The 72089-nt window shown below is 40.5% G+C and overlaps 5 protein-coding genes across 5 annotated transcripts; 2 read left to right on the forward strand and 3 right to left on the reverse strand.

Moving 5' to 3' along the window:
• The first annotated feature begins 17986 nt into the window (after positions 1 to 17986).
• LOC125249668 (olfactory receptor 1-like) lies at positions 17987 to 20438 on the forward strand. Its single transcript, XM_048161997.1, has one exon. The coding sequence runs from the start codon at positions 18384 to 18386 to the stop codon at positions 19335 to 19337; it is 954 nt and encodes a 317-aa protein (XP_048017954.1). The 5' UTR covers positions 17987 to 18383; the 3' UTR covers positions 19338 to 20438.
• Positions 20439 to 35704: 15266 nt separating this feature from the next.
• On the reverse strand, positions 35705 to 36988 carry LOC125248219 (uncharacterized protein K02A2.6-like). The gene has a single exon (XM_048159949.1). The coding sequence runs from the start codon at positions 36986 to 36988 to the stop codon at positions 35705 to 35707; it is 1284 nt and encodes a 427-aa protein (XP_048015906.1).
• Positions 36989 to 37447: 459 nt separating this feature from the next.
• Positions 37448 to 38394, reverse strand: LOC125249099 (uncharacterized protein K02A2.6-like). Its single transcript, XM_048161302.1, has one exon. The coding sequence runs from the start codon at positions 38360 to 38362 to the stop codon at positions 37448 to 37450; it is 915 nt and encodes a 304-aa protein (XP_048017259.1). The 5' UTR covers positions 38363 to 38394.
• A 12527-nt stretch (positions 38395 to 50921) lies between these two features.
• On the forward strand, positions 50922 to 52989 carry LOC125248891 (olfactory receptor 1-like). The gene has a single exon (XM_048161055.1). It carries the CDS (start codon positions 51177 to 51179, stop codon positions 52128 to 52130), a length of 954 nt encoding a protein of 317 aa, XP_048017012.1. The 5' UTR covers positions 50922 to 51176; the 3' UTR covers positions 52131 to 52989.
• An 8306-nt stretch (positions 52990 to 61295) lies between these two features.
• LOC125249684 (olfactory receptor 1M1-like) lies at positions 61296 to 63587 on the reverse strand. Its single transcript, XM_048162025.1, has 2 exons — positions 63295 to 63587; positions 61296 to 63175 (listed from the first exon to the last, which is right to left on the reverse strand). The coding sequence occupies exon 2, from the start codon at positions 63143 to 63145 to the stop codon at positions 62174 to 62176; it is 972 nt and encodes a 323-aa protein (XP_048017982.1). The 5' UTR covers positions 63146 to 63175; positions 63295 to 63587; the 3' UTR covers positions 61296 to 62173.
• Between the last annotated feature and the right edge of the window lie 8502 nt (positions 63588 to 72089).

Genomic DNA, 72089 nt, shown 5'->3' on the forward strand with positions numbered 1-72089 from the left:
TGGCTGTGGTTCAAAGACTTGCTGGCGAACGCTATAGGACGTGCTTTATCCTCGCCAACAGTAACTTGAGAGAGCACTGCGCCAAGGCCATTCAACGATGCGTCAGTGCAGAGGAAGAAGGGACGCTCAAAGTCAGGGTGGGCCAACACCACGCTCTCGACAAGGGCTCTCTTTAACTCCTCGAAGGCGACATCACAGTCAGGAGTCCAGTCATGAGGAGTCAACTCCCGGAAAGTGCCATTACTATTACGACGACTTCTGCCTTTCACCAAACACTTTTGACCAGCAGTCAACTTGAACAATGGCTTTGCGATTTGTGAGCAGCCAGGGATGAAGCTCTGGTAGTAAAGAACCATGCCCAGAAATGATCTAATTCTCTTTGGCGAAGGTGTGCTGCCATCCTCTTTCATTAGGTCTTTCTTCTGAAAGGCAGCAATGACTGCAACCTTATCTTCATCCACTGAAACTCCTGAACCACTGATCACATGGCCCAAAAACTTGATGGAACGCCTGAGGAAGTTACACTTTTTTGGAGCCAACTTCAAATTACTTGCTCTCAACCGTGCAAACACCACTTCTAAGCGTTTCAATGCCTCTTCTTCAAAACAGGCGAAAACCAGCAAATCATCGAGATAGCAAAGGAGGCTGGAAAAGTTAAGATCTCCAAATACGCTGAGCATCATGCGCATAAAGGATGCTGGACTGTTACACAGGCCCTGGGGGAGACGGTTATATTCATATAAGCCCATGGGCGTTGTGAATGCTGTGTAATGCCGATCAGATACATGGAGTGGGACGTTATAAAATCCAGATGTCAAATCCACAGAGCTGAATAGAAGATTGCCACCAAGAGCGGCCAGGCAATCCGCCTGATGGGGCAAAGGATGAGCATCTTTTATAGTCTTTGCATTAAGCCAGCGAAAATCAGTGCAGACTCTTAACGATCCATCCTTCTTCCAAACCATTACCAAGGGAGATGCGTACTCACTAACTGATTTGCTGATAATGCCCTTTTCTTCCATTTCAGAAAGAACTTTTCGCAACTTATGGTAGTGGGCAGGAGGGATTCGGCGGTAGGGCAGACGGAAAGGACGTTCATCACATAAATGTATCCTGTGTACGAAGTCTTTCGCCTCTCCACAATCAAGTCGGTCAATGGAGAAAACATCACGATAAGACACAATAACACTTGCCAACTTCTCCTTCCATAAGTCGGAGACTTCACACTCATCGATATTAATGTCTTCCAAGCCGTACTCGTGCAATAACCTAACAGGATCGACAGATGGCACAGGCTTGGGGAAAGCCATATCAGGAACATCATGAGATCTGCACAGGCTTTGCGTGACAGTAACATCCTCCACTGCCAAACAAGGAGACACATCAGCCAGCTTAGCATTGCGACGAAGAGTTATTGGAGATTGTGTGGGGTTCAAAATCTTCATCGGCACCCATCGATCACCCCACATAGGGCTCACTACGCGTCCCACAAGAACATGACGGGGTGCTGAACGTGAAGAAGTGGGTTCAACGATGACTGTGCTTCCTGGGGAAACATTAACATTAGCAGGAAGTTTTCCCCAGACCAGGTGTTCACTTCTGGGAAGTAAGGTAACTGCTTGACAGAGCTTCACCGTGCCAAGCTTAACAGGTTGGCGAGGACCAGACCAACGAGAAATACAGCTCAAAAGCTCAAGGAACTCTTCAGACTCAGGATTGCTGTTTTCACATGAAATTACTTCCCAGTACTTCTTTTCGGCTTTCATCTTCTTAAGCACACATTTGATAACGTTACTGCCGATGATGAACTCATCTTTCTCTCCAGGCACTACTAAAGTAGGTACGATGAACTTGAATCCATAGACTTCGATTTCCAGGTCATATGTGCACTTAGGCTGAATAGTAAGACCACCACAGCCCACTAGGACCACGTTACCAGGAACTACTGAAGGTTGCGAAAGAACTCCTTCGGCACGCAACTTGGATTCACTCTCCGTACTCAGGGTGCAAGCCATACTGCCAGAATCTAGCAAACCATTCAGTACAGACTGGCCACTGACAGTCACAGGAGCATAAAACAGTTCACTAGCTCCATCGATTCTCTGAGATCCCACATACAGCACTGTTTTGTCAGGTGGCTGCAACTTGCAACTATTTACAAAAATCTCATGTGGGTCCAACTCATCTTTTAGGGGAAGTACATCACTGCCCATGCTGCCCCTTCCACACATGAGCTATCTAGTTTAACTGAGTGGCAGAAGAATGAGGCTCAAAGCTTGTCTTCTTTGGACAATCACTCTTAAAGTGTCCAGGCTTGAAGCAGTTACGGCAAAGCCTCTGCCGCATGCAATGAGAATGTGTAGTGTGCTCTTTAGATCGACATACTTTACATGCTGGGCTCACACTAGGCTTGGGGTCTGATGTTCTGACGTGACATCCAGGATTGGACGAGGACAGTGAGAGACAGAACTTTATCCATCATGCCGACTAACTGTTGCATACTATTGTTAGGTGTAAAAGGAACAGCGTTAGGGTTGAGCTGACCATTTGAACATGATGACTGACCTGAGGAGGGTTCAGGCTGTTTGGGAGAACTCAATACAGGATCGTCACGGACAGTCACAGTGTCCCGATGGCAGGCGAACACAGGTGAGTAACGTTGGGTTCTAGCAGAAGTTCTTTTCAGGTTCCTGCGGTGACAATCCAGTCGTTCTTGAACCTCAGCAGTACTCCACTGTTCGGCAGGCTTGAACTGAAAAGACAAAGCAAGGCCAGGATCTGGACAGTGAGAGACAAACATCATAACAGCTTCAGCTGCAGGATCCTCAACACACTTGTTGTGTCTACGTAAACACTCATCAGCCACATCGATCGCCTTATTCAGCCGAATCCAGTAGTCCATTGGACTCTCGTCCACCTTAGGAAGAGTGTTGTAGAAGTCAGCCATAGGCATGTTTGAGTAAGTTAACTCACTGAAATTACGTTTCAGTATATCGAACACTGTAGCGGGGAGCACTGCAGTGGTCTGCCCTGGGAAGCTACGTAAGGACACTTTGACCACGTCCCTTGCTTTTCCGGGCAATCTGCTCAGAATGAGATCAGAAGCAGTTTCATCAATGCATTTCTTACTGTTCAAATAACTGTACATCATGTCCTCCCATTCGTGCACAGTAAATGAATCACTTCGATCACCTCTAAAGAATGGTGGAGGTGTCACATCATGTTGGACAATCACTTTTAACTTTGACTTATCACAGTCATCTGAATGCTGCACATTTGACTTAAATTGCATTTGGCTGGGTTGTTGTGTTAAGTTGAGACTGGTTGAAATGCGTTCGCCAATTTTCTGAGCTAAATCAAAAATAAAGCCGCCTAAGGACTCTGAAGTAAAAACATTATCATCATTTGAACGTGCAAACGGTGTGGAACAGGCAGTAGGGCCCACTGAGGCACCAATAGCTGAATCAGATGCATGTACATGGTCAATTTCTGCATTAAAGAATGCCCTTCCTCTCCCAAAACATTGAGGTGGAGTTTCAGACGTTTTGTCCGGACGACTAAACACAGCCCCACTACCCCTGCCTAATGGAAACATGGCGTTAGGTTGTTGCACAGAGCTAAAGTTATCTTGACTAACAGTGTCCTCAAACATGACTCAACTTGAATAGTAAACGCCAAGAGATATGCAGAAAATGGAATTAAAAGCATTAAAGACACAACATAGTATGCTGAAAAAAATATATACACTTTGCAGAAACACATGTAATAAAGCTCTTTCAAAGCAGTTCAGTGTGACGTCTCACGGAGAGAGAAAAAAAAACTTACGTATGTGACGATCACAAAAACCTCCGCTATTATGAGCGTGCATCAGCGCGAAGAACAGTTCAGCATACAGTTGCACGGAGAATGAGAAAAAAAAAAAAAGTTCCACGTGACGATCAAACTCCTTTATAATGAGTGTTCAGTTTCACGGAACAGTTCAACACACATCAAAGTGTATATGCAGCGAATAGTAGTCGATAGAAACAAAACAGTTCTCAACCATACCTCACAAAAAGCAATCGTTCAATTAAAGCCGTCCTACTTGATGTGAGCAGCAGATAGAGTGAACTGGTCGAGCACAGGTGACGAGATGAAACGAGCTGCGGCTTCCGCGGTCAGCGAAACACTCCTCCAGCGATTCGGAACAGCACACCCGTTGTCTGTTGAAGCAGCAACTCCGGCGATCAGTGAACAGCCGATCATGCGAAACCCAAGGTTCACGGCACCACGTGTAACCCGTGCGGCTCGCTTATGCCCAGCGTGATGTGCGGCCAGCGACACCGGGTATTAAAACTTGGTCTGCGTTGTGTTACGTTGTGTTGAATGAAGAGACAGACACGGGACAGCAAGCAGCTGATTCACTGGATCTTTTTACTGTATCAATAGAGACATAAGCAGCCTCAGATCGAGTGGCCCTTATAACACTCTCTTCCATTGAATCACAGTTCAAAAGGGCAAAACATGAACATAAGGAAAATATATACAGAAAAACATACCTGTATCAATAGAGACATAAGCAGCCTCAGATCGAGTGGCCCTTATAACACTCTATAAAACAAATATGGTGCGCCTCCATTAACCATGTGCTTGTTTCACATAAAAGACAGAAATATTCCTCAAAGAATGTAAAATGACAAAAATAATCCCAAGGATAGATAAAATAGTACTTTACACATAAGTTTGGGTGGAAATACAGATATAAAAGATATAATTAACATATGGATTAAATAAAATTAACAGGATGACAAAAGAAACCTACCTCTTCCATTGAATCACAGTTCAAAAGAGAAGAGGAGGAGACAGGACGGGAAATTAGGTCATACTGTGACCTCGCATCACTTAAAGGAGAAGCGCACCTTTAGATCAGGTATCATAAAACATATAAAAGAACAATTTTGTGTGAATTATAACAATATTTACTAGTATACTTTGTATACCTGTTACACATGCATAAACGTTATTCCTTCAAAAATACAAACATGTACATTAGGGGTGACCCTGAATAGTGGACGATTCAAATCTTCGATAGGAAGAGCCTGATTCGACTACCAATCTCACAGTCGAATCGTCGCAGAGGTGTTATGAGACGAGATATGGGGGCGCTCAATATTTGATTTTATATAGATGTACCGGTTCTTTCCCAATAGGTCAACATACAGCCTATTATGTTAATACTATAAATAAAAATGTGAAAAGAAAGAAGCTTTTAATAAATATTTTTAATGTGCGTGAATAAATCCAACCACCCCTGTGCCAGATTTAAGTTTCACTTCCATGATTTGTGACCGATAGAGGAGCATCTTTGCGGCAGGAATTAAATCTTTAACAATGTCCTGGATAAAGTGTACAATTGGATGCACTTTGAAATGGTAAAAGATGATCCAAAAAAACGTATGTTTTGGCAAGTTGTGCCAACGGCTCATGTCCTAGAACTCAACAACGACAAACACTGCAGCGCGCTTCTGCCGGCCAACGAGTTGACTATAGCGCGCTATTTGAAAAGACTCAAAGGGACACAGGCAGATCGCATGAAAGACTGGATTTTTCTCTCTCAATCAGGTAGGGTAGCTACAAGTGATTTCAAACTATTTCAGCCGGATGTAATATGATTTTTGGATGTTGTGAATGTTTAGCTAAACAGACTGCCACTCCAGTTTAGCGTTTATTGCCTCTGCAGTTAAAAAGACAAAGTTGACAATTCTGGCTATACTTTTGTTATTTTAATAATTTCTTTAATTTTAATTTATTTATTGATCACTCTGGGTTATTTAATTTAACTATTTGTGTCTTGTGTTTTGAATATATGCTGCACTTCAGGCATTTTGCACTTTGACTTGATCATTTTTTAATTAGACTATTTTCATTTATTAGAACGGTATATTCTGTTCTAATTCAATTCTGTAAATTAATGTTTGATAAAAAAAAAAAATTATATATTTTTTATTAAATTATTTAGTTTTTTTGTTTTTTGGTGCATCAATGTTGCGCTTTAGATTAGTTAAAGCTTGCTCGCACAGACATTTAGCCGATGTAATTTGATTTGCCGATGTAACGGAGGCCAGCTAGTAGTTGCTGTGCGAGTAAACCTCACTCCTCTGATCTCAAGAGATGCTCTAGCGACTGACGCTAGAGGTTGCAGCCTTTAGCCTCCTCGTTAGAGCATCCGACTCCCACGCCGGAGACCCAGGTTCGAGGCCCGCACAGAGCGGGGCGAGTAGGACCTGGGTAAGGGGGGTTACATTGGTGCCGTGACCCGGATGGGAGTGAGGTTTAGGGGGGTGAGTGTAACGGAGGCCAGCTAGTAGTTGCTGTGCGAGTAAACCTCACTCCTCTGATCTCAAGAGATGCTCTAGCGACTGACGCTAGAGGTTGCAGCCTTTAGCCTCCTCGTTAGAGCATCCGACTCCCACGCCGGAGACCCAGGTTCGAGGCCCGCACAGAGCGGGGCGAGTAGGACCTGGGTAAGGGGGGTTACACCGACATATGAAATTTATATCTATCTGTGTTGAATGTTTATCCACATTGCCTATCATTTGTTTAAAAAAGATAAAATCATTGTCAGTTTCGTCTATCACTTGACAGGCAGTTTGGTCGGTTTATTAGAAAGATGTTTCTCTGTGCTGTGTGTGAAATAAAATAAAAGTTGTCTATAGCCAGGCCTTCATTTTCCGTGTCCCGCTCCATCTCGTGCACAGTTCAGCGAGCAAACCTTTCAAAGTCCGTGCGCACTATCTAGTGCAGTGGTTCCCAAACCTGTCCTGGAGGACCCCCAACCCTGCACATTTTGTATGTTTCCCTCATATATCACACCTGATTCAACTCATGTGCTCATTAGTAGAGACAGCAAGACCTGAAATGGGTGTGTCAGATATAGGGAGACATGGAAAATGTGCAGGGCTGTGGGTCCTCCAGGACAGGTTTGGGAACCACTGATCTAGTGGACTGCTGTTTTTCAAGTTCAAACCCCCCCCCAAACATATATGATTCGACTATCAGTCGAATATAGGCAATCTGATTCGAATCGGATTCGACTATGTAAATCCGTAGTCGAGGACACCCCTAATGTACATACATGTTGCTCACAAATTATGGTAGCCAAGTTCATGCTGATTATAGTGTAATGACACCTTTTCCATTAATATGTTTATGAACAACTGAAAAAAGCACAAATGTCAGGGCATGTCAAAACTTCTCCAGGGCCCCAAAAATTCTCAGACCCCAGAGGGTTAAACAGATTAGTTGGTGTTGGTGAACGGCTAGTTAATTAGCTTCTGCAGATAGTTCAGACGAGAGTTGCATGATCGCTGCTGGATCTCTTTGTGGCGAAGTCTTCTGTGACGAGTCAGAAGGGAATTTCTGAAATGTCCACTTATATAGCCATAAGCCCCGCCCGTTTTGGCGCGCTGCATTGCCATAGGATCTCGCAGCTACGCCGCGCCGTCATTGGTTCAAAAAGTTTTCCAGTTTGAACCAATGGCCGTGCAGTTACACTGCGCTATTGAAAAAGGCTTCAGCATCGAGGAAAAAGGAGCTTTTCCCATACGCAGTACGAGGGAAGTATCGAAAGGGAACCAGGAATCGGGCAGAGAGTCAGGGTAGGCAGCAACCAAAACACTAATGCTAAACATCAGAATCCAGATAAACAGTCCAAGTCAATACACAGGCAGGCAGAAAGGTAGTAAATGCTCAGAAATGACAACCGGGGCTAATCAAGACTTTGCACTGAAGCGTGAGTGTCTTTTATGTGAGACTGAGTGGATGGCTGTGTCCGAAACTGCCCACTTCTTTATTATTTAGTAGGGGAAAAGCAGTAGGCGAGCGAATAAGTATGTCCGAAGCCTTAGTACTCAAAAAACAGTAGGCGAAAATTACCTGGGTGACGTACTAATTCTTGCGAGATTCGGACATATATACATATATATATATATATATATATATATATATATATATATATATATATGTTAAATATGTATATATATATATATATATGGACAAAAGCATTAGTTGAGCAAATAAGTATGTCAGAAACATCAGTAATCATGAAAGAGTAGTCGAGAAGTTCCCGGATGGCCTACTGCTTCGCCCAGATTCTGAAGTGTTCCTCGACAGAAGTAATGTAAATAAATGTAAATAAACAAATGTACAATTAACTAGACATAAGTTATCCATTTTATTTGTCTGTTAGTACTGTTAATAAAATAAAGAACATTTGTATTAAATAAAAAGTGAATTAACACATCATCAACTACCTCAACATACAGTGGCATGAAAAAGTATGTGAACCCCTTGCAGAATCTGTGAAAATGATAATTATTTTAAAAAATAAGAGGGATAATAAAAAATGCATGTTATTTTTTGTGTAGTACTGTCCTGAGTAAGATATTTTACATAAAAGATGTTTGCATTTAGTTCACAAGACAAAACAATAGCTGAATTTATTAAAATAACCCCATTCATAAGTATGTGAACCATTGATTCTCAATACTGTGTGTGGTTACTTGATGATCCACGACTGTTTTTATGTTTTGTGATGGTTGTTCATGAGTCTCTTGTTTGTCCTGAGCAGTTAAACTGAACTCTGTTCTTCAGAAAAATCCTCCAGCTCCTGCAGATTCATCAGTTTTCAAGCATTTTTGCATATTTGAACCCTTTCCAGCAGTGACTGTAGGATTTTGAGATCTGTGTTTTCATACTGAGGACAACTGAGGGACTCAAACACAACTATTAAAAAAGTTTCAAACATTCACTGATGCTCCAGAAGGAAAGACGATGCATTAAGAGTCGGGGTGTGAAAACTTTTGAACAGGATGAAGATGTCACAATTTTTCCTATTTTGTTTAAATATCATTGTTTTTCATTTAGTACTGCCCTTCGCAACCAACAGAAGATACTTGCATGTTTCCCGGCAGAAAAATTAAGTACAATTTACCTTGATATTTGAATTCAAAAGTTTTCACCCCTCAGCTCTTAATGCATCGTGTTTCCTTCTGGAGCATCAGTGAATGTTTGAACCTTTTTTAATAGTTGAGTTTGAGTCCCTCAATTGTCCTCAGTGTGAAAAGATGAATCTCAAAATCATACAGCCACTGCTGGAAAGGGTTAAAATATGCAAAAATGCTTGAAAACTGATGAATCTGCAGGACCTGGAGGATTTTTCTGAAGAACAGAGCTCAGTTTAACTGCTCAGGACAAACAAGAGACTCATGAACAACCATCACAAAACATAAAAACAGTCGTAGATCATCAGGTAACCTCACACAGTATTGAGAATCAATGGTTCACATACTTATGATATGAATGGGGTTATTTTAATAAATTCAGCTATTGTTTTGTTGTGTGAACTAAATGCAAACATCTTTTATGTAAAATATCTTACTCAGGACAGTACTAAACAAAAAATAACATGCATTTTTTTATTATCCCTCTTATTTTATTAAAATAATTATCTTTTTCACAGATTCTGCAAGGGGTTCACATACTTTTTCATGCCACTGTATGTATATGCAGATTTGAGCACATAAATCTCAGAGGAAACTTGAATCTTGTCTGGATGTTACAGGGGCAGATGATCACATGTGTGTTTATCCAGTGGAGAGAGGCTGATGAAGGAATGGTGCCATCAAAGGCTTTGAGTGAGTATACTACAGAAATTAATACAAAGTCTATTTAAATCTTAAGTTGTAGTTTAATTTAATTATTATAATTTAAACATAGTTATGCTGCAGAGCTATGTGGTGGAGCAGGACCTTCAAGGAAAGGTGACGGTCGCAAAAACAAAACAAACAATCAAAAAAATTGGAAAACCCAAAACAAAAATATAAAGTAAGATCATTTTGTTACTTCTAATACAGAAATCAAATGACACTGTGCTGTTAAAATGACTGCTTTTGTATTATGTTTGTGCATTTTTGTAGGATCTGAAATGTCCTCAGACTGGTGTGAGCACTGAGGATAGAGAGCCACAGCAGATCCTGGAAATGGTGTAGAGCCATGGATGAGACCCTCCATCACTCCACCTGCCCTTACTGCCTCATCTGGACTGATGTTGATGTGATTTCTTCATCCTCAATGAGCCCAGAGCCAGTGAGAACATCTAGACAAAGACCAAAAGACATTGAGGATGTTTGTTCTGCTGGTTTTTGTTCATACAATGGAGCTTCAAAAGCATCAATGTCATGAAGCTTCTTGAAGTCAGGCTACATTGATGAACAGAAACTAGCAGGAAAAACTTGACAAATCACCTTTTGTGTTCAGAAAAAAAAGAAGGGATTGAACAGCGTGAAGGCAAGTAAATAATGACTGAATTTATATATTTGGGTGAACTAACCCTTTATGCCCCCAAATAGAAACTGTATGAAATGTATGTATGTATCTATATTATAGTAGTACCTTGAAAAAGTAAACTTTATGAAAAAAAGCAGCTTTAATTAGCATTTGTGCCCCAGACTGTAACAAAAATCAAATTAAATTTGTACATTTGGCAGATGCTTTTATCCAAAGTGACTTACAGTGCTCTTATTACAGTGACAATCCTAATCTGGAGTAAAAGTGTCTTGCTCAAGGATACACTGGTGGTGACGGCTGCGGAGACAGGAGAGCACATGGCACAAAGAAACACATGACAAGTCATGTGTTCACACCAAACATAAACACAAGCATGACATGAAAGCATGCAGCAAGAAACCAACACAAAGACAAGACAATATAGGAGTGTCAGAGCTCTGTCACAAAACCAAGAAATTACACTAGATAGAAGTGACAGAACCCAGACAGGTGGAGATGAAGACCAGGACAAAGTTTCATCTTTCGACCAAAATGTAACCATAACCTCAGCTGGCCCCTCATCATCAGAAGATTACTGCTCATCTGTTGTTTCAAGGTCTGTAGCATGGTAAGTGGTGCCTCCTTATTCTGATACATCTTCTAATAATCCTTCACTGCAAGATTCATCCTGCATTGCCTCATCCTCACTTGTAGTGGTTAAACGGATCGTTGATCCGTGATCCATACGGACCAAGGCCCACGGTTTGGGACACATGATTTGCGGATCAATTGCAAGTTTAACCGCAATAGAGTTAAAGGTTATCATTTGAACGTTTGTCTTGCTAGTTTACACATTAAATAGATATAAAACCATTCCAGCGCGCTAGAAGAGGCAAAAGAGGATTTAATTCAAGCCATGTGCTCACACCAAACATAAACACAAGCACGACATGAAAGCATAAAGCAAGAAACAAACACAATGTCAGGAATGTGAAGAGAGAGAACTCAAATGCAGAGGATTCGTGCAACAGTTTATTAGGCACAACAGAAAATCCAATAAACATCCAACGTGTGTAGTGACACACACACGAACAGAAAACTGGTCCAGAGCCGTCCATACAGAAACCTGCGCACACAGGCTGTGGAGACCACCACAGGTGCAACAACTGTACTGTACTGTACTGTACTGACAACAAGGGGCAGACACAGCAGAGAATAAAAGGGAGGAAGGGAACAAGCGACAGGGCAATCAGCTTCTTCACCATTCTGCTGCCACAAAATGAATGACAAGCAAGCAAGAGACTGTGAGGCATTTATGTGTTTGTGCTATAACAGCTATATTTGTAAAGTTTTGTGTGCTTCTATGTGAGAACACCAAAGTCCCAAAACACAGTGTCATTATATTTTGTCTGGAAGCTGTGATGAAACAAAGAACATGAAAGAAAGATTCTTTTGAAGCAGGGTCACTAAAGACTAAAGCCAGTTCGTGCATACGTGTGTGTGTGTGTGTGTGTGCGTGTGTGTGTGTTCGAATATGGTAATGTCAGATGGATGTATGGATATTAGATCATGGTAGGATAAAATTCATGTCTGTGGAAAGAAAAAGAAAAAAATTGTGTGTAATACTCAAAATAGTCTGTGTATTTGTGTGTGTGTGTGTTCATGCCTGTTTGGGTAGGGTGTGAAATTAGTTCCGCCGAACAGAACCCATCTCTGGCAGGAGAATCAGCATCATGTATCATTTTTACTTCTAAAATGTTTGTTAAACGATTTTAAATGTAGGCAATATTTTTAGGCATGGCAAAAACTATATAAAATAAGCGATAATAACTGTGTCAAAAATAAAGCTGTCATAAACCAGTGGTTGTGTGGAGTATTTTACAAATGTTTAGATCAGTGATTCCCAACCGGGGGTACATGTGTGTGTTCCAGGGAGCAGTGGTGCCTACCATGAGAGGGCACTAAATAATGCTGTTTTTATTTTTTACATAATTTTTTAAAATGATTATTAAAATCTATCTGTATACACTCATGACATATTTCACAAGTTCACACTTGCAAATAAGTCAGATAAATAAATAGTATGCATATTTGGCGTGCTGTCCGAGGAAAGGGCACCGAGCTCGGTATTTGGCCCGAACCCAGAGTACTCCCCCGTATTCTGGTTTAGGAAGAACCAGGCAAGTGTGAGATTTGGGTGAAAAGAAATCTGTTTGGCTTGTTTAGTTTTGTTGCTTTTTTTCACATGACAAATGAAAGCATGATAGTTAGCAGATAGTTAGCGTAAAATGAGTAAATGGTCTCTAAAACGGCTAAATTTGTTTGAAACATTTGCAAAAAGGCCTAAAACTATTGAGTAGGGATGGAGAAATGAAGTCTCTTAAATCTTTAAAGCTTTTCTCTAAATGTTTCGGGAAACGTTCCAAAGCATCAAGAGTGTCAAACGGTGCCATCTTGTGGCAGGTAAAATTTACAGCAGCCATAAACCTGAGTGCACAGCTCCGTTGTTTTATCCATTTAGCACAAACAAAAGCCTAAATGTGTTACGTTTTCTGATAATATTCACATATTAAAGTGTGGCAATAAATGAAATATAAAAACAAAAATATAATACTAATAATACGGACGGACGGACTGACTGACTGGGACTGGGAAGCACGCTGGAGTTGAATGGGTATTCACAATTATCAGAAGCATTGGAAAGGTAGTATCAACAAGACCGGACAGTGAACTGAGGTGAGTGGTGTGCTTAAGTATCTGGTGGTGATTGGGTGATGATAAGGATCAGGTGTGTGTGGTTAGAACTCTGGTGAGGGATGCGCTGTGATTGGGTGATGGATGAGCCTGACAACAGTCATCTCACCTGTAATTATAAATGATCATGCTGTTGAGGTTGTGCATCAGTTTAAATATCTGGGTACTGTAATTGATGAAAAGTGGCCCAGGTGGATGCTGTGTGTAAGAAAAGCCAACCAGCACTTATATTTTCTATGGAAGCTTTGTGGTTTTAACATGGAAAGTACTTTTATGAAAAAAATGTATTCGTGTTTTATTGAATTTGTTATTACTTTTTCATTTGTGTGCTGTTAGCACCACTTTGAATGATTTGAATAATTTGTATAAAGCTAGGAGCCGGAGGAAGGCCGAGTTAATTATGAGAGGATCTAGCCATCCCTTGCAGAAGGTTTTTAAGTTGCTTCCTTCTACTCGTAGATATTATCTGCCTTTTTGTCGGACAAATAGATTTAAAAATTCTTTTGTACCAGCTGCCATACTGTAATTTGTACCAACTGTGTGTGTTTGATTTGTTGACTGTAAGGTTTTACTGCTGGCTGTGTAACAAATTGCCCCTGGGGATAATAAAGTTTAACCTCTACAATGATTTGCATTTTATGTTGTCATTATACTATTTAGAGTGTTTCACAATAAATAATGTCCACAAGTGGTGAACACTAAACCTCAGTTTGAAACCCCCTGATTTTTTGGATACAATAATTATAAATATTGCATATTTTAGAGGTTGTTTTCTATTATAGTTGTTGTATATTATAAAGGTATAATTTAATAGAACTCTTCCCAGAGGATCTCAACCATTTACACTTGATGTTAAGGCCAACACATGGACATAAGTTGCTCTGCAGTTGCTGTCACATAGACTTAACATTAAATATATCCTTGAGTTACTGTAAAATAATGTGCACTAATGAGAACACAAAGAGGAATTGGGTGGCCAGTGAACAAAAATATCTATCAAAACTAAAGCTGTGGCCAGAACATTTACTTCAACAAGTACAAGTATTACATCATTGTATTGTCTGAAAGCTCTCAAGAGGCGAATCAGTAGATATATTTAGACTCAATGACGCAGCTGTCTAATGATCTTTGCGACATGAGAGAATAAGGACTTAAGCATTTATAATGGACTTATTTAATTCAAAGCAGCTCACAAGCATTTAGACACTGTCATTGTTTGCTCTGGCTCTAAAACTTTTAGATTATTTAGACAAGTTTGTGATTCAAATATTATGCAGAAAGTTTAAATAACAATATGTTTTCAACATTTGAAAATAGATATTAAATGTGTGAGATGACAGTTTAGTAAAGTCCATATTTTGGTTATTTCTTCATAGTAATTTATATTTTCAGCCTGTGCAAAACAACAAATGCTAAGCTGCCATGAGTTTTTCCCAGAATATCTCAATTGTTCATCCAGAATACTTTTTCATCACTGGGCTTACAGATGCACCGTACAGCACTTATTTCTATATATTCATATTTATCACATATTTTATTTCTGTAATTGGGAACTTGATAGTCCTTCTCATTATAGCTCTTCACCGGAGCCTGCACAGTCCAATGTACATTGGTGTGTTTAACTTGGCCTTGGCTGATATTGGTGAAACTAATGCACTGATCCCTAACATGATCAAGCTTTTTCTTTTTGACTCACGGTACATCTCATATAATGATTGTTTGGCAAACATGTTTTTTGTGAACGTATTTATTATTGCGCAGACTTACACTCTTGTTGTTCTGGCATTTGATCGTTTCATTGCAATCTGTTTGCCACTAAAATACACCATGTCGTCAGGTTTGTGTGTTGTGTGTGGTCATGTACCATTAAACACACTAGTCCCTGTAATGTTGGAGTGTGTCAGGTGTGTATTGTATTGAGGAACCGGTACTCATTAATCACCTCAGTCTTAGTAATACACCATATCGTCAGGTTTGTGTGTTGTGTGTGGTCATGTACCTGTAAAACACACTAGTCCCTGTAATCCAGAGAAATGACATGTTTTGTGTATTGTACAATAGGTGTCCTCATAAATCAGGTTGTACCCAAAAATCACAATTATGTCATAGGCGGGAACATTTTAGGATGGGCGGGAATGTCCTTGTATACCACTGATATATCAGGTTGTCATATTTTCCGTTCTGTTGTGTGTAAAGAAACTTTAAAGCCAGATTTGTGATCTGCAGATCAAAACAAAATTTTTGATAGTTTTATCATCACTGTAGGGCATCGGGAAAGGTGTGTCCCCTAAACCACAATCCTACTGGTTTGAGCATCAAAGTCCTCGTAAACCACAAAAACCAGTATGTGTGTGTGTGTGTGTGTGTGTGTGTGTGTGTGTGTGTGTGTTCATGCCTATGTTTGGGTAGCGTGTGAAATTAGTTCCGCCGAACAGAACCCATCTCTGGCATCATGTATCATTTTTACTTCTAAAATGTTTGTTAAACGATTTTAAATGTAGGCAATATTTTTAGGCATGGCAAAAACTATATAAAATAAGCGATAATAAAAGTTGTCATAAACTAGTGGTTGTGTGGAGTATTTTACAAATGTTTAGATCAGTGATTCCCAATTGGGGGTACATGTGTGTGTTCCAGGGAGCAGTGGCGCCTACCATGAGAGGGCACTAAATAATGCCGTTTTTATTTTTTACATAATTTTTAAAATGATTATTAAAATCTATCTTTATACACTCATGACATATTTCACGAGTTCACACTTGCAAATAAGTCAGATAAATAGTATGCATATTTGGCGTGCTGTCCGAGGAAAGGGCACCGAGCTCGGTATTTGGCCCGAACCCAGAGTACTCCCCCCGTATTCTGGTTTAGGAAGATAACCAGGTGAGTGTGAGATTTGGGTGAAAAGAAATCTGATTGGCTTGTTTAGTTTTGTTGCTTTTTTCACATGACAAATGACATTACAGATAGTTAGCATTTAAAAACAGGCTCAAAATGAGTAAATGGTCTCTAAAACGGCTAAATTCGTTCGAAACATTTGCAAAAAGGCCTAAAACTATTGAGTAGGGATGGAGAAATGAAGCCTCTTAAATCTTTAAAGCTTTTCTCTAAATGTTTCGGGAAAAGTTCCAAAGCATCAAGAGTGTCGAAAACGGTGCCATCTTGTGGCAGGTAAAATTTACAGCAGCCATAAACCTGTGCACAGCTCCATTGTTTTATCCATTTAGCACAAACAAAAGCCTAAATGTGTTACGTTTTCTGATAATATAATTCACATATTAAAGTGTGGCAATAAATTAAATATAAAAACAAAATATAATACTAATAATACCTACTGAGTTGTTTGAGGCAAGCAAATTGTGCTGTTATTTTGTTTTTTTTTAGTTTAGTTTTTCAGGAATCGATAAACAGAATTGAAATGTGCGCATCGTATCGAATACCTGATTCTTTGAAATTTGGAACCAGTTCTCGATACCCAACCCTACATGGGACTGGCATATACCAGTGGTGAAGGAGTGACGGTAGTGTTTGTGGAAGTGAGCGCAGGTGAAGTTCTGGCTGGATTTGTGGAGTGTGTTTGATGGAGGACATCCATGAGTTCTTGGAATGGATCTGGTGAGCTTATGCTGTTTCACGAGTTCACACTTACAAATAATCAGATAGTAAAATAGTATGCGTATTTGGTATTTGGCGTGCTGTCCGAGGAGAGGGCTCCGAGCTCGGTATTTTGGCCCGAACCCAGATTATCCCCCCCAAAGACTGGGAAGCACACTTGAGTTGAATGGGTATTCACAATTATCAGAAGCATTGGAAAGGTAGTCCTTGTATCAACAAGACCGGACAGTGAACTGAGGTGAGTGGTGTGCTTAAGTATCTGGTGGTGATTGGGTGATGATAAGGATCAGGTGTGTGTGGTTAGAACTCTGGTGAGGGAGTGCGCTGTGATTGGCTGATGGATAAGCCTGGTGGGTCTGTGAAAACAGTCATCTCACCTGTAATTATAAATGATCATGCTGTTGAGGTTGTGCATCAGTTTAAATATCTGGGTACTGTAATTGATGAAAAGTGGCCCAGGTGGATGTTGTGTGTAAGAAAAGCTAACCAGCACTTATATTTTCTACGGAAGCTTTGTGGTTTTAACATGGAAAGTACTTTTATGAAAAAATTGTATTCGTGTTTTATTTAATTTGTTATTACTTTTTCATTTGTGTGCTGTTAGCACCATTTTAAATGATTTGAATAATTTGTATAAAGCTAGGAGCCTGATGAAGGCCGAGTTAATTATGAGAGGATCTAGCCATCCCTTGCAGAAGGTTTTTAAGTTGCTTCCTTCTACTCGTAGATATTATCTGCCTTTTTGTCAGACGAATAGATTTAAAAATTCTTTTGTATCAGCTGCCATACTGTAATTTGTACCAGCTGTGTGTGTTTGTTTTGTTGACTGTATTTTACTGCTGGCTGTGTAAAAAATTGCCCCCTGGGGATAATAAAGTTTACCTCTACAGTGATTTGCATTTTATGTTGTCATTATACTATTTAGAGTGTTTCACAATAAATAATGTCCACAAGTGGTGAACCTCAGTTTGAAACCCCCTGATTTTTTGATGGAAACAATAATTATAAATATTGCATATTTTAGAGGTTGTTTTCTATTATAGTTGTTGTATATTATAAAGGTATAATTTAATAGAACTCTTCCCAGAGGATCTCAACCATTTACACTTGATGTTAAGGCCAACACATGGACATAGGTTGCACTGCAGTTGCTGTCACATAGACTTAACATTAAATATATCCTTGAGTTACTATAAAATAATGTGCACTAATGAGAACACAAAGAGGAATTGGGTGGCCAGTGAACAAAATTGTCTATAAAAACTAAAGCTGTGGCCAGAACATTTACTTCAACAAGTACAAGTATTACATCATTGTATTGTCTGAAAGCTCTCAAGAGGCGAATCAGCAGATATATTTAGACTCAATGACGCAGATGTCTAATGGTCTTGCGGCATGAGAGAATAAGGACTTAAGCATTTATAATGGACTTATTTAATTCAAAGCAGCTCACAAGCGTTCAGACACTGTCATTGTTTGCTCTGGCTCTAAAACTTTTAGATTATATAGACAAGTTTGTGATTCAAATATTATGCAGAAAATAACAATTAATAACAATAAATTAAATAACAATATATTTTCAACATTTGAAAATAGATATTAAATGTGTGAGATGACAGTTTAGGAAAGTCCATATTTAAAAAAGTCCATTATTTCTTCATAGTAATTTATATTTTCAGCCTGTGCAAAACAACAAATGCTAAGCTGCCATGAGTTTTTCCCAGAACATCTCAATTGTTCATCCAGAATACTTTTTCATCACTGGGCTTAAAGATGCACCGTACAGCACTTATTTCTATATATTCATATTTATCACATATTTTATTTCTGTAATTGGGAACTTGATGGTCCTTCTCATTATAGCTCTTCACCGGAGCCTGCACAGTCCAATGTACATTGGTGTGTTTAACTTGGCCTTGGCTGATATTGGTGAAACTAATGCACTGATCCCTAACATGATCAAGCTTTTTCTTTTTGACTCACGGTACATCTCATATAATGATTGTTTGGCAAACATGTTTTTTGTGAACGTATTTATTATTGCGCAGACATATACTCTTGTTGTTCTGGCATTTGATCGTTTCATTGCAATCTGTTTACCACTAAGATATAATACTATAGTGAATAATAAGTTCATGGCTATATTGTTTTCAGTAATATGGGCATTTAACACCTTTCTTGTAACAATTTCAACATCTTTGATCACCAGACTTTCATTCTGTAAATCCAATGTGATAGAGAGTTGGTATTGTGACTATGAGAGATTGATGAGTATGCCATGCAATGACAGTACCATTCATCAGATTATGGTATTCATCCTTGAAGCTTTTTTCCTTGTAGCACCACCATTCATTATACTCCTGTCATACGTGGGCATTTTTTTTGCTTTATGTAAAATTACAACTTGGGAAGGACGTTTTAAAGCACTAAAGACCTGTGTTTCTCACTTTTTGGTTGTTGGATCATTCTTTCTTCCCATAATATCTAATATTGTTACTGGATATTCTCCTAATGCCAAGATCATTGGCGGAACTCTTTCATTAACTCTTCCACCAATGCTAAATCCCATCATTTATGTTTTAACCACAGCTAAAATCAAAGACTTAATCCGAAAAATGCTTAACAACAGATCTGCACCAATTAGAGTGAATGTTTCAAAATGACTGTAATGATCGTCTATGTGATCTTCAATCACTGTGATCTAAAATTACAACAATATGTACTTTACGGATATTTTTAGATCCATTAAGTGGAAAATAAAAGTGTACAAGCAGAAAATAAATTCAGTGTGCTGGATGTAGAGTGGACACATTAGACGTATGTGTTGGTTAACAGCAGTGAAATGTCTATTTATTTATGAATTAATCCATCTGATTTCAAGTGTTTGTAGTGTATGTGTTTGTACTGACCCCAAGACAAAATGAATTGAAATGGCAAAATATTTAAGCAGGCAATTTGAATTATTTTATTGTTAAAATTTCTGTCCGGAATTTTAATAACAGTTATTGAATACAATGAACAACAGCAAAAACATGGCAGAGATGATGGTAATAAAAAAAGAAGCAGAAGATGTGGACAGCAATGCTTCAATGTTCAGTATATACTATAATCATTAAAGAAACAGGCTCACATGCACAAACTGTTGCGGGGAGAAGGCCAGTGAAGGAATAATGCAGATTGTCTGTGTACAGACCAAACCTGTGGCACAATAGGGAGGCACACTTTTTATTATTATTATTATTTTTTTTTTTTTTGCAAATATGGCAAGTTATGGGTAACACTTTCTATGTACTTTATCACTGTATTATGAAGTCATTTGCAAACTATTTATAGTTAATTTGTAGTTAATATATTGTAGTCACTACATGGTAATATATTAAAAGGCTGTATACTAATAATTCTTAATAATTCTTTAAGAGCTGTTGTGCAGCCAAAATAATGTACCAGTTATCAATGTAAAGCTGCTTTGACACAATCTACATTGTAAAAAGCGCTATATAAATAAAGGTGACTAATAGTGAGTTCTTAACCCTTGTGCTGTGTTAAACCCTATAACACTTATGATGTTCCGGGGCAAAAAAGGCCTACAAAAAATTGCTTATAAATCTCTCATTATGCTATATTATCACTGTTACGACCCGTGGCTCAAGGGAAGAAACAAAACAAGGGATGCACACAAAAACAAAGGTTAAGGCTCAAAGAACCACTTTAACTACAGAAAAAGTTACATTAAATAATAAAGCATAAACAAATAATAATAATAATAACAGTGTCTCTGAAATGTTCAGTAATGTCAGTGTGTAATGAAGGGTGCTGTGATGAGTCAGAAGGGTATTGATCCATCTGCAGTTTATTAGATGACGGTAGTTCAGGGCAGTGCAGAAAACAACAGTGAACAAATCCAGGAATCAGGCAGATAGTCAGGGCAGGCAGCAAGCAAAACACAAACGATAAACAGGCGAGGGGTCGAGGCAGGCAGCAGAAATCAGAATCCAGATAAACAGTCAATACACAGGCAGGTAGAAAAGTAGTAAATGCTCATAAATGACAACCGGGGCTAATCAAGACTTCACACTGAAGTGCAAGTGAGTGATGAGAGTGTCTTTTATGTGAGAGTGAGTGGATGTGTAATTGACAGCAGGTGCAAAGTAATCCGTCCCAGGTATGAGGTTTGATGGGAAATTGAGTCCAAATGAAGTTAATACTCAGGTGAAGGCTCCCTCTGGTGGTGCGAGAGATCTGGTGTGGGAGACTTATTTGTAACAATGCCCCCACCCTGCAAGCAGCTTCTGACACGAGGAGGCAAGCAACAACAGGTTTGTCCTGTGAAACTCATCTGTGAGTGTGAAGTTGAGAATGTCCCTTGCATTGACCCAGGACCGTTCTTCCAGACCGTACCCCTCGACAGTCGACCAGATATTGGAGTACACCGCCCCGATGTCGAGAGTTGAGTAGTTCTCTGACCTGATACACCTCCTCGTCATCTACCAGAATGGGTGGGGGTGGTAGGACTTCGGCTCCTTCAGTCTCCTAACTCTGTCTCGGACCACCAGCATGTTTTAGTAGCGAACACATGAAAAATGGGAGAAATACGATAGTTAGCAGGTAACTCTAAACAGAATGAAACTGGCCGTAATTTGTCTGGGAATTTTGAATGGACCCACATACCTACGACTGAGTTTCTTGCAGGGAAGTTTGAGGTGGATGTCTCTGGTGGATAGCTATACCCATTGACCTGGTGTGTACTCTGGACCTGGGCGACGGTGACGGTTGGCCTGTTGTTCTTGCCTACTTACAGCTCGTTGTAGATGAGTATGTGCATGATTCCAGGTTTCCTCACTGCACCGTAACTATGACTGCGGAGAGCTCTTATGGTTCTCCTGACCAGGGAAAAGGGGTGGTTGAATGCCCAATACACATTTGAATGGTGTTAGACCAGTGGTGGGCTTTTGGAGGGAATTCTTAGCATACTCGTCACCACATCAAATATTTGCTCCAGTCAGTTTGGTTGCTCTGGCAGTAAGTTCTGAGAAAGAGGGTGAGTTCTTGGTTCAGTCGTTCTGTCTGTCCATTGGACCGAGGATGATAGCAGGAGGTAAGGCTTACGTTCACATTGAGAAGTCTAAAGAAAGCTACCCAGACTCGAAAGGTGAATTGTGGACCCCTATCAGATACAATGTCCTCGGGTTGGCCATAGAACCGGAACACATAGTTGCACAGGGTCTCAGCAGTTTCGAAGGCCGAAGGAAGCTTTGGTAAGGGAATGAGACGGCAGGACTTGGAAAATTGGTCTACAGCTGTTAGAATGGTGGTGTTACCTAATGAGTTGGGTAAATCTGAAACTGTAATGATGGGTCGACAGAATGTGGATCCATTTGCAGCTTTTATTAAAAGAACTTACAATGCAGACAGGGCAAAGGCAGAGGCATAAACAGGAACAGGCAATGGTTGTGGCAGGCGGCAGACAAACAGAATCAGGTCACAGGCAAGGATCAGGGCTGGCGGCAACACAATCAAAGTCCAATAAACAGGCAGGAATCAGGGCAGGCAGCAAAGGGTTACAGAGAATAAACAATCCAATTGATAACAGGTAACAGTCCACAGGAAAACGCTCAGAAATGATCACCAAGGCAAATCAAGACTTCACGATGTGTGTGTGTGTGTGTGTGTCTTAAATAGTGTGAGTGTGATGCAGTGCAGGTGTGTGTGCAATCAGTCCCAGGAATGAGGGCCTATGGGTAACGTAGTCCGAAAGGTAACCGATCAATATTCCGGTGATGGCTCCTCCGGCGGTCCGGAGGAAGGGCTGTGGGAGCCACATTCGTGACCGTAACGAAGTCTATAGCAATATGGGACCATGGGTAGTGGCTGAAGCAAACCGGCTGGTAGCTGGCGTGAAGACTTGGATGTATTGCAAGCTGTGCAATTATTTATGAAAGTTACTGTGTCATCTGACATAGTAGACCTCCAAAACCGACTTGAGACCTCCAAAACAACTTGAGGAGGTGAAGGGTAGAGGTGATTCCAGGATGCCCAGAACTGGGATTGTCATGAACCTGATTCAGAAGTTTGTCTCTGTGCTGTTCTGGAACGAACTTGAAACATTGAGTTGTGAGTTGTGGAGTACATTAAGGGGGAGGAGGATCCTGGGTGTTTGAGAGATCAATCTCCTTTAAGATGTCATAATATAAAAATAATTTTAATGTCAGCCACCAAAGTGTTACTAATTTTTTCTTTGTCAATGAGGACACATTCAAATAAATGTATTTCATTTATTTATTTATTTTTTTTTTTTTTTTTGCAAAAATGTCAATTTATGGGTGGCACATAACATTTTGGAAGTCATTTGCAAACTATTTATAGTTAATTAATAGTTAATATTGTAGATACATTGTAGATATATTAATAATTCTACATTATATAGGCTATATATTAATAATTTGTTGAACTATATTAATTAATTAATTTGTTGTTATTGTTGAGATGGTTATTGTTATTGTTATGACCACGCACGTGTGCATACCGAACGTGTGCATACCGAACGTCAGTGGCTTTCTGCAAGCTCATGAGGCAAATACTTTGAAAGTTACTTTGAAAGGCTTGAGACTGAGCAGAGACTGAGCAAATGAAGTGCGGGAAATGAAGTATTCCACCAGGGCCCTAAATTGTAATGGACTGGAGCTCACGGTTCACATCGAGAGAGAAATGGGAACGTGGGGTCACTGCGATGCGAAAGGGCACTTTTACTTTCACTTTCGCGATCAAAGTGCATGCCACTGATAAGCTTTGTAAATGCAGTATTACAGTATACACATACCAATTAAATGCACAGGTCTCCTCTTGTGTGTCCTACCCACAGGTCGAGGCAATAACTTTCATTTCGCTTTTAGATATCTCTTTTATAGATGCCATCAATGCTTTTAACTTTCTAGATGTAATTACCGAAATCAAAACAGTCCATAAACTACAAATCCTCATGAAAACTTCAGTCAAGCCAGCTCGCGTGTCAACCTGAGAGATCAGCCTCCTTACCTTAAAGTGTCAAATTTCTCAGTTTCTAAATGGACGGTTTGGTTTGATTGACAAACGCTAACGTTCGGCCATGATTTATATACAATCGACCTGTCCTAACACGTTAGCACGCTGTGATCAATTGCTTGGAGATCGCGTGTTTCTCCGTTCAAGAGCGCATTTCCTGTTCACATCTGCGACAGAACAGTTGATTATTTATGAACAAAAGCTCACAGAAACGGAAGCTCACAGAAATGGTCTCATTTGAAAGAAAATATCCTAAGCTAAAAGATGATATATTGTGATTGATTGAAGCAGCCCTTATCAAAAGTGCGGGGGTCGATTTCTGTCTTTCTGATCCCTGTCCCCTGTGCCAACAGCGCACCTGGTTAACAATATTAATCATACTTCTCACTTTAGATTAGGTCACAGAAAATGGGAAAATGCCATTAATTAAGTGCAACCATTATCGGACATTAATTGCATTTATATTCAGTGTTCCTTAAAATGTTTATAAATACATTAAGCACACACATACATATACAGTACATGTTGGCATATGTGGTTTACAGGGACTCTCCGGAGATCCAGAGGATCTCCTTCAAGGTGGCCTGCTCGAGGGCCAACTACTTGGTAATGATCTAGAACTCCAGGGCTAGTATCAGGGAGGCTCCAATGGAGCCTGAGCTACCTCATGACCTTCTGCTCAGTTCTAGGGAACTAGGACCCTCAGGAACCTAGCTCAACCCAGAGGATCATTTTCAAGGTGACCCAAGGAGGGCTAACTACTTGGTAGCAAATCTAACTCCGGCAGAGATAGCCACTGGTATGCAGGCTTGGAATACTAGTTTGCATTGCCATAACGAGCCGTGTACTCAGCATATCATTGTCTACCCATAAAGCAAGGGGAGTACAAAACTGTGCGACAGGGCTGACGAGGAGGCCTCAGTCAGGGCGTACTACTCTAGCATAACACGGCCACAGGCCTGAGGCTAATGCTTGAGCTTTAAAGGAGCGTGCTCAATTCGTCCTGAAAGGGGGAGTACTCAACACACTCAACCTGAACATCACTGGTGTTGGGCACATATGGGGCACAGAGCTCTTTTCAGCTCAACCTAGATACATTGAGGAGGCCGTAAGGCCTTCCACTCACATGAATAGCCTAATGCAGAAGGCCGGGGTCGACTCTCACAAAGATAGGAGGCGTACTAGGATCACTAGCCGCTAGTCTTAACCCTCTGGAGTCTGAGGCTGATTTGGGGCCTGGAGAAGTTTTGACATGCCCTGACATTTGTGCTTTTTTCAGTTGTTCATAAACATATAAATGACAAAAGTGTCATTACACTGTATTCAGCACAAACTAGGCTACAATAATATGTGAGGAACATGTATGTACATGTTTGTGTTTTTGAAGGAATAATGTTTATGCGTGGTTACTGAAAAAACAAAAAACTTAAGTCACTGAAATAAGGCCAAAATAAGTATATTAAATCTGTGTTCACAAGACTTTTGGGTATTGGAGGTTGTAGACTAGAGTTTTTGCTTCAAAATTATGTAAAAAATGATGCTGCCTACTCCTTCATATAAAACAATATATTGATTTAGTTTTTGTAAGACACTTTTTGCCAAGAAACACAGTATGCATGGAGGCGTGAATCACCACTGAAAAATGGGCCATTCTCACCTGAGAAGACAAAAGAATTGAATAGTAATGAGCTGAAATGACTTGCATATTAATGAGGCATTTCAGTCAGGTAGGCTGTGAAAAAAACCTTCTGTGATGTCTCAAGCTCATCATGATATATGAAACATATAGAAACATTATTACAATATAAAGTAATGGTTTTATATTATACTTTAAAATATAATGTATTTCTGTGATGCAAAGAGTCTGAATATAGGCTTTTAGTTTAAAAGCATGCACATTTGGAGAAATATTGGATTCTCATATGCTTATGTCAATTTTCTATACAGAGAAGTTATATTTATTTAATATTCATTGTCATTACTATGAGCGCTGGTGTTTTCAATTCATCCTTGAAGTCGGAGGGCGCTCTCTGTGCATTTTTAGTCCACAAATTCATCTAAAAGAAGAAGAGGCTATTCCATGAATGGAGTTTACAATTCATACTGCAGCCGGAGGGCGCTAAAGAAACAAAAACTCATCTAAAATTCATCTGTAGAAGAAAAGAAAACAGGAACTAACTGCATGTCTTCTAGAGCTCCCTAACCATGACTTTTACATCCAGATAAACACTTTTCAAGACAATAAATACACGATTGAGATGATGAATGCATGTATTGCCTCTGCGTCTGAATAGCGCTGGCTCCGTGGGCGTGGCCGCATTAGCAGATAATGAGCTGAATCACGGACTTCTGACATGGCTCTCTTTTCATACAGATTGCATAAACACAGAAGGTTTGTTTTCGATTTGACTTACATGATTTAAAACCTGACATCTTAACGTTTTTTTAGACATAAGTTTAATTTTTCTGTGATTAGTATTCACTAAGTTACAGTTCATTTTCTGAGAACTATCAGATTGGACTTCGTTCAGAGGGAGAGGAGAAATCACGCATCATGTTAGTTTTCTTTATTTTACAAAAAGCACAACATTGTGTTTTTACTCTGAGTGTTATACAAATAAAAGAAGATATTCTATAGTTTCAATTGATATATTACTTATGTCTCTATGACAAAAAATGACGGAGTATTTTAAGTCTGTTTTGCTGCAATGTGAAAAAAAACCTGCAAAACGCGCCGGCGCGTTTTCAGACCTCAGAGTGTTAAGCTGGAGAGGCTCCAGGCTACTGCATTCTAAGAGGCGGAAAGCCTCTGTCGTAAAAAAGATGAACCACCTCTGTCGTAAAAAAAGGTATTCCTGAGTGCTAGTCTTAAGCTGGAGAGGCTCCAGGCTACTGCATTCTAAGAGGCGGAAAGCCTCTGTCGTAAAAAAGATGAACCACCTCTGTCGTAAAAAAAGGTATTCCTGAGTACAAGCCTAGGCCGGATATCGGGGCGGCCCAAAAGAAGGGCCGGCATACATGCACTTATGACCTTGCTAGATAAATAAAATAAAGTGGAGACCTTGCTCAATAAAGTGGAGACTTCAGCCTAACAACTCTAAAGAAAGGAGACAGGCTCACACAACACTCTGGGGAACTGACCACCTGGAGCTCAATGGAGTGGTGACTTCAACAAAAGGACTCTCCTGGTGAGAGGAAACCAACACATTCACCACAGGGAATGTCAAGGTGGCCTTAACAGGCCATCACTTGAGGACATCAACTACCTGGAGCTCAGTGGAGCTTAGTGGAGCAGAGGCAAATGAGAGGAAGCCAACATACTCATCATAGGGTGATTGTCAAGATGGCCTTGCAGTAGGCCAATGTCAAAGACCTCAACTACCTAGAGCTCAAATGGAGCAGCAGGCTTGAATAGACTCTCAAACAAGAGGAAGCCAGCTCACTCATCACAGGGTGATATCAAGTGTGGCCCAGATAAGGCTAACACCTACCGTCATGATCTATCTGGAGCTCGGGGGAGCGGAGGCTTCAGCATATCGCATTCTACTCTCTAAGGGAGAGGAAACCGCTTCACTCGACCTAGGGAATGTATCAACATCTCAAAATCGTGATATTACCTGGAGCTCAGCAGAGTGGTGGCTTCAACAAACGACTCTCTTTAACGAGAGGAAGCCAGCCCCCTCAACCCAGGAGGATTATCAGGGCAGCCCCGGAGGGCCGAACACCTGACATATCAACTACATGAAGCTCAGATCCCACATGGAAAAAACCTATATAAACATATATGTTTCAATATAGGTTTTGATATAGGTTTTACATATATGTGACATATATAAAATTGGCCGTTTCCCTATATTATATGTACATATATGTACATATATGTACACATATATGCACACATATATGTACACATATATGCACACATATATGTACACATATATGCACACATATATGTACACATATATGTACACATATATATATATATATATATATATATATATATATATATACACATATATGTACATATATGTACACATAATATAGGAAAACGGCCAATTTTATATATGTCACATATATTAAAAACCTATATCAAACCTATATTGAAACATATATGTTTATATAGGTTTTTTCCATGTGGGACCAATTTCACGTGTTCGTGTAGCGGTGTGTTTTCTGCGTTGTGTCGTAATCAAAGACAGACTGCGAAAAATCTTGCCATCAGGTCCTCACTTTATTCTGTATAACACAAATGGCAATATATGAGGACTTGTGCAGCATACAAACAGCATGCGGCAGCAACACACAACGCTGAGAAAGAGAGATATTAAAAGTAACTTAAGTAAAGAAAAATAATCAACGAAACATCTGAATGTACATCACAGAGGGGTTTTGGATTACAATCATACAAATATATCATGTGAATTCAGCTGTTACATGAAACATGGCCTTAATTGAATCACCGCAAAAACTTTGTGCGACCTACCGCTGTGATGTCTCATGCAGACTGGGAAGCAGCAAAGTGCGTCAACACCCCAAGTCAGCATGGCGGCAGGAAACCCCAAATATGGTCATGGCAAGTGGAATCACAAAATAATTGTCTAAATACATAACTGCTACATTCGCACATACATAAGTTCTTGCATAATTTTTTTTCGTTAATTCTTAGTTTTTGCCTTGATAATAGAAAATATGAGCTAGGCATCATGTATGACAGTCAAAAATGAGATATGAGCTACAAAATGACCAGATCCTGCCATTAGCTATATAGAAGACATATCTTGTATGTATAGGGCATATATATGGATATGAAGAAGCAATACAGGAGACCTATATTTCCTGTATATGCACATATATGCACCTCAATTTTGCCTATATGTGGCATATATACACATATATGCAGTATATATACGCATATATGCAGCATATATATAGCATATATGCAGTATATATGCGCATATATGCAGCATATATGTACATATACACTGCATATAGGTTTCATATATGCGCATATATCCACATATAGGTTCTTTCCATGTGGGATGAGCAGCGTCCTAAAAAAAACAACTCTCAGAACGAAAGGAGACCATGCCATTCACTACAGGTGATATTTCGTTCTTAATGCTTCCCACTATTAAGACCTCATAAAGAAAAGAGGCACATAGTAAGGGTGCCACGATAACCTTCCCTAATAATGGGAGCTCCAGGGCCCCAGTTTAAATGCCCCAATACAAAAAAAAAAAAAAAAAACATAGAATAACATATCCCCTTATTCCTTTCTACAGGGAGCTGAGGTCACTAAATTTGTAATGGCTCTCACAGAGGGAGAGGTAACCTGAAGCTCAACCTGAGACTTCAAAGAGCAGAGGCCTGAATGTAAAAGTGGCCTGCCATACTCTGCAGTCTGAAAGGATGCGCTCACTAACAAGCTCTGTGTTGGATCCACAGATGGGTCCAAAAAGATGGAACCAACACATCATTAGTCCAGCCTCAGGCCTGGTGTGAAGCGCCTGGTATATAAAAGAATAAAAGCCCCCCTATTATTCCTTTCTATAGGGAGCTGAGGTCACTAAATATAAAATGGCTCTCATGCCAGAAAGGCAACCTGCAAAGCTCAACCTGTAACCACAGTAAATGGAGGCCTAAATGTATATGAGGCCTGCTATACTGCTGTAGACTGAAAGGATGCACTCAATACCAAGCCCTTATGCCGGACCAACAGAAGGGTTAATAATAATGGAACAGAACCCAACATCAGTCCATTCTCAGGCCTGATAAAAAGCACCTAATGTGAATAAACACTCCCTTTATTCCTCGCCATAGGGAGCTGAGGTCACTGAAAAATAACAATTCTCACCAAAGGTGAGGCGACCTACAAAGCTCAACCTGTGAAAACAGAAAGCGGAGGCCTTAACATAAATAAGGCCTGCCATATTACTGTAAACTGAAAGGAATAAACACTTACTAACAAGCCCTGTGCTGGACCAACAGAAGGGTTCTAATAATGGAGCAGTCTCATCATCAACCCAGCCTCAAGCCTGATATAAACAGTGTTTTAAGGCACACACAGACGCATGAGTATGGAAGTAATTTAATGCCAAATGTTTTTGAAATAAAAAGCTTGTTGAATTGCACTAATTGAAAAAAAAAAAATGCATTACATTAGCTGTGCTTGCATTTTGATGCATTGTATTTTTAAGATTTGCATTTTTATGGGCTAAAATTCAACATGGTTGTATATTTAAGCTGTGTTAAAAATATTTCAATTAAAAATATTTCACACACATTTTCATTATTAAAAATTCAATCATTTATTTTCACCTTTCAGATTTCACTTCCAAAATATTAATTCTGTTTAAAAATACAACCTATAAAATTCGACTAGTAATTTTCAGTCCATTTTATTTCGCTTTACAAATTCGCAAATTAAAATGTTTTTTATTATTATTATTATTATTATTATTATTTATCTGTGCATACATATTTCTGTGAAATACGCGTTAGGTTGCACTTCCACAGAAGAAAGCCGATATATGACATCTACTGATATAGCAGCAGAGGACTGTTATTTTGTTGAACGAACTGATGATGACGTTACTGACTCAGATTTGATTGACCAATCGGCTGAAAGGGGCGTGTAATGACCGCCCACATGTGGAAAACGAGTTTTGAAGTCGTGTTTCCGTTTTCTATTCGTGACCCGAAAAAACGAAAATCGAGCCAAAGTCTCGTTTTTCCGGGTTTTTTTTTTTTTTTTTGCTAACAAACGAAAAAACGGGAAACGACCGTTTTCTCGTTTCTGCGTATTTCATTTCAAATTGGAAAACAAACTATCAAAACGTGCACGGACCGTTTCCCTCATCCGTCACAGGATTCCCCTGCCATCAGGACATATAAAACTCTTAACACATCTTAATGGACTCGTGCAGTGATATAAAAGACCAAACTCGCACCTCATTTGTGATGTAAGTTATACTATATAGGCTCCAAGAAAGCAGATACTTGCATAAAGTTGGTCTGACGCTGAACGTTTGATATTCGCAAATTTAGGGACCGTCTCCCTTTAAAGAGAATGATTTACAGTCACAAAACCAGTGTTCATCTAGGTCTCGGGTCGAACAGTGAAGCGCCCTACTCTCTCTCTCTCTCTCTCTCTCTCACACACACACACACACACACGTGTGAACTCACACAAACTACATACATATATATGTGGATACAAAAAAAAAGGATACATCCTTTTTTTTTTTTTTTCCTTTTTTTAACACGTTCATCACACAATTAGTTCTACTTTGTTCATTTTTATTTTTCCTGCTCATATATTATCCTGCTTATACAAATTTTACATCGTGTTGCCAAAGCATTTATGAGCAGGAAAAATAAAATTAACAAAGTAGAACAAATTGTGTGATGAATGTGTAAAAAAAAGAAAAGAAAAAGTATATGTGTATGTACTTTGAGTGTGTGTGTGTGTGTGTTTGTGTGTGTGAGAGAGTAGGGCGCTAATACTAATGTATTAGTAAATGTTGGAATTAACAATAACTGTTCGGATTTTCAGTTATTTAGCCCTCCGAAAAGGCTCATCAGGAAGCACACAATGTCATGACTCGTGTTCGTCTTCAATTTTATTTAAATCAAATGACCACAGGTCATAAACCTGAAATGCAACAAACAATAACAAATATTATTTAAATAATGGCAAAATATTATTTAAACAATGGCAAATATTATTTAAATAATGACAAAATATTGTTTAAATAATGACAAAATATTATTTAAATAACGGCAAAATATTATTTAAACAATGGCAAATATTATTTAAATAATGACAAAATATTATTTAAACAACGGCAAAATACTATTTGAATACATCATATAAGTTAATCAAATAACATAATATAACAATAATGTAAATAATGAAATCAAAAGCCTGCAACACCATAAAATGTGACGAATCTAGCTTAAAACTACATTGACTACATTACCCAGAATGCCTAGCGCCAGAGGAGCATGCGCACAGTGACTCTACCGTCACTGGTAGCTATGGGCGCTGTCTCCGTATACAAAACCCATGCTACCACAGTCCTCGATCAAATGATTCATACACGCATAAATGCACTCTACCATAGACCACCGATTAAAACCACCGCTATCACTACCGCCACAAGAAACCAATAAAGTGCTCTGAATAATCAGCACAACGCTAATGGCTAATAATGATGCCTAATGCTTTACAACATCCAGGACGCTAAACTACCGCTACAAGTTACTCTTATCCAATTAAATACAGACATAATAAAGTATACGTTTAGTGCATTCATATATAATTGCCTTAATGTTACTAGATTGTGTGAAAAGTTAGCGGTTACATACCAACGGGCTGTGTGCTCCTGCTGAATGTCTGTGATGAAGTGATTACCATAGACAGTAAAAGAAATGGACACAGCGACCCCATTGGAACTCAATTGAGAGAAGTGAAGCCCATTTTTAGCGATTTTTAGCACTTCCGTTTCTGACGCGCAGACTCAAACTAAGCTTGATGACGTCAGCAACCTGTCTGACAGATGTAAATCTTCTAGTAGCTGTGCGTGCAAACTGCCATCGTTAATCTTGCAGAGACGGCGAGCTTGAGCGGGGAGTTCTTTGGCGTGAGTGAGCAGGAGTAAGTATTCTGATTAATTATTTTGTATAGTATTTTAAAATGTAACGCCAGTACACCATATTAAGTTAATGCATACTATTGCCTGCGAGCTTCTCCTCCTGTCTGTACGGTAATTTCTCTACTGTGCGACAGAGAGTTGAGTGGTTATGACGCAATCGTTAGCCTATTTTTACAAAAACTGTTTCTACGGGGCCATAATGTAACATAGAAGGTAATGGAGCCCTTTATACATTGTCGTGTATCTTTAGAAATAAATAATGGACAAATGGAGTCTTTAAACGCCTCAGATGTAAAGTTATTCACTGTCAAAGTGACGCCAAAATAAATGGGAGTCAATGGGATGCTAACGCATGTGAAGTTCTGCTACAAGATGGCGGCACGCGGCCGACTTCAACTTCCGGTCGACTTCCTTGGGCACTGGTGATTACCAGCTGCCATGACTTTAAAGTCTCTAGTAAAGCTGCACATGTGCACATACTGTAACACATCTGAGCATGTAAACAAACTTAAGAAATCACTCATTTCCCATTTGCGTCTCATTTATCTATTTGCATATACATTAAATTTTATTTATTTATTTATTTTTTTAACAAGCTAAAAGTCTTAACAATAACAAAGATTAATAAGTGCTGTAGAAGTGCAGTTCATTGTTAATATTAACTAGTTAATATAAAGTGTTACCTTTTATTTGAATAAACATCAAAACTAAAAGGTTAGCATTACCTGAGACCTAGATGAACACTGGTTTTGTGACTAAATCATTCTCTTTAAACGCTATTGAAGGTAGAAACATTAATACCAATGTCGTAACTTTAGAGACGGCCCCTAAATTTGCGAATATCAAACGTGCAGCGTCAAACTAACTTTATGCGAGTATCTGTGTCGTATCTTGAATACAATAGAAAAAAACTCCAGAGAACTGAACTTCTTAATGGGCTTCTTTATTGAGGACCCATCTTGGCAGCAAGCAACAAACACACACCAGCCCGCTCAGACTACGTGCTCTTCTCTGCTTTTAACAGTGCTACAGCCCACCACACAATGCATCACCGCCCCCTACTGGACAAACACAATACTACCTTTAACATACAACATTCCCTCCCACTTAAGTTAGAGGAAATCCTTCCCCAAGAAACAAATTCTTCTGGAACAATTTTATAATTTTTTTTTTTTTTTTTAAACAACATACACTTCATAACATTCAGAATTCACATGTGGAACATTTTTTCCTTTTTCAAAAGTCTTTAGGGTACACTGTTTATGTCACAAAGTCTTTAAGATATGCTGGTGGTTTCCTCTCTCTGACTGAATGTCGGAGACATCCAGAAAGTGCATTCTCAGACTCCTTTCTCCTTTCCACACTTTGAGTCATTTCAGGCAATATTTAAACACTGGGGGAATCTGGCAATTGATTTCTTTGACATTCAGTTTGCAAACTTTCAGGCTCCCAACTATCTCCAGTGGGAATCAATTCAAGGTTTGTTGAAGTACTGAAAGCTTCTGGTACTTTCATATCAGCATCCACTGACACTACAGCTGTGTCCCAATTCAGGGTCTGCGCACTTCGAAGTGCATGAAAGGGGTGGGGTTTTGGAGTGGAGGGTTCCCAGGTCTGCGCAACAAAACCATCCCAAAAGTAGTGTAATCACAGCACAAGTGTAAAAGTATCCCAATCCCAGACTTGGCTACAATGAGCTGAGCATCGTTACATGGCTATCGGCTGTGTGACAGACAGCTGACAGTTGACGTTTATGTGTGCATTTTAAAGTTTATGACTTTCATTGGGTTTTGACATGCTTCACTGCCCGCGACGACGGGACACTGGACCAAAATATGTATGGTTAAACTATGTAATGTTATATCATTCGCAACTAGTTAACCTTGTTTGCTTTTTATGTTAAATTATGTTAAATTTATGTTAACTGTGAAAATATATACATTCATATTTACATTTACTCTGTATTTAAGTCTGAATTTAAAGTACAGTACTTTAGGATTTTATTCAACTGCACTCCATCTCAGTCGTTGTTTATGATGTTCAACCTAAGTTCTGTTGTAAACAGTTGTAAAGGTACTTTATGTAATGTATAGAACGATGTAGCCTATTTTAATGTAAAAATATTTAATTTACATGATGAAAAAATGATTGTATATGTTGTATATGTAAAATGTTTCATGTAAAATTATAAGTTGCATAAAAGAAATAAACAATGAACAGAACAATTCTTTTATTTACAGACGTGAACATGCGTAAAAAAAAAATGATCGAACAGAAATTATAGTAATTAGAAATTACTCTGGCTCATTTACAAATAAATTACTTTACAAACATAATGTATAACTTATGCATTTCATTTTTAACTTACATCACAAAAATAAGCTGTACAGAAATTAGGCTGTTTGATTGACAAAGTGACATTTAAATAATATTTATATCGACACATTTTATGCACTGTATTCTGTTCTTGAGAAAAATGGGGGGAAAGCGGACTTTGAAGTGCGATTCACCGCGGCGTGAGGAGGGATGACGTAATTCACGAGCGACTTCAAGTGCACCCTCTCCGTTTCGCAGTGGAATGAAGCGCCGATTTCAAGACACTTCGCAGTCTACACTATCCCACAGTTCATTGCGCGCCAGTGACGACAGGAGTTCTGTGTGAATTCACATAAATGTAAGCAATGCCCCGTGTTCACCAATATCTAAATCAAACTGTAATATCTGGTTTTCATAAATACAGTATTTGTCTCTGAGATGGAGTGCAGCTGAATAAAATCCTAAAGTACTGTACTTTAAATTCAGACTTAAATACAGAATAAATGTAGAAATATGAATGTATATATTTTCACAGTTAACATAAATTTAACATAATTTAATATAAAAAAACAAAGGTTAACTATTGCGAATGATATAAAACTAACATTACATAGTTTAACCATACATATTTTGGTCCAGTGTCCCGTCGTCGTGGGCAGTGAAGCATGTCAAAACCCAATGAAAGTCATAAACTTTAAAATGCACACATAAACGTCAACTGTCAGCTGTCTGTCACACAGCCGATAGCCATGTAACGACGCTCGGCTCATTGTTGCCATGTCTGGGATTGGGATACTTATACACTTGTGCTGTGATTACACGACATTTGGGATGGTTTTGTTGCGCAGACCTGGCAACCCTCCACTCCAAAACCCCACCCCTTTCATGCACTTCAAAGTGCGCGGACCCTGAATTGGGACACAGCTTACATCAGTATCATAAGGGTCAGCACCCAAGGCAGTTTGACAATCTTTAGTCATCTCTTTTTGGTGTCGCCTGAATAATTGATCAACATGATGTCATACTACTTGAGCACTTCCTAATGCTACTTTATATGATACAGGCCCTGTGATGTCCTGAATGACTCCCTGGACCCATTTTGGTCCATACCCAAAATTTCGGGTGTACACAATGTCTCCTACTTCAAAATAGCGGGACCTAGCATGTTGGTCATGGTGCTCTTTTTGAACTTGTTGTTTAGCTTCAAAAGTTTGCACTGCCCGTTCAGCAAGACCATTTGATGAGGGATGATATGGTGCAGAGGTGACATGCATTATTCCATTCCTAGCCATGAATTCTTTGCTCGCTTCACTCACAAAACACGGGGCATTATCAGACACCATCATTTCAGGAATGCCATAGGTACTGAAACTGTTTCTAAGGCACTCCAGAGTAGTAGCTGTTGTTGCTGAATTTACCGAATAGGCATCAATCCACTTAGAATGGGCATCAACTAAGATTAAAAACATTTTCCCAAGGAATGGACCCGCATAGTCCATATGCACTCTTCTCCAAGGCTGTCGTGGCCACTCCCACGGATGAAGTGGTGCACACACAGGGGCTTTTCTCTGTTCTTGACACACAGTACAATCTTTTACTCTGGTCTCAATGTCAGCATCTAAATTGGGCCACCATAGATAACTTCTAGCCAGGCCTTTCATCCTTGACATACCTGGATGAGACTGATGGAGCCGTTCCAACAATCCCGAACGTCCTTGCTCTGGAATGACAATACGGGCTCCCCACCGCACACATCCATCTTGAACACTGAGCTCTTGCTGTCTCTGTTTATAAGGTGCAAATTCAATTAAATTACTGTGATCAGGCCAACCTTTAAGCACATACTCACGCACTCTAGAGAGAACAGGATCGCGGGTAGTCCAGTCCTTAATTTGCTCTGAGGTCGTCAGAGGACCAACAATGCTGTCCACTATCAAGACATGCTCCTCCTTCAGTTCTTTCGCAGGAATCTCTGGAACAGGGAAACGACTGAGGGCATCAGCATTTCCATTGTCCTTGCCTGCTCTGTAAGAAATGACATATTCATATGCCCCGAACATCACTGCCCATCTTATGATTCTTTGAGAGGCCATCTGTGGCACAGCTTTCATTTCATTTAATAAACTGAGTAAAGGTTTATGGTCTGTACAAATCACAAATTTACGGCCATAGAGGTATTTATGGATTTTTTTCACACCGAAAATTACAGCTAAACCTTCCTTTTCAAGCTGTGAGTAATTTTTCTCTGCTACTGAGAGTGTGCGTGATACAAACCCGATGGGTCTCTCAGTCCCATCTGCCATACGATGTGCCAGTACAGCTCCCACACCATACGCTGAAGCATCACAGGAAAGTATCAAGTCTTTTTTTTCATCATAGTGTACTAACACACGGTTAGACTGAAGTAACTCTTTAGATTTTCTAAAGGCTTTTTCTTGTTCCTTTCCCCAAGACCAGGGGACGTCCTTTTTCAAAAGTTTGTGCAAGGACGCAAGCAGTGTGGAAAGATTTGGCAGGAACCTGTTATAAAAATTCAGCAGTCCCAGATATGCTTTCAGCTCTGTTACTGATGTTGGTGTTGGTGCCTCTTGTACTGCTTGGACTTTTTCAGGAACAGGATGAATACCAGTGGCATCCACTTTATGTCCCAGGAAAATTACTTCCTTTTCAAAGAACTTACACTTTCCCCTTTTCAATCGTAAGCCACACTCTTCCAACCGTTGTAACACTTGATCCAAAGTTCTCAAATGCTCCTCATCATCTCATCCTGTCAGCAAGATATCATCCAGATAGACCATCACCTTTGAAATGCCTTTCAGGACCCCTTCCATAGTCCTCTGGAAGATTGCTGGACTCGAACTAACCCCAAAAGGTAATCGGGTGTAGGTGAACAGACCTTTATGGGTATTCACGGTCACATATTGTTTCGAGGTTTCATCTAACAGAATCTGTTGGTATGCGTGACTCATATCTAATTTACTGTATTTTTCTCCGCCAGCTAAGATGGCAAACATATCCTCCATTCGAGGAATGGGATATTGCTCCAGGGACGATTCTCTGTTAATAGTTACCCTGTAATCTCCACACAGTCTCACTGCTCCATCTGGTTTTAACACAGGCACCACAGGTGTGGCCCACTCTGAGAATTTCACAGGCTCAATTATATTATCTTTAAGCAGACGATCAAGTTCAGCTTCAACTTTCTCTCTCATAGCAAAAGGCAGTGACCTTGATTTAAAGAAATGAGGCTTTGCATCACTTGGTACATGAATCTTAGCAGTGGCTCCTTTTAATGTTCCAAGTTCCTCCTTAAAAACAGTTTCATGTTTCTTTAAAATGTCCTGCAACAACTCTGAGCTCTCTTTAATTTTACTCACATTTTCCCAGCTGAGTTTCAACTCTGTGAGCCATGATCGTCCTAATAAGTTAGGTCCAGCTCCTGCCACTACCACGGCTGTGAGTTCTTTGGTAAGGCCTTTGTGCTTAACTTTAACTTTGGTGGTACCCAAAACATTCACTGACTGTCCTGTGTAGGTTTTTAAACTTAAAGAACTTGTTTTCAGTTCAGGCAGTTTCTTTTTAGCTTCCATTTTGTCATATTCCACCTGTGATAATACAGTCACACTACATCCCGTGTCAATCTCAAACTTCACAGGGCATTCATTTACAAGCAGCATCTGTGTGATTGGGGGTACCTGCGGCTGTGGTGTCTCTATACTATACAATTGTGAAAACTTCTTCAGGCTGCTGTTCTTCCTCCTCCTCCTCTTGAAGGTAATTTGCCCTGTTTAATTGTTTTCCTCTCCCCCATTTCCATGCTTTCCTGTCGCTATCAGCACGAGTTTCTTGTGGTTTCATTCTACATACTCTTTTCACATGCCCAATTTTACCACAATTGTAACACTTTTCTTTGGCAAATCGACAGTCTTTTGGTCCATGGTTACTTCCACCACATCGATAGCACATTCCTGTAACACCTGCCTTACTTTGTTCTCCTGTGTCCATCTTAAAGACAGTGGTACTTAGTCGATTTCCTTTATCTTTATGCAAATCAGCCAAATCCTTATTAGCAGCTTCAATAGCCTGAGCTTTCCTTAACGCTGTCTCAAACGTCAGTCCATCCTCAGATAATAATCTCCGTTGTATGCTGTCATCATTAACACCACACACTAATCGATCTCTCGGCATAACTGTGAGTGCATCTCCAAAATTACAATCTTGTGCAAGCTTTCTCAGTTCAGCCACATATTCTACTATGCTTTCATCAGGATGTCTGTTTCGTGAATTAAACTTCCACCTTTGCACTATTTCACTGGGCTTCGGATTAAAGTGATTTTTCAGCAAACTCACCAGTTCCTCAAAACTCTTTGCTCCTGGTCTATTCAGGGCTCAATAAATTCCTCATTAGCCATGTAAGTCTGCGCTCCAACACAGCTCAACAATATGGCTCGTTTTTTCTCTGGTTCCTCAACATCATTTGCCACGAAGAAATGGTTTAATATTTCACAGTACTCCTCCCATGATTGTACCTTATTGTCAAATGGTACCACGGATCCCACCATGCCAGCCATCATTCCATTCAATCAGTACTTCAGGTGGTAGCTATTAACTTTCTTCAGCTCACTCAGCCGACGTCCTGTTTCTTTTACTTGCACTCAGAAAATAGCTGCTTTACCATTCCGACTTTCATCCTCGTCACCATATGTTGTATCTTGAATACAATAGAAAAAAACTCCAGAGGACTGAACTTCTTAATGGGCTTCTTTATTGAGGACCCATCTTAGCAGCAAGCAACAAACACACACCAGCGCGCTCAGACTACGCGCTCTTCTCTGCTTTTAACAGTGCTACAGCCCACCACACAATGCATCACCGCCCCCTACTGGACAAACACAATACTACCTTTAACATACAACAATCTGCTTTCTTGGAGCCTATTATAGTATAACTTACATCACAAATGAGGTGCGAGTTTGGTCTTTTATATCACTGTACGAGTCCATTACGCTGTGTTAAGTGTTTTATATGTCCTGATGGCAGGAGGAATCCTATGACGGATGAGGGAAACCCGAGTATTAAAACAGCGCTGCAATATAAAGTTAAGGAAACTAAACAACAGAGAGAAATATATGTCTACCTCAGATTTAACGTTTGATCTGTACACCAGCATCGGGCAATAACGTTATAATCTCGTTCACTGGAGAGAAAACTGCTTACATGTAATCTACACAGGTAACCATAAAGACACTGAATTAAACATAAATGCAGCTTTTGTGTCTTTATCAGGCTTTTCTGCATTATACTGTCCCTGATAATCATCACACATTCACTTACCGCTTGCTCTATTTCTGTAAATCCGTCTTTATTAATGAATGAATGGCTTACTAGCCGTTGCTCTGGTCTTAAACAGCCGCTAGCAGCACCTGCTGGTGAAGAAGACTAACAGCAGATGGAGATCACGCATAGGTACTCTACTGCTTTTCCTGCAGTTCCCGGATGTGAAATGCTGAATTTTCCGCCGAATTTGAACCACTGAATTTGTGGAAGCGAATTTGTAAAGCGAATTAAAATGGACTGAAAATTGCTAGTCAAATTTTATAGGTTGTATTTTTAAACAGAATGAATATTTTGGAAGTGAAATCTGAAAGGTGAAAATAAATGAATTTTTAATAATGAAAATGTGTGTGAAATATTTTTAATTGAAATATTCACAGCTTAAATATACAACCATGTTGAATTTCAGCCCATAAAAATGCAAACCTTAAAAATACAACGCATCAAAATGTAATGTAGCGAAAATTAACTCAAAGGGGAAATATTAATAATTATTCATAACTCATTATGATTATTAATTATGATTAATTATGAATATGCAAATCCGTTAATCAGATTAACTGGACGTAGCTACATTAAAATTAATATTACAATCAGTTAACCTGTTCGTCCAGTGAACGCTCAGTGTTGATTGTTTATTAATTCTAAGAAATGTTAATTTCCAAGTTATGGAAAAATAATGTTTCTTATTGTACTGTACTACTCAGAGCACGTAGTCCGGATCTATCACTTAAGAGGCAATTCATTAGCAGACGGAGTCAGAACCAAACATGTCTTGTGCACAATCTTTATTAACTAACTCACAAACACATAACTAAACTAACAAACACATAACATAACATACATAAAGGGTCACACACACACACACACACACACGCAAGTCAGAATGAGTAATGACAGAGTTGAACCGGAAGAGATGCTGTTACTAGAGCTACATGAAATGTCAAAGACAATCTGGAAAGGAATCATCAGTTTCTTCAGCAATAGCAAAGGTAAGTCTTACAAATTAATACTAAATCGCTATTTAGTGTTAAAATGTACGATACTTGCAAGATGCCCTTAGGCTGAGGAGCATCGACTCTGCCATCTGAGGAGAGGTCTTGAGGTCTTGAGGATTCAGTTTTTTCCATGTTGGATGAGGAGCACATGGCTCGTTTGTAGGCCGAGGCCTACAGGCCTTGCAGGCCTCGCCTAGGCCGGCCGCAAGGACAGTCCGTTCGGTCGTTCAGGAGCAAGGAGAAAGAGAGGGAGTGGCACTGTTCGCTGGTTTTTAACCTCTGGTCAAAGTCACACCTCTCAGTTGTTGACCGGACCAATGAAGATGTTGTAATTCTGGGTGGCAACACCCCTCCTGTCAGGGCTTTTACAACCCAGAAAGATTAACAAGCTGAGTTCTTGAATCAGAACTATTAAAGATTCTTTTAATACTGATGTGTTGCACAGGTATGGATGTACCGCATACACAAGCATTTAAATCTTCCCGCTACGAACGTATAGACACTAAACATGGCATGATTGAAGTTACCGTGCAGGTCATAACATTTAACAATCATCAAACATGTAAATACAATGAGTACAATACAACATCAGTAATAATGGATACCATTTCCTGAGAAGGATTCATTTATAGCACAGTCTGTCTATACATTAATGCCATAGAGTCTGTGTTCTGTGTGGAAAATGCAGGGAAGATGCAGATTTTCTGTGTCTCTACTCTGCTCTCCATGCGGCAACCACATTCCTCAGCGCAATAAACTTGTAACTGAAAACTTCCCGGGGGATGGGGACAGACTCCAGAGTGAGCTTAAAACTATTGGTTAGCTAACCAATAATTGTGTCTGATTTGCCTCAGTCATTACAGTAAGCACAGCTAATGTAATGCATATTTTTTCAATTAGTGCTCTGGACTGTTTATTGTTTCCTGGACTGCGAATGATATCTGCCTGCCTCGATCTACTGCCTGTACCCTGACTATGATTCTGCCTGTCCCTGCTGTTCCTGTCTGCCCCGTTTGCCCCTGTTTGACCATGTCTGTACGACCACGCTCACCTTTCAATAAAGCTTTGCATATGGATCTCAGCCTGTCCAGCTTCTTTACAGAAGACTTCGCCGCCACAACGATCCAGCAGCTTTTCTGGAGAACACTGGTCCGGTATGAGCGTCACACAACAATTATTATGGAGTACGTAGGGTACACGATCCTTGGAGGATTATATTGGTAAATATCTGGACATTGCTTATTATTCTGATCTGCCTGACTGTGCTTTGATAGACTTTTCTTGTGATGGCGTTAACCAGCCACTCCAAAATAAATGAAGACAAGAAGGACCACGTTTATCACTCAGCGGTTTTATGGATTATGCTTTATTGACTGTTGGCTCTCCATTTACTGTGGGTGTCGCGGAGAAATGCGACACCACAGTGAATTATGTAATGGCTGCCGTGCCAGAGGACACTCATAAAATGGCGGCTACCATAATAACAACACCAAGTCAAGTTAGCACTGGCTATTCTGAACCAAGTCAAGTCACCGCTGATCTCCATGAACAAAGTCAAGTCACCGATGATCTTCATGAGCCAAGTCAAGTCACAGCAGATCGCCCAGAGCAATGCCACGTCTCCGCTGATTGTCCAGAGCAACGTCACGTCTCTAGATCAGTCTGGGAGCGGAGAGGGTTGCGTTCTAGTGTGGCTGATTCACCGCTGACTTCAGCATGAGCAGCTGGCATTCCCAAGCCTCTGCCGGCTGCTTCGCATCCTAGCCCGCCGGCCGCCTCACTCTCAAGCCAGTCGGCCGCCTCGCACTCAAGTCCGCCGGCCAGCTGGCTTGCGTGCGAGGTGGCCGGCGGACTTGAGTGCGCTAGCCAGCTGGCCGCTTCGCACTCAAGCCCGCCGGTCGCTACGCACTCAAGTTCGCCGGTTGCTATGGACTCATGTTCGCCGATTGCAACGCACTCAAGTTCGCCGATTGCAATGCACTCAAGCTCACCGGTTGCAACACACTCAAGTTCGCCGATTGCAACGCACTCAAGTTCGCCGATTGCAACGCACTCAAGTTCGCCGATTGCAACACACTCAAGTTCGCCAATTGCAACGTATTCAAGCTCTCTGTATGTGTTGGACAAGATGGCCGTTTCGCCAGTGCCCACGGGCAAGATGGCCACCCCTTCAGTGTCAGTGAACAAAGGGGTCGTTCCAGCCGTTGAGTCCGCTCCAGAGCCCGCTCCAGCCAGTGAGTCCATTCCTAAATCCGCTCCAGCCAGTGAGTCCGCTCCAGAGCCGGCTCCAGCCAGTGGGTCCGCTCCAGAGTCTGCTTCAGCCCGTGAGCTCGCTGCAGCATCCACAGAGGAGGTGAACACAGAGCCACCGCCTCATCCACGTAAGAGGAGGAAGAGGAGGAAGAAGGCTTCTTTCATTCTGCAAGGCTCAGAGGCCTTCCCAGAGCCCGCTGTGGGCCCGGAGACCACTCCAGAGGTCTTTCCGGCGCCACCCAAGCGTCTTGCCCTGCCGGCGTCACCAAAGCTGCTCGCCCTGCCGGCGTCACCCAAGTTGCTAGACCTACCGGCGCCACCCAAGCGTCTTGCCCTGCCGGCATCACCCGAGCTCCTTGTCCACAAATCCGCCATGAACTCCATTGAATTCCCCAATAACTTTTTTGGGGGGGGGGGGGGGGGGGCAGCATACCTGAGGGTGGGGAGCTTGTGGGTGGGGAGCTTGTGGGTGTGGTCCCTGCCCAGCCACTGCCATCAAAGGCCTTCGAACTATTATGGCTGCCCATGGACTGTAACCCTCTATGGCCGTTTATGGACTCTGACCCGCCGTGGTCATCCACGGACTCTGTCTCGCCATGGTTGCCCGAACCACCTGACCTGCCGTGGCTGCCTGAGCCACCTGACCTGCCGTGGCTGCCCAAGCCACCTGACCTGCCATGGTTGCCTGAACCACCTGACCTGCCGTGGCTGCCTGAGCCACCTGACCTGCCGTGGTTGCCTGAGCCACCTGACCTGCCGTGGCTCCCCGAGCCGCCTGATCAACCGTGGATTCCTGACACTCCGGACCTGCCCTGGCTACCTGTGGCACCTGACCCGCCATGGTTACCCGTGGCACCTGATCCACCGTGGCTGCCCTGGAACCTGCATTGGAGAACCTGTTCCCGCCGTAGCTCCAATGCACCCACCCCCCTCCCTATTCGTGCCAATTACGCCGCGAGGATGCGCCTTCCGGAAGGTGGGCCTTATGTCACGATCACGTCAGTTCCTGTCACTTCCCGGACTCCAATTCCCATCATCCTCCCAGCCAGTCACATGCTCACACTCCACACCAATCACCTGTCTCCACATACAGCTTTGCACATCACTTGGACTATAAAGGACTCACGCACACACCACCTCATCGCGAAGTCTTGATTACCCCTGTAACAATTCCAAGCGTTTATTCCCTGTCTATCTGTTCTTGATCCTGTCTGGTTACCCGTTTATGATTCCTTGATGCATACCTCTGGACTGTTTATTGTTTCCTGGACTGCAAATGATATCTGCCTGCCTCGATCTACTGCCTGTACCCTGACTACGATTCTGCCTGTCCCTGCTGTTCCTGTCTGCCCCTGTTTGACCATGACTGTACGACCACGCTCACCTTTTAATAAAGCTTTGCATATGGATCTCAGCCTGTGTCCAGCTTTGTTACATCAACAAGCTTTTTATTTCAAAAACATTTGGCATTAAATTACTTCCATACATGAGTCAAGTGTGTTACCAGGTAACCACACATGGTGTAGGGTCTGCACAGTTTCGAAAATGAGCAGGTCCCACCATAAACTGTGTTTAAGCCTCATTTCACGGAACTTTGGTTTGTAAATCTCACATTGGCTCCGGCCTGGCGGACACTAAAGGATCACAAAACCCTTTTTATGACCATTTCGATAGATTCCTGAACAGCAATAAAATAGAAAATACATCCACACAGACACACGCATAAAGACCGTATGCACAAATATGATTGTACCTGCAAATATGAATGTATCTGCCATTGTAGTTCTTGTTGCATTTATGTATTACTAGTGTAGAAGTGTAGAAGTGACTGTAGTGGGTTAATTTTCATGTTAAACGATAGTATTAGAGTATAAAGTGTATCTTCTTTAAATTATGTTGGACACCTGTCAAGTTTGGACTCTCCGTAAAGCTCTGGGTCCACCTTATTCACTAATGTATGTCACGTTGCTGACAAATGCATTGTTCTATTTGTTTAATGGTACTGTGAAGAAAGTACTATCCGATCTGATATCCATAAATTATGCAAATTCAGCCAGAAGACAAGACAAAGAAAACTTTGCCCGCCAAACATTGCCACGCATCTATTGGCCGTCCAGCCAAAGAGGTGTGTTAGTTTGGTTTTCCATAAAAGCAATGACACGCGTCTCTTAGTTGCACAAGTTTTCCTGTCGCCAAGCTTTCAACACTTTCCCCTGGGAGACGGACTCTCTTCTTTATTTTCCAGTTATATTACTCTTCAGTTTAAACCTCGTTTGAAAACCCCGCTGGAGGAAACCCTCTCAGAAAGGACCAAGCGATCCAAGCCGCGCACTGAAACTCTACGGCACACTGACGTGAACCTATATGCAAGTATTAATTTCTTTGAAATTCGTTTAAACTGATTTCTGTGCTGGCTCTCAAAGGGTTAACTGTAATTTGCCATTCTTTGATCATCTCTCTTTTCCTGCCTTTACTTTCGCTTTGTATATATCTGTATCTACTTGTGTATATTTAGCCGTATAACCGTTGTATTATCCATTTCATATATTAAACACATTGTATTCATGCTTGTTTGTTCTTTGCTCATTCAACAAAAACTAGGTCACTTTAACGTTTTCGATCGCTTTACGCTTTGATGCTATAATAGGAATTTGTTCTCGTGGCCAGAGAATAACTCCTTTTATAATATTCTATGAGGAGCTAACGGTTTGCTGGACAAACTGATAGTTTCTCTAAATAATTATTAAACCAGAACTAATTATACATGTAATTGATTATAATTTGTTGTAATTAATTCACAATATATGTTTAATTCCCCCTTGGGTCGATATATGCATCATAATTAATCATAAAGCTTTATAGTGTTTCAGACACCGGTTCCCGCTAAGGTGTTCCCCATTAGCATTCTAGGATGCAATGCGAGTTCCCTTTCAAAAGGGAACTGCAACATCAAAAAGAGAGAGAGAGAGAGAGAGAGAGAGAGAGAGAGAGAGAGAGAGAGAGAAATTGTTAAATGAATGGGAATCGGCATCGGCGAGTACTAGAAAAAAGTTTTAAAAAATGGTATCGGTGCATCCCTAACTATCACCTATTACACATCCGATCTTATATTCATTTAACTCAATAGAAAGATCATCCATATACAAATTAAAAAGAAGAGGTGACAATATTCCCCCTTGCCGAACTCCATTTGTCATATAAAAGGGTATCAAAACATTCCTACCCCATCTGACTTTTATGGATTGATGTATATACCAGTAATGTAAAATCCTAATCAGATAAGGGGGTAACCCCTCTTTCTTGTAGCTTTATAAATAGTTTCACATAATTGATATGATCAAATGCCTTAGAAGCATCCAAAAAACACATAAATACTGTTGAATTGTGCCTATTACTAACCACTTCCTTTAATGAATACTGTTTCTGGTCAAGCAGCAACATTACACACTAACTAAAGTTAAAAAAGTGAAATCGCATTGAACCACCCCTTTAAGACAAAATGGACTGTCTGTCCACATTTTATCATAAGTGTGTCATGCAGTGTGGGGACTGGTCTTGGTCTTGACTCGGTCTTGGCCTGTCTTCGTCTTGACTTGGTCTCGACCCTTCAAAGTCTTGGTCTTGACTTGGTCTTGACCCTTCAAAGTCTTGGTCTTGTCTTGGTCTCGGTTTAGGTGGTCTTGACTACAACACTACGCTCCACTACTTTTTAAATTATACTTGCTAAGCCAATTGGCCTTTAATTGTATATGCTAGATATCGTACTTGGTTACTAACGTAACCTCGGTTCCCTGAGATACGGAACGAGTACTGCGTGTGGGGAAAAGTCTCCCTTTTCCCCCGTTACTGAAGCCTTTTTAAATAACGCAGTGTAACTGCACCGTCATTGGTTCACTCATAGACAAGTTGTTGAACCAATGACGGCGCGGCATAGCTGCGCGGCCTATGGCGAGAAAGCGCGTGAACTTTCCCGCCGAAATGGGCGGGGTTAAGGGCTATATAAGCAGGCGTTTCGCCCATAGGATTTCAGGCCAATCGACTGAAGCGACGACACTGAAGCCGCAGCCTCGTGGCACGGCAAGTAACGCAGTACTCGTTCCGTATCTCAGGGAACCGAGGTTACGTTAGTAACCGAGTACGTTTCCTTTCGATGCAGTTTCCCTATGCATCTTTCAGATCCAGCGAGCAGAACCAGTCCTCGTGACAAATCTGTGCGAGGATCTGCTTCAGCGTCAGCATTTTGAACTTCCGTCTCATGAGGGAGCGATTCAAAAGTCTGAGATCTAGGATGGGCCTGAGGCCGCCATCCTTCTTGGGGACCAGAAAGTAACGGCTGTAAAAGCCTGACTTGCTCTCTGAAGGGGGGAACTATTTCTATAGCCCCTTTCTTTAGTAAAGTCATGACCTCGGCCCGGAGGACGAGAGCGTCATCCGAGTTCACCAAGGTTTGAAGCACCCCGCCGAAGCGAGGGGGCCTTCGTGCAAACTGGAGCGAGTAGCCCTGCGTTATGATCCCTAGGATCCAGCTTGACACGTCGGGGATGGCCTGCCAGGCCTCGGCCCGAGTGACAAGGGGTTGAATGATGTCGGATGACAGGCCGCCGGGTAGGGGGCCGTACACCGAGGGAGGTGGAAGAGGAAATTTGCTCTCTCTTAGAGGAAATAAAATAGTGTTCGCCGTGAAAACAGCATTTTGTTTGGGCGCAACATGTGTGGGCCCAGCTGCAACACAGAGCATTTCTCCCACGCCCGGAATTAAACGAGGCGGAGGGGAGACTGCACGAGGGAGCTTTTGGGGTGGTCCGGTCGCAACGAGACATTCCCCAACCCTCTTCCTTCCTGCTAGATCAGGACGTCTTCGGAGTCACCGGGTCCAACACAATCTTGGGCCGGGGTCCCTGGCGTCTCGGGAAGGAGGATTGGCGCTTTGCAGGGCGAGGGCGCTGGTGATGCTCCTTAGGCGGCGCTGCTTGAGAGGTGGATGGGGCTGGTTTGGTCTGCTGAGCTGGCGCAGTTCTGGGGTGGCTTGAAGCAGAGGCAGAGCTGGAGCGCTTGGGCAGAAAGTGTCTCATGGCCTGAGACGACTTCTGCGCCGCTGTGAAGCGCTCGGTGAAACCATCCACCGCTGGCCCAAAAAGACCGGAAGGGGAGACCGGGGCGTCCAGAAAGGCCTTCTTATCCAGATCCTTAATTTAGGTTGAGCCAAAGATGGCGCTCGAGCACAACCAGGCTGGCCATGGAACGACCGATGGCCTGGGCAGTGGCCTTCGTGGCCCACAGGGCTAGATCGGTGGCGCTGCGGAGATCCTTGAAGGCAGGTGCGTCAATGCCGGACTCGTCCAATGAGCGGAGGAGTTTGGCCTGGAACACCTGGAAGATCGCCATGGTGTGAAGCGCTGAAGCAGCTTGGCCTGCTTCGTCCAGGGGCGGCAGATGCTTGTAGCCCTTCTCTTCCGCGCCGTCAACAGCAGTGAGGGCAGAACGGTGCGTCGTGTGGAGGCGGGCGGAGTACGGAGCGCGCCACGACTTTGTGTCTCGCTAAAAAGGGCGAGGCTGGCGAGGTTTGGCGGCGGCCTGGCAGGAACCACTCATCCAGGCGGCTACGCGATGGCTCCTCCGGTGGGGCCCACTCGAGGTCTAGCTCTTCCACTGCTCTGGATAGGATGCAGAAGAGCTCGGCATCCATACTCTGGCCGTGTTCAATGGGCTCCAGGGGAGGCGGGGGAGCGGGGTCGTCCGGCTTGCCAGCCCATCCTTCCGCTTCGGAAGCCGCAAGAGACATGGAGTCATCCGGCTCTTCGTCAGATCCGGCAGAGGGACACTGCTCAGGGCGAGACGAGGGTTCCCTCGGAGAGAGGCGAGGCACGCGGGGGCTGGGCCAGCGTGAGCTCGCACAACTCCGGGCGCTGGGTCGCTCTACCCCGCTGTCTCTTCCTGGCCGGCTCGCGGGAGGAAGGAGATGGGAGGGCGTGAGCGGCGAGATCGCCTTCAGTGAAGAAGGCGACCCGCGAGCACAGAGAACCGAGGCTCATGCTCTCGCAGTGCAGGCATGAGGCTCCAGCGAGCGTGCCCTCGGCGTGGGACTTGCCCAGGCACGCGACGCACTCGCTGTGTCCGTCGTCGTCGTGCAGAGGGGCTCTGCACGTGCCACAAGAGTGGCGCGGCATTTGAAGCAACGCCGCCACCGTTATAACGGCGATTGGGGGGCTCTTTTAGAGCGGCGAGGGCCGCGGAAGCTCTTTTAGAGCGGTAGAACCGCTGAGAAAAACGCTCTTTTAGAGCGGCAATAAGCCGCGGGAAAGCTCTCAGAAGGCGCGCCGGATGGCGGCAGGAGACACGCTGAGAAGGCGGCCGGAAGCGGGAAGCGGGAGGCGGGTGTCTCGAGGACGGCGCTCGGGGTGGCAGTCAGCGAGGGCGCCGGCGCTGTCTCCGACCGGCGAGTTCAGCTGGATCCGCTGCGGGAGCCTCTTCTGACGGCGGCGAGAGCTTCTTCAAGGCGGCGAGCTTCCTCAGGCTTCAGACGGAGATCAGCGAGGAGATGCGTTGTCGTCGCTGAAGGAGAAAGGACTGAAATCCTATGGCGAAACGCCTGCTTATATAGCCCTTAACCCCGCCCATTTCGGCGGGAAAGTTCACGCGCTTTCTCGCCATAGGCCGCGCAGCTATGCTGCGCCGTCATTGGTTCAACAACTTGTCTATGAGTGAACCAATGACAGTGCAGTTACACTGCGTTATTGAAAAAGGCTTCAGTAACGGGGAAAAAGGGAGACTTTTCCCCATACGCAGTACGAGTGAAGTATCGAAAGGGAACTTACCGGTTTTATCTGGCACTAATATAACTTTTAACATAGATTCAGGTAATACACTGTGTATTAAAAATCCTGTAAAACACAAAGCTAGTAACACTAATAATTTTTGACTAGCATGCTTTAGATGTTTTGCTGCTATTAGATCAGGGCCACATACTTTATTTACTGCCAATTTCTCAATAGCGTAACTGACCTCAGCAGGTCTAATAATCATATCATTATCATTCGGAACATGACTAACTTCAAATTCCTGTCTCTCTATACAATTAAAAATATACCCATAATATTTGCTCCACAATTTAACAATATTCTCAGCACCAACAATACCATCTATACTAGTTGGCAATGGTATTTTACTATTATTAGTAGCCTTAACTTCTTTCCAGAATTCATATGCATTATTTTGCTGAAATTTTTTTTCCATTGAGTTTGCTCTCATGGTTGCCTCATTTCTTTTAATAAACCGTACAGCATATTTAAATTTAGCATTTGCCACTTTCATTTTCTCGTATTCTGGGCCATATCTCATTTTACCTGTTATGACCCAGGTTTTAAAAGCATCTCTTGCCTCCAAATGCAGTTCAGAGACATATTGAACTTAAAACAATGTGCACTAATGAGAACACAAAGGGGAATTTTGTGGCCAGTGAACAAAATGATTATCAAAACTAAAGCTGTGCCCAGAACATTTACTTCAGTATACAGTACAATACAATATTACATCACTGTGTTGTCTGAAAGCTCTCAAGAGATGCATCAGTAGATATATTTGGATTCAATGACGCAGATGTCCAATGATCTTTGCGACATGAGAGAATAAGGACGAGCATTTATAATGGACTAATTTAACTCAAAGCAGCTGGCTCACAAGCATTCAGACGCTGTCATTGTTGGCTCTGGCTCTAAAACTTTTAGATTATTTAGACAAGTTTGTGATTCAAATATTATGCAGAAAGTTTACATAAAGATATATTTTCAACATTTGAAAATAGATATTAAAAGTGTGACATGACAGTTTAGTAAAGTCCATATTTTTGTTATTTCTTCATAGTACTTTATATTTTCAGCCTGTGCAAAACAACAAACGCTAAGCTGCCATGAGTTTATCCCAGAACATCTCGATTGTTCATCCAGAATACTTTTTCATCACTGGGCTTACAGATGCACCGTACAGCACTTACTTCTATATATTCTTATTTATCATATATATTATTTCTGTAATTGGGAACTCAATAGTCCTTCTCATTATAGCTCTTCACCGGAGCCTGCACAGTCCAATGTACATTGGTGTGTTTAACTTGGCCTTGGCAGATATTGGTGAAACTAATGCACTGATCCCTAACATGATCAAGAATTTTGTTTTTGACTCACGGTACATCTCATACAATGCTTGTTTGGCAAACATGTTTTTTGTGAGCTTCTTTATTACTGTGCAGACTTACACTCTTGTTGTTCTGGCATTTGATCGTTTCATTGCAATCTGTTTGCCACTAAGATATAATGCTATAGTGAATAATAAGTTCATGGCTATATTGTTTTCAGTAATATGGGCATTTAACGCCTTTCTTGTAACACTGTCAACATCTTTGATGACCAGACTTTCATTCTGTAAATCCAACGTGATAGAGAGTTGGTATTGTGACTATGACAGATTGGTGAGGATGCCATGCAATGACAGTAGCATTAATAATGTTATAGCAATCCTCATTCAAGCTTTTTTCCTTGTAGCACCACCCTTCATTATAGTCCTGTCATATCTGGGCATTTTTATTGCTTTATGTAAAATTACAACTTGGGAAGGACGTTTTAAAGCACTAAAGACCTGTGTTTCTCACCTTTTGGTAGTTGGATCATTCTTTCTTCCCATAATATCCAATATTGTTTCTGCATCTTCTGCTAATGCCAAGATCATCGGCGGAACTCTTTCATTAACTCTTCCACCAATGCTAAATCCCATCATTTATGTTTTAACCACAGCTAAAATCAAAGACTTAATCAGAAAAATGCTTAACAACAGATCTGCACAAATTAGAGTGAATGTTTCAAAATGACTGTAATGATCGTCTATGTGATCTTCAATCACTGTGAATTAAATGATCTAAAATTACAACAATATGTACTTTACGGATATTTTTAGATCCAATAAGTGGAAAATAAAAGTGTACAAGCAGAAAATAAACATGTAGAGTGGACACATTAGACGTGTGTGTTGGTTAACAGCAGTGAAATGATGTTTATTTATTTATGAATGCATCCATCTGATTTCAAGTGTGTGTAGTGTATGTGTTTGTTCTTAGTTACTGACCCCAAGACCAAACAAACTGAAAAGACAAATATTTAAGCAAGAAATTGTTGAAATTATTATTGTTAAAATTTCTATCAGGAATAACGGAAATACCAAAGAGCAGGTTTGGTAAAGACAATGTTTTAATAACAGTTGATATAACAACAGCAAAAACATGGCAGAGATAATGGTAATAAAATCAAAAGAGGCAGATGCAGACAGCAATGCTTCAATGTTCAGTATATACTATAATCATTAAAGAAACAGGATTGCATGCACAAACTGTTGTGGGGAGAAGGCCAGTGAAGGAATAATGCAGATTGTTTTTATAATTCAGACACTTGAAAATAATTTTAATGTCAGCCACCAAAGTGTTATTATTTATTTTATTTTTTTTCAATGTCATTGAGGGCAAATTCAAATAAATGTATTTCACTGTTTTTTTCTTTCTTTTTTTTTCTTTTTTTTTTTTTTTTTGCAAAAATGTCAAGTTATGGGTAACACTTTATAATACAGTGATAAAGTAATCATTTTTTGGATATCATTCGCAAACTATTTATAGTTAATTTATAGTTAATATATTGTAGTCTCTACTCTCTACATTGTAATGTATTAACCCTCTGGAGTCTGAGGGTGATTTGGGGCCTGGAGAAGTTTTGACATGCCCTGACATTTGTGCTTTTTTCAGTTGTTCATAAACATATTAATGGAAAAAGTGTCATTACACTGTATTCAGCACAAACCTACAATAATATGACATGTATGTACTTAAGGAATAACGTTTTTTTAGACATAAGGCCAAAAAAGTGTAATTTTTCTACTTTAGTGATTAGTATTCAAAATTATGTAAAAATTATGCTGCCTACTCCTTCATATAAAACAACATATATATATAGTTACAGCCAAGAAACACAGTTGAGTGGAGGCATTTTCTTCTCACCTGAGAACAAAAGAATTGCATAGTAATGAGCAGATTGCATATTAATGACTTCGTCACAGTGTATTTCTGTGAGAGGGAATATAGGCTTTTAGTTTAAAAGAGAATTTGGAGAAATATTGGATTCATATGCTTATGCATCATGAGGAGTTATATTTATTTAATATTCATTGTTTTATGAGTGCTTTATTTACTTGAAGTTGGAGGGCGCTCTCTGTGCATTTTTAGTCCAAAATTCATCTAAAAGAAGAAGAGGCTATTCATGAATGGAGTTTCATTCATACTGCAGCCGGAGGGCGCTAAAGAAACAAAAACTCATCTAAAATTCATCTATAGAAGAAAGAAAACAGGAACTAACTGCATTCTTCTAGAGCTCGCTAACCATGACTTTTACATCCAGATAAACACTTTTCAAGACAATAAATACACGATTGAGGCGATGAATGCATGTATTGCCTCTGAATTTGCATCTGAATAGCGCTGGCTCCGTGGGCGTGGCCGCATTAGCGGATAATGAGCTGAATCACGGACTTCTGACATGGCTCTCTTTTCATACAGATTACATAAACACAGAAGGTTTGTTTTCGATTTGACTTACATGATTTAAAACCTGACATCTTAACGTTTTTTTAGACATAAGTGTAATTTTTCTGTGATTAGTATTCACTAAGTTACAGTTCATTTTCTGAGAACTATCAGATTGGACTTCGTTCAGAGGGAGAGGAGAAATCACGCATCATGTTAGTTTTTTTTATTTTACAAAAGCACAACATTTTGTTTTTACTCTGAGTGTATACAAATAAAAGAAGATATTCTATAGTTTCAATTGATATATTACTTATGTCTCTATGACAAAAAATGACAGAGTATTTTAAGTCTGTTTTGCTGCAATGTGAAAAAAACCTGCAAAACGCGCCGGCACGTTTTCGTTTTCAGACCTCAGAGAGTTAATAATTAACTATATTAATTAATTAATATAGTTAATATAGGCTATATTCTTTAATTCATGGTCACTGTAATTAACCAAATTATTATTGTTTAATTAGCTCATATGTGGAGAGTTAGATGTTTTACATGATTTGTTAACAATATTAAAGGCGCTCTAAGCGATTCTGAGCGGAGTAACTTCCTGTTGACGTTCGAAGTGTTGTCAAACAAAACAGAGGCTAGCTAGACCCTTCCTCCTACTCCTCCTGGCCCTCCCCTCCGTGCTTCCTGAAACAGTCATGAACGCACATTTAAAATGTAAGTAGCTTGCGTATTGATGCTGCTTTTCGGTTATTGGCTGGAGCATGTTTATTATGTTAAGTGGTCCAGGCTGCACCAGTTTGTTTTTATTGCAGTTTTCGGAGCTTGTGGCGACTACAGAGACCGCGTTTTTTTACAGTGTGTTCAGGGGACAGGCAGCTAGCGCATAGTGAGGAGATGTTTGCGGTATGTGACAAAAAAAAAATTGGGCCTAAAAACGCGTCAAATCGCTTAGAGCGCCTTTAACTGTAACTAGTTCTCACTTTAGATTAGGTCACAGAAAATGGGAAAATGCCGTTAATTAAGTGCAACCTTTATCTGACATTAATTGCATTTATATTCAGTGTTCCGTAAAATATTTATAAATGCATTAAGAACACATACATATTCAGGACATGTTGGCATATGTGGTTTACAGGGACTCGCTACAGGGAAAGTGATTTTTATACTGTACAAATAGTATATTGATTAGTGCACACTCCCCCCATATACTGTATAGTAAGGAAGTAATACTAATGCAATTAATGTCCAATAAAGGTTGGTTTACAAACAAAACATTTTTACAACAATTTTTTCAATCTCAAACCTCTGGGAGTTTAACGCGGGATTCACAAAACGCTTGGTCTCCATTTTATTTGGACCAGCTTGCTCCTCTGAATCTCAAACTGTAAATATTAGGGGTGTGACGAGATCTCGTGTCACGAGATCTCGCGAGACTAAAGTGTGACGAGCTTTCTCGTCGAGGCGAAAAGTAGTCTCGTGATGTTGCCATGACAGAGTGTTAGGATGATTAGGAAAGAATATGCCACCGCTACGTTTACATTACGCCTCCACTGTCCTTTTGCTTTGTGTTTAAATAAAAAACATTTAATTAAGTTGGATAACGGTCGCCGCCGCTCCATATTTACAGAGTTAAAGTAACAAAGTTACAAAGTGAAAGTAAACGCGCGCGCATTCAAATGCGATTTCAATACCCCGCATTTTGAAAGCGGCTCCCTGATGAATGCAGATATCTCTCAATATGAAAGCTATTTTAGGCTGGGCAGTGTAGTTGTAACCATCTCTTAGCTCTGTATCAAAGAAAAAGTTGGTCTTATTTGCACTTTGAATATTGAGAGAGTGCGATTATGGTTTCAACTTGTAAAGTGTGTTACCATAAAAATGAATAACAGTTTTCTCTTAATCTTATTAAGCACAAACAGTAAGGTTTCATTTGTTAACATTAGTTAATGCACTGTGAACTATCATGAACTAACAATGAATGACTATTTTTTATTAACTAACATAAACAAAGATTAATAAATACTGTAGCAAATATATTGCTCATTGTTAGTTGATGTTGGTTAATATGTTAATGTTAATAAATGAGACCTTACTGTAAAGTGTTACCATTTTTATTTTTTATTTCTATGATCAGTTTGTGGAAAGGAGTTCAGTTAGGGGGTCAAAAGTTGTAGAAGCTCATAAATCATGTACAGTAAGATCTGAAGAGACTGAAATCATACAGAAGAGAAGTCAGTTGAGTTAGTGGCAAAACCTTTTACAGTACTTGAGTATTGTTGTCTTTTACTGCATATGATAATTCATACTCAGAACGTACACCCTGGTCTGTATGTCTCCTGCTAACCGGCTAACTCACATTTCTGTAGTTCTGCTATTCAGATGCGGGTCCAGTATTGTCTAAAAATGTGTCGATTAATGCAGCTTGTCTTGATCATTTACTTGCAGTAACGATCAAGGATGGAGCACGACTTTTTTTTACAAATTGTAATACATTATCAGCTATTCACGTTTGTGCTCGGCTAACGTGTGAGTTTACAACATACAAAACCAACTTCTTTTTTTTTTCCTCTCTATTCTGCTTGCCGCTTGAGAGAGCGGCGAGCATTGGCTTGCGCGTTCCGCACCGTCATTGGTTCGTTTTCTTTAACTTTATGAACCAATGCCCGTGCAGTTCACACTGCAGTTCACACTGCATTTTCCCCATAGGGTCTTGTCTTATTAATAATCTATATTAATTAATAACACGAACAACGCAGTACTCGTGTAGTATCGCAAGGGAACTACGGATTCGGTCTTATCGGACCGTAGCCTATATTTGTCATTAATGTTAATAAAAGAACAAAAGATGTTAAAGAAATGTATACATGGTAAATAACCCTACTGTATCTGAAAAACAAGTTTATTTAATTTGTATCTCTATAGTATTAGTTGTATTGTTTGTAATTTGTTTGTACATTTCTTTTTATATAACAACAATTATATATATTGGTAATTATGCCCAATTTTTGTTTTTAAGTTTGTGACAAGCACATACAAGTTATTACTTTTTTCATTAGAGTAATAATAAAGAAGCTGTCCTACATTCATTAGTCTCACTGTGTTGTGCTTGGAAAATGTCTCAGGTTACGCATATAACCATGGTTCCCTGAGAACAGAGAATGAGACATTGCGTCCTAGAACGCTAATGGGGAACGCCTTAGCAGGAACCGGTGTCTGAAACTTTATCAAATCATGGCAATCGTATTGGCCGGCGACAGCCTATGACATCACTACTGGTGTGACCGAAATGCACATAAGGGGCGCCTAGAGAACAAGTCATCCACTTATCGTCTGAAGGGACTGTTTAGCAGGCGGTCCCGAGGCATGGCAGGGAGACGCAATATCTTGTTCCCTGTTCTCAGGGAACCATGGTTACATGCGTAACCTGAGACATTCCCTTTCAAAAGGGAACTCGCATTGCATCCTAGAACGCTAATGGGGAATGAAATACCCACGCCGCCATGCTGAGGGGAGTGCATGCCAAAGAATGGCTGACAAAAAACAGATGGACGATTTCAATACAAATGTCAAATAGGCTGTCAGTGACAGCATTCCTTATGGCCACCACCCAAGCTATAAGCCTCAAAGAGGCCTCCAGAAACATCTAGAGGCCTACCAAGGCCGCTCAAAGGCTTGGAACCAACAACTTCAACAGAAGGGGTCCCTTTAAGGGAATGTGGCCAGGGAGCCAAAAGGAGCCCTGGCCAGTCACCTCTCAGGGGAGCATATTCTACCCTGACTACCACCAGTGAGGCCAACCTGGTCCTACTAAGTAGTAACCTAGTCTGGCTGTTACCAAAACAGAATCTCTAAAGCACTAGCCTCCAGAGGAGGGGTCCAGTAAGAGGGACTGCAAACTGGCAGTAACTGGCAGTAACCAACTCAGACCGGACGTTGAGACGGGCATCCTGGGGAGCAGGACTCGGCATAGTGCTTTGAACCCTTGCAATCGAGGGAAGTTACTCTGCTCAACCTAGGATCTACAGAGCGCTTCTTAATGAGTACTCTGAAGGCTGAGTACTCTAAATAGGGTCCTTAAAGAGAGACATACCTCCAGCTCCAACAGGAGCTGATTGATCAAGGGGGTTCTTGTTAAAAAGAACCTTTTAAACCACAATGACCAACTCAGGGGCGAGGTCCTCAGCCTTAAATACTGACCTTCCAGGGAGGAGACCTTCAACCTTAAGATCAGACCTCGGGAGCGCAGTACTCTAAAGAACGACCCTCAATTTGAAAGGAGTACCCCCTAGACTCAACCAAGACGAGTACTGACCAAGCTCAATGCAAGTACCAGGGAGGCTCCTAAAGAGTCTACACTCTGATATAATTCTAGGGAGTCAGAATACTATCTTAGCTGGAAGTGCTAAGGACCTAAACGACCCAGATGATCTCCTTCAAGGTGGCCTGCTCGAGGGCCAACTACTTGGTAAGGATCTAGAACTCCAGGGCTAGTATCAGGGAGGCTCCAATGGAGCCTGAGCTACCTCATTACCTTCTGCTCAGTTCTAGGGAACTAGGACCCTCAGGAACCTAGCTCAACCCAGAGGATCACTTTCAAGGTGACCCAAGGAGGGCCAACTACTTGGTAGCAAATCTAACTCCAGCAGAGATAGCCACTAGAGGTATGCAGGCTTGGAATACTCGTTTGCATTGCCATAACAAGCCGTGTACTCAGCATATCGTTTTCTACCCATAAAGCAAGGGGAGTACAAAACTGTGCGACAGGGCTGATGAGGAGGCCTCAGTCAGGGCGTACTACTCTAGCATAACATGGCCACAGGCCCGAGGCTAATGCTTGAGTTTTAAGGGAGCATGCTCAACTCGTCCTGAAAGGGGGAGTACTCGACACACTCAACCTGAGCATCACTGGTGTTGGGCACATATGGGGCACAGAGCTCTTTTCAGATCAACCTAGATACATTGAGGAGGCCGTAAGGCCTTTCACTCACACTCACATTAATAGCCTAATGCAGAAGGCAGGCCCTGGCCGGGCACGACTCTCACAAAGAGAGGAGGCGTACTAGGATCACTAGCTGCTAGTCTTAGTCTCTCCTAGGAGTAGCCTACTCCAGGCTACTGCATGCTAGGAGGCGGAAAGCTACAGCTGAACCGCTTCTGTCAAAAAAGACGTATTCCTGAATACAAGCCTAGGCCGGATATCGGGGTGGCCCAAAAGAAGGGCCAGCATACATGCACTCATGACCTTGCTGGAGCTCAATAAAGCAGAGACTTCAGCCTAACAACTCTAATGAAAGGAGGCAGGCTCACACAACACTCAGGGGAACTGACCACCTGGAGCTCAATGGAGTGGTGGCTTCAACAAAAGGACTCTCCAGGTGACAGGAAACCAACACACTCACCACAGGGAATGTCAAGGTGGCCTTAACAGGCCATCACTTGAGGACATCAACTACCTAGAGCTCAGTGGAGCAGAGGCAAATGAGAGGAAGCCAACATACTCATTATAGGGTGATTGTCAAGGTGGCCTTGCAGTAGGCCAATGTCAAAGACCTCAACTACCTAGAGCTCAAATGGAGCAGCAGGCTTGAATAGAGACTCTCATACAAGAGGAAGCCAGCTCACTCATCACAGGGTGATGTCAAGTGTGGCCCAGAGAGGGCCAACACCTACCGTCATGATCTATCTGGAGCTCGGGGGAGCGGAGGCTTCAGCATATCGCCTTCTACTCTCTAAGGGAGAGGAGACCGCTTCACTTGACCTAGGGAAGGTATGAAGTGTCTCAGATCGAAAGGAGACCATGCCATTCACTACAGGTGATATTTCGTTCTTAATGCTTCCAACTATTAAGACCTCATAAAGAAAAGAGCCACATAGTAAGGGTGCCACGATAACCTTCCTTAATAATGGGAGCTCCAGGGCCCCAGTTTAAATGCCCCAGTACAAAAAAACATAGAATAATATATCCCCTTATTCCTTTCTACAGGGAGCTGAGGTCACTAAATTTGTAATGGCTCTCACAGAGAGAGAGGTAACCTAAAGCTCAACCTGAGACTTCAAAGAGCAGAGGCCTAAATGTAAAAGTGGCCTGCCATACATTGCAGTCTGAAAGGATGCGCTCACTAACAAGATCTGTGCCGGATCCACAGATGGGTCCAAAAAGATGGAACCAACACATCATTAGTCCAGCCTCAGTCCTGGTGAGAAGTGCCTGGTATATAAAAGAATAAAAGCCCCCCTATTATTCCTTTCTATAGGAAGCTGAGGTCACTAAATGTAAAATGGTTCTCACGCCAGAAAGGCAACCTGCAAAGCTCAACCTGTAACCACAGTAAATGGAGGCCTAAATGTAGATGAGGCCAGCTATACTGCTGTAGACTGAAAGAATGCACTCAATAACCAGCCCTTATGCCAGACCAACAGTAGGGTTAATAATAATGGAACAGAACCCAACATCAGTCCATTCTCAGGCCTGCACTTAATGTGAATAAACCTCTCCATAGGGAGCTGAGCTCACCGAAAATATAACAATTCTCACCAACGGTGAGGCGACCTACAAAGCTCAACTTGTGAAAACAGAAAGCGGAGGCCTTAACATAAATGAGGCCCGCCATACTGCTGTAAACAGAAAGAAATAAACACTTACTAACAAGCCCTGCGCTGGACCAACAGAAGGGTTCTAATAATGGAGCAGTCTCATCATCGACCCAGCCTCAAGCCTGATATAAACAGTGTTTTAAGGCGCACACAGACGCATGAGTCAAGTGTGTTACCAGGTAACCATACATGGATGTGCACACTGACTGAAACGTCTGTAAACAGCCGTTCTTACCTTTGAATAGCGCTTCAAACAAAACAGTCCCTGAAAGACGAAAGAGGATGACTTGTTTCGGGTCGCACTAGTAGTGACATCATAGGCTGTTGCCGGCCTATACGATTGCTGTGATTTGATAGCGTTTCAGACACCGGTTCCCACGAAGGCGTTCCCCATTAGCATTCTAGGATGCAATGCGAGTTCCGTTTCGAAAGGGAACTGCAACATCAAAAAGAGAGAGAGAGAGAGAAATTAGTAAATGAATGGGCATCGGTATCAGCGAGTACTAGAAAAAAGTTTAAAAAATGGTATCAGTGCATCCCTAACTATCACCTATTACACATCTGATCTTATATTAATTTAACTCAATAGAATAGAGCGCACATGCACGGCTTGTTTGTGCATCAATAATAACAGACTCGCACATGCCTAATGTATGACTCCTGTATGTCACTGAAATAGCCTTTACCTTATTACAATCATCATCCATCAAAACTTTATTAGCGACTCTGTTTTTCTTTATCCAACTGAGAGATGCAGTTTGCCTATGTTCATGAAGCGGTTGGGTGTTCTGAATCGCTGTGCAGTCTGTATTTCACACAGCGTGATGAGAAACGGCTTGTTGGGCTGCTCCAAAACAAACACAGAATACGCAGAGAGGTCATTTGTTTTAATTTATTTATTTATTTAACATATTAATAATAAATTAATAAATTATGTTCATATATGTAAATTAATTTTAAGTTATCTCACAGCCCCCCTGGAGGACCACTGAGGCCCCCTGGTTGAGAACCACTGCTCTAGCATTATTTGTGGCAGATGTACCAGAGACTGTGTGAACGTAATGCTAGTGGCACTATCATTCCACTGGTGGAAGTACACACACTTAGAGTCAGAACGTTATATGACGTAACATGAAAAGGGTCTATGATGTTGTAGCCACAACAAAATTAAGAGAAAAGATCATGTCCCTTCCAGGTCACTCTAAATAAACTGCCAAAACATCTCTGTGTTACACTTTTTATTAATTACGGCACAGCAAAGAAAAATAAATGAGAAAACCACAAATGCAGAAAGACAATAAAAAGAGCCATATCAGCAGATCTCAGACCATCATGCTCGTCAAAATGGTCCTCTGTATTACAAATTAAATTAGGAATACATTAGGAAATATTGTTTTATTTTAAAAAATCAAGCATTTCATGAGAAAAAAATGACAGTGAAAGATGTTAACATTAAATGTCAACATAATAATGATTGCTCACAAAAAGTAATTAAAATAAGTGTGTTTTTGTTGTTGTTGTTGTTGTTGTTGTTGTTTGTCTGTTTGTTTAGTCCTGGGATCAGTAACTAAGAATTCAAGCATTACAATATAGACATTTGAAATTAGCTGGATTCATAAATTATTAAGCATATAAATAACATTATTTTGTATTGTAAATCATAGAAACCACTGTGAGACCTGAGCATGCAGTCTTCATATGGGTAATCTAATTCCCATTTTTACAACATAAATTCATAGACATTTTAATCATTTTGAAATACTTTCAACAGATCTGTTTCTAAACACTTTTTGAATTATATCTTTGATTTCAGCTGTGTTTAAGACATAAATGATGGGATTTAGCATTGGTGGAACAGCATATGCCAGAGATGTGCAGATGACCCTTGCATTGGGTGAGAGAGACAGCAAGAGTTGCGAAAAGTATACACAGAAAATGGGAAGAAAAAATGTTCCTACTAACAAAAGGTGTGAAACACAGGTCTTTAGGGCTTTTAAACGCCCTTCCCAAGATGTAATTTTGGTTAAAGCAAGAAAAATGCCCAGATATGACAGGACTATAATGACCAATGGTACTATAAAATATAAAGATGCAATGAGAAATGCCATAAACTTATTAAGGCTATTGTCATTACATGCCAACCTATAAATTGGTCCATGATCACAAAAATAACTTGGTATCATATTAGATTCACAGAATGAAAGTCGGGTGATAAAAGACACCATCATGGACACCACAGTACAATTAAATACATATACTGCTGTGAAAATTAAAGCCATACTAGTATTGTTCACAAGAGCATGATATCTTAATGGCAAACAAATAGCAATGAAGCGATCATATGCCAAAACAAGAAGTGTGAAACTTTGCATAGAACTGAAGAAGAACACAAAAAACATGTTTGCTAAACAAGCATTGAAGGAAATGTACTGTGAGTTAAACAGAAAAGTCCTCATCATGTTAGGAATCAGTGCATTAATTTCACCAATGTCAGCCAAGGCCAAGTTAAACACGCCAATGTACTTTGGACTGTGCAGGTTTCGGTCTAGAGCTATAATAAGAATGACTATAGAGTTCCCAATTATAGAAAAGAAATATGTGATAAATAGGAAAATATAGTAATAAGTGCTGTACGGTATACCTGAAAGTCCAATGATGAAAAAGTATTCAGGATGAACAATGAGGATACTCTGGGAAAAACTGGCATTTATAGAACTCATTGCAGCTTTGCATTTGTTGTTTTGCACAAGCTGAAAACAGAAATTTAGAGAATTATATAAATTGTCAATTCACACATTTAACAGCTATTTTCAAATGGAGGAAACTATACATGCAAATATATTTGCTGCATAAAATTTGAATCACAGACCTGTATAAATAAACATAAATCTTTTGGAGTCAGATCAAACAATGACAGTGACTGTCTGAACGCTTGTGAGCTGCTTTTAATTACACAGCTGTAAATCCAGTGCTCATCCTTATTCTGTCATGCTGCAGAGATAATTGACTGCCTGAGTTACTGAATCCAAATATATTTTTCTGATTCATCTCTTGAGAACAATGATGTAATCTTTGTATGCTGTAGTAAGTGTCCCCTCCCCCCACTGTTTGAATTGATGTTTTATAATCTGAAAACAATCTCTACAACACCTACTCTTTGTGTTCGTATTTGTGCACCATCATATTACAGTAGTTCAAAGGTGAACATAATGTTTGTCTATTATGTGTCCTGATAACTACAGTGGAAGATTATCAATTGTTTGATCAAAATCAAACAACATACTCATGATGACAGTGAAAGACTACACTATATAGAAAAGTGCTGTGTTCATGAGTGAATTGTGTTGTATACTACTACTTTGAAAAGTGATGTGTTCTTGTTACAGTTGGTGTAGCTGCAGCAGGGATGAGGCAGAATCGGACTTCTACGAAGCAGGATATTTATTAAACAAGGATCAGGACAGCAACACACATTAGTGTGTTACTGTGGGTAAAGATAGGTACGGAGGTCTCCAGGGCGGGTCTAGGAGCTTAGGCAGTCGGGCAGTCATGGCGGGTCAGGAGCCTCGGGCAGCTGTGGCGGTTCAGGGGCTGTAGGATGCCATGACGGGTCAGGAGCAAGGTTATAATCGTTAACGAAAACGAACGAAAAAACGAAAACTAGGTGGGAAAAAACATTGTCCTTAACTGAAATCAAAATAAAAACGAGGCATTACAAAAAAAAAAAAAAAAACTATAACTAACTAAAACTGTAATGCGTGTTTGGCAAAACTAACTAAAATAAAAAAAATTATAGATTAAATGTCCTTAGTTTTCGTCTTTATCAATGTCTTTCATAGAGCAAATAACGTTTAGCTGCATTTCCTTTCCCTGCGTCTCTCACATACGCGCGCGCACACACACACACAGCCCCTCCCCTCAGTGCACACCGCGTCTCCATGAGTAGTCTGACGTCACGCGGCAGCGCTTCCGGGTCCAAAAGCTCTATCTCATACCACAAGAAAACAACAAATGGTGCTAATATACACACACGATGTGGTGTAATAGTACAAAAAATATATAATTATAACCTTTATCTCCATACCAAAATCCCAGATGGCCAGACAATGATTCATCTTTTATAAATCATTAAAATATTAATGTCTGTGACGCTGTGAGCACGGAGACTGTTGTGTAGACTGTAAGTATTTAAAATGTTTAACTTTTTAAAATGATTGATTAATATGAATAAATAGCGCTCATAAACGGCCGTCGATGGCATTCTCAAGTGAAATGAGTCGAGGCTTGGACCCGGAAACGGCGTTCCTTACGTCATGACTTAACAAGCGGATAAAGGTTGATAAAGGTTGATAAAAGTTCGATAAAGGTTGGTATCTCGTGAACACCTTTACACAAATACACATTAAAAAGTGGTATAAAAATATGTTTAATTCTGAATATAACTTTGTCAGCGTGTTAATGTCGACCCGAGAAGCTACTGCAGCAAGTTAACTAGTCGCAAGTTTGAGGTAAAATGCACTTGGGTTGTCGATGTCAAAACACTATATAAGCTGTGATTCAAATATTAAATAATGTTATGTCATTTGTTTACTGGCCGGGTTCACACCGCAAGCGGCATCAGAGCGGAAGCAGCGTGTTAGCAGCGCATGAAGGTGAACTGCAGCTGCAGAGACGCGCGAGTATTCACACTGGAAGCGTTTGTACAGCGTCACAGCAGCGGCTCGAAGCTACATATAAAGTGAGCATTTCTTTACAAAGACAGCTATAAATTTGTTTTTATAATTGTTCATTGTTAAACTTGATAGTCTTGAAAGTTTGTTAACATGCAAGGTGTACAACACTCACATATAAACGTAAAATAAATAAATAAATAAAAGCCTCGTGTCATCCATTGCTGCACACGAATGAGGTAAGCTTTGTGTTTTACATCATCTGACGCATGAACATGTTTACAAGACAGCAAACTCGGCGAAAAGCCAGCAAACTCGGGTTTGATTTGGGTATGCAAGAGCCTAAATTGCTGTCTGTGTAATAACTAAAATAATGTTTATATATCATATTTTCTGGCTAGTTTAGTTTAGTTTTCTGTAATATACCATACTTTAACCCAAACTGAATAATTAAAAACAAGTTTAAATGAGTAAATCTTCTATAAATATTTTTTAATATTAATTTTCTCTCCTGACTTACTTCAATTCTTGTTAAAACACACTAGATATGCTTATTCTGTGCATTTTGAGCACTTTTTGTGTGAAATCATAGTTATTTTGTCCATCAAAGGTGTACTTTCACTTTAATTGAGCGTTAGCAGCGCAGCAAAAAATAGACCCAGTGCCGAAACGATCGCGGCACTGCTGCTTCTGCTCTATGGCAAGCCAAAGTATTCATAAACGCCTGGTCGGACGTCTGATTGCACACTGACGCATCAAAAGCGTGCGTTAAACGCGCGCTTTGGTATCATGGAAATTGTACCACCTACTTTTTGACGTGCGTTTATCATAACAAAAATAGGCGTAGAATACGTGTGTTTTGATTCAGACAGAACGCTCGTTATGAACGTGTAAACAGGTAAACCAAACAGGCAGTGCAAACGTGTGTTTGAAGTGTCCAACAGGCGAAGCAGGGGCGGATCTACCGGGGTGGCACGGGGTGGCAACTGCCACCCTAAGAAAAAGCTTTGCCACCCCAAAATTATAAGAGAATAAAATATAAATGTTAGCAGTGTTTCAAGTACTACTGCTTTTCAGCAGCGGCGCTTCAATGTGATGACATAAAAAAGACAGCGTATTGCAACATAATGGCAAGAAAACACGTCTTTCAATAAGCTGCATGACGGTTGCACACGCACGCAGCGCGCCCAATGTAGTCCGCTTCATTAACAAATGACTCTTATGGGCCGGTTCTTTGGGAGTCAAAAACACAGTGCAGTCAGGTTCACTTACGAATTGTTTTCCATTTGTTTGTGAATCGGAAAATTACTGCTTGTCGGCTAACTCAGAAGTCCTCTAATTTTCGTAATTTTTTGCGAGCTGATTAACCGACTGCCCGCTCCACTTTTATCATGGATAAAGGTCTTTTTGCCATCCGACGAAACAGCAACGTGAAATCAATAAGAAGATCCCGATCACAGAAACTAGTTAGGTAAGAATCTAAATGTATTTTAGCTTTTCTCGATTGCTAACACATTATAAGTGATTCAGTTGGCCCAGTTTCCCAAACCATTCGCTCAGTTCTTAAAACAAAGACACATTTCTCAAAACGTTTAACAAAGACAAATACATTAGGTAGCAAAACTGATGACACACCAGTCAAAATCTGAGCGAGAGCTGAATTAATAATTTACAGGGGTTTTAAACTTACACAGTTCCAGTACTTTGGATGAGGGAAATTTCACTATGTACAGTAAACTGTAGCACGCTGTATACCCTCAAACTTGTGACTGTCAACTTTCTCTGTAGATATTTGTTATACTGTATTTTGCAGAACTGAGAAATGACTGTCTTGTGTCAGAAGACCAATACACTGCTATAGTACCTTATATACTGTAATAAAATTTGGCCAAATGTGCAGAGGATGCTGAATTTAGTTTTACTGTAATTGACAGTATACTGTATTGTGGTGCATACCAAGTTCATACATATCTACTGCCAGATCAATTTACAATAGTAAAATGAAAAAAAAGAAAGAAAAAAATCATTGCTGTATTTTACTGTATCTGTAAATTTATTTTTGTATAGTGTAGTAGACAGTGAGCTGCAAAATAATTCCTGAATCCCAGTAAGCTGTATTTTTGTTACAGTGTTATATCAATTGATCTCACTAGTGTTCACTGGGCAATGCAGTAGTCTGTGTATTTAAGTTTTATGTGTCATCTGAGGCCAAAGTTTGATTTTGTCAGACAAGAATAAGTTTTTGACTAAAACATTTTATTTTGACCTGGAAGTTTGAGGTTTTTACAAGTTGGTGCATAGTTGTGAGAAAATATTGAATTGTTTCATTTCAACTAGATTAAAAAGTTTGAAAGACAAATTTATGTTGGCTTGATAAAGCCAACTTAAAGTCTTGTTTAAAAAACATAAATAGTTTGGTCAATTTGGCTAGAATATAGATGTTCTGGGTGATTGCTAAAGTGTTGCTAGGTGGTTGCTAGGAGATTCTGGGTGGTTGCTAGGCTCTTTCTATGCAATTGCTGGGGTGTTGCTAGAGTATGTAGTTGATAGGCTGTTCTGGGTGAACACACACAGACATTCCCACCTCTGTTAACAACAGAAACTCAAAACTTGTTTGCAAAAAACAAGTTTTTGTTGTTCTTTAACTTGCACTAAAACATGTAATTTATGCCATTGAAGTAACCTGTGTAATATTAATAAAACTGCTCATCTCCTTTAGTGATACAAGGTCAGACTCATTTTAAATCTGTTGATGTTTTTTCATATAGTGCCTTTACTTGGTGCCATGATGGATATTGAAATCTTATTTATTTTGGTAATGCAATGTTTGTGAACACAATTGTGTATGTCAGGCCATAAATCTCCAAAATCTATGCATGGGCGCTTGCTTAGGTGTTGCCACCCCTCATAGACCTCATGCCACCCCTTTGCCACCCTATAAATAATTTTCTAGATCCGCCCCTGAGGCGAAGAGAACGCGCTCTTTCATTAGTGTTCTCAAAATTGCATGTCGAAAGCGTGCTCACTCTTTAGGGCTATGAGTCTGTTGTTTTTGTCCGCTATAGGTTTAGGACAGCATTATCATTAAACTCAACAAAACAACATGGAATTATCAAGGACAAATTTGGCAGATGATTATAATTGTTGAGTTCTAATCCAGCATAATTAATATGAAATATGCATATGAAAACGTAAAACTATTATTTAAAATTGCCGTGGGGGGATGACAGGATAAATATATCAAGGCCAAAACTTTGTAAGTTTGTAAGGAGCCAATAAAATACTACACCACATTTACGATCATCTTGGCTATATATTACGGTGGCGCATTGCCTCATACATAATATTTTTTCCACTCAATTATGTCGTTAAAACAACATCTTTTCTCGTAATAACGAGATGTTATGTCGTTAAAACGACATATTTTGTTGGCATATATGACGTGAACGTATAGGCTACCTTTATCTGATCCATAATAGAGAATTTATCAGTGCCTTTATCACACTTCCGCACTCGAAAAGCAGAAGCAAATATAGTGTAAAATACCTGAGCACAATATTATTGTTTTATTGGCGTGTAGCCTATGCAGTTTCTAATAGCCTAATAAAACACAATTTTATTATTTAGCATTACTTATTTTCTGGAAAATAACTTGCACCTGATTATGTCACATGCACCAAGTCAGAATTAAGTTTTTGAAAGAAAAAACAATTGTCATTGGTGTTTCAGTCGCATTTTATTACAGGCCTATTCAAAAATAATGTAGCTAAAATACCGGTAAACAGGCCTGGCGCTACGGATACAATAATGCTATATTGTCATAGACCTATTTATCAAAATAAAACTGATGAAAGTGGAGACAATAGCCTACCTCAACATTTGTGTAATTATTATTAAAAGTAGCCTAATGTAAATTATGTTTGCAGCTGTAGGTTTATTGGCCTCGATGAGTCTGAGATTCCCGGTCAGAGACTGTGTCTCAGACGGCATTAAATAATTCGTGAATATTTGTAAATATTTGTGGCTTAAAACAGCTGGAAAAATGACTGTACTGCAGTTCTGTGGATGTTTTGCCTAGGCAAGGTTATTAGCCTATATAGTTAACAAAAAAAACTAAAACTATTCAAAACATTTATGCTAATGAAAATAAATCTGAAATATAAGAAAATATAAATATTAGTTGAAAATGATATTTTCAATATAATTTAATTTCTCACCCCCTGGCCTTCAACAGACGTGAACCTTTCATTAACCGACAAGATTTTGTAAAATTAGAATTAAACGAAATTAGAATGAGGAAAAAAAAATCCCAGGGGTTTACAAAACATGAGGATTCATTGCATCACATGCAGCGCATCTTGAACGGAGAAAACACAAGATAAAATTCTTAATATCTTATAAAATTAATAATCAGCCTATTCCTATATAGCTAGGCATACACGAAATATATTTCACCTAAATAATTAACCTATTAAGAAAATGAAAGAAAAAAACTGCGACAAGTAGACCATCTAATATGCTGAGTTCAAGGCATTGCTTGTCTTTATTTTTCAAGCAATGTTTTATTGTGTGAGTACAAATAATAGTTACAATAATAGTTATACCTACACAGATTCAAATGGTGTTACTCTTATGACCATAAATGTCTGAGTATTTTAAGTTGTTTACGATTTTATAAGAAAATTCAAGTGAACGCGCCGGCGCCATAGACTATCAGTTTTAGTAGCTAGCCTACTATAACTTGACATCGCAGCCTGTTTATTGTCAAAATAAAATACAGTCAACCAAATACAGAAAAATTCCACTGCTCATTTTAAATAGTCTGTGTACAATCAGGGCTGGGTTTCCCGATAACGTTGTCTCTTGGCGCGCTACGAAGACTCTAAAGGTACTGAAGATAACTGAAGATATACTGTTTCTAGACGTGTTCCCCGAACTATCCCTTATGCTCCGCGCTGCCGCGCAGCTTCTGCGTGTGGTGTGAACGCTCTCATCTGTTAACATGGGCGCAGAAAAGAATACGCGCTGCATCTGCTCTGCTGCTGCTTGCGGTGTGAACCCAGCCTTACACTGAATGTTTGCTGCTTCAATCCAAATGTTTGCATAGTTCACCCAAAATGAAAATTACTATGAGAAAAAAATCAAGTTTACAGAGTTTTAGTGTCACTGAAGGTAAACCTGCGTTGCTCATTGTGGTTAACGTTACCTCTCTTAACATGCTCTTGCTGAATGGCAAGGATTGCACTATGGACTATTGTACCTTTTGTATGTTTTCATTTTTTTTTTTTTAACTGTATTTTATTTTTTATAACGAACAAGCTGCGATGTCACATTTCCGCTGCTTTGTTGTGTGTGCGTGAGGCGCGGGCGCGATCAAACAGCTGTCTTTGCAGTGGACTTGCCTCATCGTCATGGCAACGGTTCGTAGTCAGGTCAGATTACGTCAGAGTTGGTTGCCGTTTGTTGGATGCTCAGACTACCAAACTAACGCCGATTAAACATGTTCAGTCCGGTGAAAACCGACTCAGACCAACGGCAACAGTGGTATCATACCGATCCAACAAACTCCAACAGACGAGTTTGTTGGCGTTTGTCGGTGCGGTGTGAATTGGTCTTTACACTGAATGTTTGCTGCTTCAATCCAGACGAGTAGGCTATTGTAAATTTAGTATAGGGTGTGAAAATTGTACAGCTGTGGTATTTGTATAGGGTGTGAATTCTGTATAAGATTTGTAGATTTTTGGTAGATTTTTTGGTAATTTTGTGAAGGTGTCACACACACACTAAAAAAATTTAAAAGCTGTATATTTAAAGTTTTTTTTTTTTTTTTTTTTTTTTTTTTTTTTTTGTTATTTGTCATGTTCTTTTCTTAGATTGAGCTCCCTGACAATCTGACAGAAATGTCTTGTTGTGGCTCAAAAATGGGTTGAATAGGCTACATGCGGTTCATGTATGTCTTCTTTAGTCTGTTGGCTCTTTAGGTTTTTTACTGGCACACATCACTTACACATTTTGCACTTACTGCGGAGTGTTGAGACTGTTTACATATTTGTGCCCATATGTACAATTTATGTACTGGTTTTATTTTTTAATATTTTCTAAAATTGTATGATGTTTTTGTTGAGTTATTATTACACAATACTTTTTCTGACCTTTTTGAATCTTGCCCCTGACAAATAACCCAAATGACAAAAAAAGACTAAAACTAACACTAAAACTAATAAAAACTAAACTAAAACTAAGCATTTTCAAAAAATAAAAACTAAACTAAACTAGCAAACCCACTTTAAAAACTAATTAAAACTAAACTGAATTTGAAAACAAAAAGTAAAAATGAAATAAAAATAAAAACTAATGAAAAATGCAAAACTATAATAACCTTGGTCAGGAGCCGTGGGATGCCGTGACAGGTCAGGAGCCGTGGGTTGCCGTGGCGGGTCAGGAGTCTCGGGCGGCCATGGAGGGTCAGGGGCCGTGGACCGCCATGGTGGGTCAGGGTCCTCTTCTGGTCCTCTTCTGGTGAGGGCTTAGGCTTTGCTGCGGCCATTTCGCCTTGTGGCCCGGGTGCGGCATCGGCCATCTTGCCTTGTGGCTCTGGCATGGCAGCGGCCATCTTCCTTGGCGGCTTGGGCTTCGCGGCGGCCATTTTATGGCATGACTTTGATGTGGCGGCGGCAATCTTCTTTGGCGGTTTGGGCTTTGGGACAGGCAGGACTAAATGGGCAGACCCACTAGAGGGATACGTTGTTTTTATTATACAAAAGCTGTTTTTATTGTACATTACAACTGTTAACTTTTAACTATTTTTGAATACAAAGTAATGTGCACGTGTATTATTATTTTTTTTTTATGTATTCATATCTTGTACCACGTGTGTGTGGAAATTGCTGCGTTATGACTGCGGAACTTTTGTGGACCTTTAAAATTGTGCAAAACCATCTCGCACCCTGCTGAGGCCCTGTTATAAAACATACAAACAGTATTACTTTAAGTT

The sequence above is a fragment of the Megalobrama amblycephala genome, linkage group LG16 (genome assembly GCF_018812025.1).
Source record: "Megalobrama amblycephala isolate DHTTF-2021 linkage group LG16, ASM1881202v1, whole genome shotgun sequence".
Taxonomy (NCBI): Eukaryota; Metazoa; Chordata; class Actinopteri; order Cypriniformes; family Xenocyprididae; genus Megalobrama; species Megalobrama amblycephala.

Bases quoted from the DNA above. Each gene is read 5' to 3' on its own strand.
- LOC125249668 (XM_048161997.1), top strand. From the start codon at position 18,384: ATGAGTTTTTCCCAGAACATCTCAATTGTTCATCCAGAATACTTTTTC.
- LOC125248219 (XM_048159949.1), bottom strand. From the start codon at position 36,988: ATGGCAGATGGGACTGAGAGACCCATCGGGTTTGTATCACGCACACTC.
- LOC125249099 (XM_048161302.1), bottom strand. From the start codon at position 38,362: ATGCTGCTTGTAAATGAATGCCCTGTGAAGTTTGAGATTGACACGGGA.
- LOC125248891 (XM_048161055.1), top strand. From the start codon at position 51,177: ATGAGTTTATCCCAGAACATCTCGATTGTTCATCCAGAATACTTTTTC.
- LOC125249684 (XM_048162025.1), bottom strand. From the start codon at position 63,145: ATGAGTTCTATAAATGCCAGTTTTTCCCAGAGTATCCTCATTGTTCAT.